Below are 60,948 nucleotides of genomic sequence, written 5' to 3'. Positions count from 1 at the left end.
CAGCAGATGACCCCGCGTTCTAGTATGGGAGAGGGACAAAAACTTCTCTCTGTCCCCTCTCTCCAAACCATGCATAATTTTGTAGACCTCTATCATGTCTCCCCTTAGCCGCCTTCTTTTCAAGCTAAACAGCCCTAAGCGTCTTAACCGCTCCCCATACGACAGTTGCTCTAGTCTCCTGTCACCACCTCGAGGTTGGCAACCCTACCAGATATTGCAAGGAGAAATGGTCCCTATGAACCCACTGCTTCATTTGTTATAGGTGGCTACTGATGTTCCATGTATCCCAAGCAACCTGGATGGATCCTAGCTATTCACTCGTTATTTCAGGATGGTTTTTTTTTATCCTGTGTTTTTGTGATACCACTACTACCAGCCAAATCTAAGTATTTGGGAAGCAATCTATGCTCCTTACCTATTTAGAAATGTATGTCCTCACGCACTCCTTTATTGGCAGCAGCATGTTTTATAGCTGGACTTTCACATATTTATTTTAGAATATTATATTTATTATTTATTATATTTATTTTAAAATAATTGCAGACAGCTGCGAAATGAAACTCTCATGCAGAAACACTGCCCAGGCTGTTAATATTATTGCTTTGTTAAGGTCCCCTCAATATTTAAGTGACATTAGTATTTGGTGCTGTCAATAGTTAAAAGGGGCGGGGGAGGAACACTCATCAGGCAGATGGCTGTACCTTGCTAATATGCCCACGAGTTGAGTAGGGTTTGGGGACATGGCAGGTACCAGTGCATCTATAGTGTCAAGTCAAGTCTTGTGGCTGCAAATGTCAGAGATGGCAACTTATTTTTAGACAATGTTTCACATTCTGCAGGGGAACATCAGGGAATATACAACAGGAATGTTCCATAAAATAATTTTATGCAAAATAAAGCACATTAATTGCAGAAGCGCTAAACCAATATTTTTCACATTATATAGACCCTACCCATACAGTAGAGCTACACATAAAACAAAGTTCAGTATAGCTTATATACCACTGAGTTATCTAAAGACAAATGTTTTAGATATATCAGCTTGCCTGCATTCAAGTTCAAAAGATGATGTTCAGATTTTCATTGTATTTAGGTCACAATGTTATAAAAACCTGTATTAGTACAGTAAATACTGTAAAAGCCATTAGCGTTACAAACTCAGATATCCAGCATTAAGTTGTCTTCAGGGCAGAGGCCAGAAACCAGTATAACTGTGTCCACTCCAATTTCTCCAGTTTTACCTTTTCCACGTTCTGCCTCAAAAGTGATCTGATAGGGGAGGGAAAAAAAACACAGGGATAAGGATGTGCTTACCCTTAATAGTTACTGGATGCTCAGAAGTGAGAAAACTCATTATTCATGCCATCTGCAAAAAGATTAGATTGTTACTACAATTTTAAAATAAATGCATCTAAAGTCATTGAATTCCATGCCATCCTATGTAGTCCCCTTGTATAAGAACAGAAAAAGTTCAGCTCTAATTTAAGGACTAAGCTAGTTTCCACAGTTGAATCTTCTGTTGTCATTATGCACATATACACAAGTTCAACTTCATGATATTTTGTTTACGGTGAAATGGGTTTAATTCTATTTACATGAAACCCTCTTAGCACTGAGTTTAACATTAGGGGAAATGTTTATGCCACTTTAATGCCTCTTCCCCCTTTAACAGCTTTAAAAACAACTTTCCCTTAATATTCCCCTCATCATGCTATACAGTTGTTGACCCCTCCTTTTTTGTTCTTTATCTCTGCAAGCCAAAGTTTGTGCCTTATGAGGATGGACCCCTAGAAATGTGGATCCTTCCTGCCTCCTCAACCTCTTATGGTCTCTGAACGTAATACCCTGGTGAGCAAATACATTACAACCCGAGTAAATTATGCTGAATTTTCAGGAAGACTAAGCCCTCCAAGCTTTGAGACCATTATATATTTATGTAGTGTATTTCTTACATTTACATCCTATCTTTCTTTCTTGGAACTCAAAGTAGCATACAAGGCTGCAGTTCAAAGAGCACATCCTATGAGGAAGTCCCATAGAATAAAATGGGATTTTCTTCAAAGTAGGCCTACTGAGGATCGTTCCCACAGTTCTCAAATGGACTACCATTCCAGATCTACTTTTCCCCCCAGTATGATTGCCACATCATGTGCTTCAAGAGCCTGCCCTGACCCTTATTATGCCTCAGTATGCTTATACAGCACATACCATCTTAGCCTTTAACTTACGTTGACTGATGATTCAGTCCCCACATATACTTCCATCTGTCCAGTCTTCCACCGTTCGTCGTCTGCCATGCTCTGTTCCCAGGAAGGAGAATGGCTGCCACTGCCTACTATTACTCGTAGTTTCCCCACTCTGTCTCCTGCAAGTCGATAACTAAAAATGAGACAATAGATGCCCTTTGGCTTGAGGTCTGCAAGGAGAAGTTTCAAGCGACCAACATTCTTCTTTTGCCCCATAAAGGCGGAAACTGCCATGTAATATCCATCACCTAGAGATAAATAATGTGATTTAGAAAGAAATAATGATACTCTTTAGTAGGCAGAGTCTGTTACAACACTTAACAGTATTCGTCCTCTCAACATTTCTGTGAGGTATGGGTTTTTCTAAGGGAAACAGAGTAAGAAAAAAAATAAAAGGCCCGAGTCACTAGGGTAGAAATATTTTTCCTTGTTATTAAAGTGTAAATTAAATGGAATAATTTCTAATATGCACCCATATAACACTTACAGCTTTTCTTACATTACCTTGTTCTGTAATGGGATATCCTATTTTTGTAATACTTCCACAAATAAAAAAAGAAAACCCCTCTACGTAGTCTGCTTGTGATATTTTAAATAGACATATCGGAAACTTTCACAATTCACACACACCCATATTGTGTCTGAGGTCGGATACTTTAAGATTGTTAACTCAATACCATTATCATGATCTGCAGGATTCCAGTCAAAGTCATCACTTGCATCTTGCTGCCAGGCACAAGTCCCTTGACCGAAGCTGCAGTCCACTGAGAAACAAGAGGTGGTTCAGGAAAAGAAGATGTACAATAACTATATTACATGCAAGGTGCGGGTAGCATTCTTAATAAAAAAAAAAACTAGAGCTGTGCTTTACTTATTTATTTACTAGAAATAAATCCAAAATGTAACAAACATTCCCAAGAACTGAAGAAAGCACAATCTAGAATGCACAAGGCTGTCACAAAAAATTATGATGAATTGTGCTGAAAGTGGACACAAGGCCCTCTCTCTTAGAAAGACCAATGTGAAATAGTACACAAAAATATGAACCAAATGCCAGCGTGTCAAAGGCGGAAGGAAAAATGAGCATTGTTCAGTAAAGATTAAAAATTTATCAACAGTCTCAGAGAAAAGATGTCTAGCACTTAGAAGCTTAGCTAGATTCTCTCAAATGTTAAAAATTTGTTCCAAAACTTACTACGAATAAGAGTTGTCAAGAAAATGCTAGATGAAAACCACTATAGTAATTTAAAATTTGCCCACCTTCCAGTTCTGTTTTTTCTACTGGAAATTTCCTTTGCACAGGAAGAGGACCAAAAGCAGCAGCTTCTTTAGCTAATTCATAAATAAAAAAACTTTTGTTAGTTCCCAAAAAAAAAAAGAGGAAGACATGGTTTTGCATAACGGATCATTAAGATTTCACAGACTGTTTAACAATTTACATGACACAGCTTGCAATCCTAATAACAGTTTTCTGAGAGTAAGGTCCACTGAATAAAACAGAATTCGTTTCTGCTTAGGCTTTCTCCCATATACATACTTGGGTATTTATTTTATACCCCACCTTTCTCCCAAGTGGGGACTCAAAGCAGCTTACATTGCTTCCTCTTCTCCATTATCCTCACAACAATCCTGTGGCCAGGACAGACTGAGTGTGCTTACTGGTCCAAAGTTACCAAGCAGTGTGGGTATTCGAACCTGGGTCTCCGACGCTCCAACCACTACTTCACACTGGCTCTCAGTTGTGACAGCAAGGACCACATTGGTTTGTGTGACAATATTTTTCAAAAGTTACTTGTTCAAAACTAACGTGTGGCCAATTTATCTTCTCATCAACAGTCTATAATATGAAATACACTTCTACATATATTGAAATAAAGCCAGTCACAACAGTAGGAAAATTCTAAGTATAACCAATATTTGGTTATAAAACAATTCCAAGTACAAGTAATATTTGAAATCTGTGGACCAATAGAAACTGCTAGAGGAATTTAGACTCTTCACCAGTAACTGCTGTGCAGCATATAGACTTAAACGTATCATCTTCCATGTGCATTCATGAAGGTGCATCAGGATCTTCATCCACAGGGGGGGGAAAATAACCACTACAGTGAAATTTTAAAATACTGAAATCTCTATGCTAAACCATATGATATCTTTGGAACAAAATCTGTTTGCTTGTTATACTGAGTTTAAGCTCAGAAAGAATATGGCTCTCAAATTTGTTAGATTATGCGCTAATATTCAGAACATGATGCAAGCTTGGCTACTATCATTCATGCACAGCAGTCCCTTATAGGGGAGTGTTAACATCTGCCAGTTCAGCTCACTTCCTGTTCACAAATGGTGATCAGACAGACAATTAATCAACAGGCTGTTTGGCCATTTCTATTTACAGGAACAGGCTATTTGCAGCCTTCAAAAGCTAACTCCCAGCTGATGAGGGATGAGCTAAGAGTCAGGTTCTTATGTCCTGCTGGAGAAATTTTGCTCCATCCCTGTGACAACACTCTATCTCCTAGAAATTAGGGACTTAAACCTCACACCCTATGAACTTAAAACAAAATATTGAAGTTGTTGGACCTCTAACAGCCCAATCCAACCGGGGGGGGGGGGCTGGCTTAGGAGCTGGCATGACTTGCATGGGTTAAACTGGCACTAATGCCAGCACGGGGCCACTTATGCCAACTCTGGGGAGCAGCGCAACCCGTGGGCGCTGGTGCAACCTCGCCAACAGCATTTTCCTGGTGCAAGGGCTCGTGCCAGCATCAAAGGTGGTTTTCCTGGGAGCGGAGCTGGCTTTAGTCAGCTCCCAAAGCCCTTTTAGCCTGTGAATGCCCCCTTTAGCCAGCACCAAGTTACTCCTGCAAAAAGACAGGCATAGCCCCGTGAAACCCTATGGAGGAGTTTCACAGGGTTTTTATTAAAGTTACCTTTTTGCCTTTCTTTTTCGGGCCAGGAAGCTGTTCAGGAGGCAGTGTGGCTGAGCCAACTCTGGGCAATTCTTAATCCCCCCCCCCTTAGGACTGCGTAGTTAGCCTTCTAGTTCCCAATGGGGCAATAGCTGGCATCAGGGTGCCACCCAATATTCGTAGGGCTGCCAACCTCCAGGTGCGACCTAGAAATCTGGAATTACAGTTGATCTCCAGACAACAAATCAGTTTTCCTGGAGAAAATGGCTGCTTCGGAGGGTAGACTCTATGACATTATATCCTGCCGGTGGAACTCTCTCTCTAAGGGGACCTGGGCCTTGAAAGATCTGGTCCAATTCTGAAGGACCTTCAAAACAAAGATGTTCTGCTAGGCCTATGGTTGAGGACAGCAATGGTTGCTTGGGTGGAGAGAAACTTTTTACTCCTCTCCCTTTTGGAACTTCACTGTGTAACTATTTTGATGAGGAGAGGACCAAAACTTGACTCCCAGCTGATCCCCTGATCAACTCTGAGCTGCCTTCTGACCAGCAGGCAGCTGCTAACTTGTTTGGCAGCTGCTCAACTTGGTTGATGCAATTCAAACATATCCCCAATCAGTTCACAGTCTAATAATGAATGTGAAATGGGGTATGTTCAAACTGCTGAACAGATTCACTGAGAAATTTGTGGCATCCTCAGTCACTTACAAGTTAGCACAGTGTAATGTACTTTCCAAGGGTCAGTCCTTGAAGATGGAAAGGGATTGGTGTAGAGTTCTGCTATTTATTGACCACAGACAGCTTCACAGTACATATAATTCCCATTCTTGCCTCCCTGCATTGGCTGCAAAGCTCTAAGCTCCCTAGACATAGAGAAATAAGACTAAATTGTCCTCTGACTCCATTATTATTTGAAATCTTAAGACTAAGAAGAAGAAGAGTTGGTTTTTATACGCCGACTTTCTCTACCACTTAAGGGAGACTCAAACCAGCTTACAATCACTTTCCCTTCCCCTCCCCACAACACCTTCCCTTCCCCTCCCTGTGAGGTAGGTGAAGCTGAGAGAACTGTGACTAGCCCAAGGTCACCCAGCTGGCTTCGTGTGTAGGAGTGGGGAAACACATCCAGTTCACCAGATTAGCCTCTGCCGCTCATGTGGAGGAGTGGGGAATCAAACCCGGATCTCCAGATCAGACTCCACCGCTCCAAACCACCGCTCTTAACCACTACACCACGCTAACTGACCAAGTCCTCTACAGCCACCTCTCTGACTACCATTACGTTGGTGGAAGAACACCTTTAGAACCAACCCCCGGTGTTCCATTATACTTATTATTCCTGAATCAATCATTACACTTCAAAGCTGCTGTTCCTCCAAAGAGCTCAGAGTGGATAATGTGTGGTTACCTATCCAGGCATTGTTCAGATCTATTCCAGTTAGTTTCAGCAGTAGACCCGCATCAAGTGCCTTCAGATGGTTCTCTGGGTTATTATCTTTATATACGTGGATACAACAAAACAGATGCAAGTTTGGTTTGGGTATGTAAACTAATTTTATCCCTAATTCAACCATAATCTAAATATATACAACGTATTTAAAGATTCACTGAGATAATTTGGTACAGAAGGTTGTGCTTTAGCACTCCGCAAAACCGAAAACAGGCAGTTCTCTTCAGAAACAATACACAAACATTGCTTAAAAAACAAATTCCATAAACCCCTTTACTCAACTGAGAAGAAACACAGAGAGGCAGAGAACAGGCCCTCAAATAAGTTAACTATGTTCAGCTGAACACGATTCAGGAAATACCACGTATGCTATAACGTGCAGCCAAAAGCATGTCTTCGCTAGTGACACTGCAGGATTCGAGAAATTTAAGACTACAGCTCGAATCGCTTACAGTGCAATCCTGTGCTGTTACTCAAGTTTAAGCTCATTGATTTCAATTGCTATGGCTCTTTCTGACTCCTGGAGAGTCCTAGGGGTGCGGAAACTATGAATAAGAACCGCCATGCTGGTTGGGAGGGATGAAATGAGGAGGGAAAAGGAGTTGAAGTTGTTCTTGCTTCCTGTTCTCCAATCATTTCTTGCTCCAGCCTGCCTACCTCCACGGCTGTTCCTCTGCGTGGATCCGGAGGGACTGAACTTCCCAGGAGTTGGAGGGAGCTGCAGAAATGGAGGGCAGTGTGGGAAATCTCCATGTGCCTTCCACATGCAGATGGTAGGGTACTCCCCATTGTTTATGACAAAGCTGTTGGAAGTAAAGGACTTTGCCCGTCTCTTAGCCTCAGACTTCAGAGGGGGACTATAGAGAGTCAGAGAGATAGATAGGTCAGGACCTGTGCAGTCTTCCTTTCTACTGCTCTGCTGCTATCCCTTTAATGTGTAGACTGCTACTCTCAGAGATAGTTCCTGCCTTCTGGTTGACACCACTCACTTCTCCATCTTGGCACCAGGAGGGCAAGACATGCTTCCTGAATCTCTATCCACCCTAGCTAGTTAGACTAGATTAAAATCCTGTCTACCCAGTCTAGAATGGAGTTCCTTACAATAAAGGATTCTTGTTTTGCAAATATAAAGAGGCTCTATATGTAATGTTGTTTCTTAGCACACACAAACTGGATAGCTTCTGCTATGTTATGTGCCTTGAGTGCTCTGCTTACCTAATATTCTTTCAGAAACCTGCAACCCTAAGAACACTTTCATGGGAGTAAGTCCAACTGAATAAAATTGGGCTTACTTCTTTGTAGATCTTCTTAGGATCGCTCCCAAAATGTGTGACAAGAAAGGTTCCCCTCAGTTCTTTTTTTTTCATTTACTTGCTGAGCAACTTTGGAAGAACCATGCTTGCAGCTTAGATAAATGCTGCAATCCTGCACAGATGTTGCTTAACTCTTATTGAGATTGAAAGAACTTTTGTGCACAGCTATGAAAACACAGAAGAGAATCACAAGGGTAGCCACCTGCCAACAATGCTTTAGACTTATTTTCTTTGACTAACAGTCCTACCACATCCTCCCATGGCGAATAGGTTTTGAAGCCCCAGGGGATTCCAAAACAATTTGTAATTGGCACAGGATCCACTGGATTGTATACTGCTGCTCCACTTAGTCATCTGAAGAAGAGCCAGTTCTGCTGGAGACTTCTTAACCTAGAAGAAGGCTTGACTGAGCAGAGCTTAAGGATACAAGGACGGGGGGAAACCCTGCCACTGTGTACATTCACACCTTAGATGTGTCTAAAGTTGCTCTCTTGACAATGGGTGTGTGTAAGATCTACAGTGCAATCCTAAGTAGACATACTTCTAAGGCCACTGAAGTCAATGGGCTTAGGAAGAGGGTAACTCTACTTAGGACTACACTGTTAGTAGCAACGATCAATGCAGTAGTGCATGTGAGACATATGTGAGAGTGAGGTCAGAACTGTGCTAGAAACAGATCAATGGCATCGATGAGACCAGTAATTATTAATCAGCTCTCATGATTTGTTTCCATTGGAATGATTCCCACTGCCTCATTTCTGTAGTTTCTTGGCATCAACAAAAGAGGAGGCATTTCGGCGAGACATCTGAAGGACAATGAGATTAGGATGACAAACACAGAACAGTATAAATCTTCAGGACACCATCTGGAAGAGCTTCTGTCACATTACTTTGTAATACTCTCTGGTCTCTGAACAGGTAAATAAATATAAATTAAACATTTCAATAAAATATGATTCAGGAGTGATAAAGCAACATTCCAGTGAACAATTCCCAGACCACCAAGATATCACAGACCAAAAAGCTCTCATCTAAACCATTAAATGAATTCTTACACCAGCTACTACTGCATACAAGCCAGTGTTCAGTACGTACTTCACTTAGCAAGCACCATTTTATCTGAAACTAGGGGTGTGGATTTGGTAAACCCGAACCAGAAAACCCCCCAAAAATTACCTTTTCAGTATTTTTCGGGGGGGGGGGGGTGTTAACTGGTAAAAAGTAGTGGCAATAAAAAGGAGCAGGAAAGGCAGAGCAAAGTGCTGAAATTTTTTGGCATTATTCGGGGACACTTTGGCCCCACTGCAATTTTTGCCCTCCCCTCATCCATCCCCCCTTACTTACCTGCAGGCTGAGATCAGATCCGCCAATCTGAACTCCCCCACCCCTCAGCAGTGCAGAACTGAACCGTGGGCTCCATGGAGCCATGTATACACACACACACAATGTTTTGAGAAAACAACAATGCATAGATATATACACTTCACTTGATTATTCAGCAATTGATAACTCAAAAGATGGAGCACATGCAACGATGGTCACAAAGTTGCCGCCAAAAAAGGGTAAATCTTCAGGGTAAATCTTCACCACACTGCACTGCAGAATCATAAGACTGTGCAGCACTGTGCATGGGATCCACCCCATTGTCAGACTCCAAACCACATGTTTCTGGCAACCACAAGGAGTGGTGTGGACATTTGCAATATGACACTCTTAATCTATCAGGTGAGTACTCCTACACATTACATAATTACTCCTATACATTACATAATTACTCCTACACATAATCAGCCAATCATAAATGTTCTTGAAACCTGTAATTTCTGGTACATATGTACAAAGAAACATTTTGGAATCACTGAGAAATTGTTGAGGAGCTAAACACATGCCTAGCTTTAATAAATCAGGAATGGAACTTCCTCTGATGTTTATTCATGTCTTATCAAAATGCAACATGGAATAGCAAATGGCTTGTTTATTTATTTGAACAAGGTGTGCTCTAAATTATTTAAAAGCTAAAAGATTTTACTAAATGACTTAACTTGACTTACAGGTTTTTATGAGGACTGGGTACAACCATATACTCTGTTCTTAGTTCTGTTCAGGAAGGATGGAATAAAAATCCAGTACATAAATACAAGTTCAAGTTATCTTTCTGCACATATATGGGAAGGCTTAAATGTGAGCAAGGAAGCAACTGGTTCAAATCTCACCTTTCTCATAATGAACACATTATGTGATCACAGGCAAACCAGTATGTCTTAACTTCAGCTGCTCTTTTCAAGTATTATAATAATAATCACCCACCTTATAGAACTGTGGGAAAGACTGACTTCAAAAAAGTTTGCAAAGCACCTGAATACTCAAAATTAGGGCTGTGCACCATCCCCCCCCCACACCGGTATTGCTCAAGTTTATTAAACCCGCAAGTTTTTTGAAAATCCGAAAAAGCTGACTATAAAGGATTCAGCTTTTCTGAATAATTGAACATTTTCAGATTTAATAAACCTGAAAAATATGCGGGTTCCCTGCTGTCTCCGAGGTCAGGGGTGGCAGGGGATGCCAATCTAAGCGCTGGGCTCCAGCCCAATGCTTAGATCACCACCCCACCTCCGAACTTTGGAGGCAGTGGCGGAGGTGAGGACTCCGCCAGCAGGTAAATGGGGGGGGGCAAAGGGAGGGAGAGGAAAAATGTGGGAGGGGGGCACAGCAGCCCCAAATAATGCTGAAAAAATCCAGAATTATTCGGGAACTTTTTCTGCTTCCTTTATTTGCCACAATTTTTAACAGATACCCCCCCATACCAAAAAGGTATTTTTTTTCTGGTTTTTTTCCCCAGTTTGGCTTAGCCAAATGCGCACCTCTACTCAAAATTACAATATAAAATGCTGTATTACTACCACTACTACTACTAATTTTGATTCATTGCCCTGTGCAGGTAAATTCATAAAAATTGTTCAACTCCCCCATCATCAATCCATTAGGAGTGCTGATCAAAGTTCTACATAAACGTACACGTTTGAAAAAAGTATTTTAACCTGACACTTACAAAAAACATCTCCTCGAAGTTTCTTCTCAGGCTCACTCTGGTTTTCATGGTCTTCTCTTTCTCCTGCTACCTCTCCTTTCTCTTCTACTCTGTCACCTCTTCCAGCATCTTCAGTGCCTTTCTCCTGTCTGCTATAGGGACCTTCTACATATATGCCATCTTCATAGTCTAAAGGCCTGACATGAGCTTTAGACGCTGGAGTCACAGGAGGTTCCAGAATCACATTTTTGATGTCTTCATGCTTTTTCACACTGTTTTTATGCACAAGCAGTTTTTTAAATTTCTCTTTGGCAACTCCAGAAATCCTAGGAATCTCTTTCACAGAATTTTCATGAATAACTAGAACAAACAATGAAATACAAAATATGCCTGATTTAGCCAACATTGTACACATATTAAATTTATAAACAATACTTTGGTGTGACAAAATGCCAATTGCTGATAATTTTGAAGAGATGCAAATTAATCCCTATTATATGCAAGGGTGTCTCCACATAGAAACACATATAGTAGAAAATGTGGACCTTAAAAGATGTTGTTTTCCTATACAATTCAGTTATCCACTATCAGGCAAAGGTAGCGGCCACATTAGAGTGGACAGGACAGTTTCTTGTATTTATTTTCTTTGGAGAGAGGAAGAAACTGCTGGGAATAATCCTTCCCTAGTGCCACCAGCACTGGCCCTCAGAAGAAAGTTTCCCAGGAATACAGATGGTGGTGGACCCAATTCTACACATTTCCTCATTAAGTACTTAATGTGTGAGTCAGCTCTGAGGCTATACGGCTTTGAAATCCCTGGATAAATACTGGCCTCATTCTGGCACAGTTGCTAGATCTAGTAGTGAAGTTTCTCATACCCCAGGGGTATCCAAGCAAACTGAAAAGAAGTAATATGTAACTTTAACATATGTTGTTAATACAAAGGATGAAACAAAGCTGAAATGAAGTTATTCCAGGTGCTGATAGACACATCTTAGCCTCCCACAATTAATAGCTTTCGCCCATCTGTTCAAGGAAAAACCTGACTTCACAATTTTTAACTCATGGGACTGAAACTGAAAACAGAACAGGTGGCATTTCATGTATGCTTATTTAACAGTGCTAGTAAGGAGGGGGACATCTATTATAAACATAAAATGATAACCTGGATAAAGCAGTAACATGGGGCATGTATTTGAAAATATTCTTTTTACATATGATTAATTTTTCCCAAACTTTTGATGCTTCCACATGAGGATTTTTCCACACATGGACAGAAGGAAGATCCTGCAGTAAAAAGGGCACATATTGTCCTGGGCATGAACTGTCCAGCTACCATGTGTGTGTGTGTGTGTGTGTGTGTGTGTGTGTGTGTGTGTGTGTGTGTGTGAAGTGCTGTCAAGTCGCTTCCGTCTCATGGCAACCCTATGAATCAATGTCCTCCAAAACGTCCTATCTTTAACCACCTTGCCCAGGTCTTGCAAACTGAGGGCCACGACTTTCTTTATAGAGTCAATACATCTCTTGTTGGGTCTTCCTCTTTTTCTGCTGCCATCAACTTTTCCTAGCATGGTTGTCTTTTCCAGTGTCTCTTGTCTTCTCATAATGTGACCAAAGTATGATAGCCTCAGTTAAGTTATTTTAGCTTCTATGGTCAGTTCAGGCTTGATTTGATCTATAACCCACTGATTTGGTTTTTTTGGCTCCCATGTTTTTCTTTTTTACTCCAGAGAAAATAAGAAATGCATTTTTTCAGAATTAAAAGGGAACCTGCAGGCTGGCTGCAGGGGGAAGCATCTATTCAGACATTCCCCAGAGCCACCATGGGGAGGGGGGCAGACCTAAGCTCTGCCTTCCGAATGACAAAGCTGAACTGTGTATTCTGTCTTCCATGCCTTTTCAGCCCTTAAAGAGTTTCTACAGAACTCTTCTATTTGAGTAGAAACAAGTTTTGTTGGTGCCCATCCTGGCTGTTCTGTTTCATGAGGATTTAACTGCAGGTCTTTAACAAGCTAGAAAGTGTACAAACAAAACACAACTGCAGGTTCTGTCTTCCCTATGGATAATGTGTTCAGCCTAGTTTTGCTTAGATGCCTATATGTCAAGACTTTGTTAATTGCCTGCTCAGTAATTCTTGTGCCTGGGGGTGGTGCTAAAAAGGATGCACTGTACAATTTAACTGACATGGTTCACTGAATCTTTATCCTGGGTATAGGAAAAATTAACAGGAAACCCCAATTCCCAACAAATTTCCTCTCAAACATCAGTAACACAAACCCCCAGTGTTTCAATAAAAGGTCTGTGGAGGGCTTCAAGCCAAGGATGACTTCTCAGCAAACTCAAACATCTGCTTGCAGGTCTTCCTTTGAAGTCTTTCTTTAGGAATGAAATTTTCTTACAGCTCCATATAACTGTTCTGGCTTCAGAAAGCAAAAGAGGCATTAACATGGTACTCAGATCGGCAGAGGGGGGATGGATGCAAGCCTACACATGCCAAATTCCTGAGCCAGACATACAGTGCATTCCTAAGGAGAGTTACTCCAGTCTAAGCCCACTGAAATGAATGTGCTTAGACTGGAGTAACTCTCCTTAGGAATGCACTGATAGACACATTTGAGGTGTCACAGTCCACATGCTGAAACCAAGACATGTCCAGAATTCCCCCTGCCTCCTCAGCCCAAGATAATTCTTTTCTTGGGTCTTAGCAAGATAAATCAGTTTGACATGGGAAAAATGTTTGTTCCTCAGGCTATCATGTATGCAGTGTCTAGACCAAATTGATGGAAAGATATGCAAGATGGTGGCAACAGAGCAAGAATCCACATTCTGTAATTTTAATCCCCTCAGGTGTTAATTACATAGATGTGCCATTGGATGTATGTTTAATGCACTGTTCAGTGAAACTGAAAGCCACCTCTACAGCTCTGAAATCATGCTCGGAAGCCACTCATTCCATTATAACAACAAAAAGCTGTTGATTCATGGTGTTGTTAAGGCTTTCAAGGAGCATTGTTTCTCAAGTCAATAATGATCAAGAGGCGCGTGCCACTAGCCAGGAATGGGAAGGCGCCTGCGGTGTGTGGTCACAGCTGACTTTCGGAGCAGACCAGCAGGTCCAGCAACCTTTAGACTGCAAGCACAGCTGGTGTTTTCTGGGGATGGTCCGAGTCTGCGTGTGTTAGGGTCTGTCCAGTGTACTGTGGTGTTGAACAATGTTATGGATTGGCACTTGAGCTGATTTTTTCCAAAGTGCTAAGGACCTGATAAACACTTGCAAGCATGGTTTGGCTTGCACATCCCCATATTCCCTCTTGCTTGTGATTTCTTCTCTTAAATAGGAAAGCATGATTCTCCATCACATTCAAATTTGAACTTGTTCTCCAGACCACAATAGAAAGCCACCATTAGATAGCAGTTTCTAATTTAGATTTGGAGGTTAAGGGTTGTTTCTCACAAAGGATTTCCACAGACAGAAGTGGGGTAATTTTTGCCAGTTCCCTCCCTGCTACAGCAGACCTCCAGCTCCCCCTCCCAATCCTGTTCCTGAGGTCCCCTCTTCCCCAGGAGCAACATTTCAAAGGGCATTTGGCTTTGCAGCTGAACCAACCACAGTTTACTGAAGTCATGAAACAGAGAATATAAAGAAATTAAGGCAATGGGCAGTAAAATAAGCCTTTATCAAAAGTTTTGAAAAGATCCATAAATAAAAATCCTACACCAGTCTATTATTCCCACATTCTCATGATATCTGTTTGGCTGTGAATTGGCCCTTTAAGAATTCAGCATGAAACTAAGCAAGAATCGGAGGAAATTTCCCTAGTGATGGATCAAATCTTGCTCCCTATTTAGTTGAAGAATTTGCACATATGGAACTATACAAAGCTTTTGGCCATGTTCATAAGAACCATTTATTAGAAAATAAAAGATTTTTTTAAAATTACTTTTTATTGCTTTTTCCATAATAACACAATCTATCTTATTCGGTATTTCATAAAGCTTATCTTTCCATATGTTCAAAGATTTTTCACCACTCCTCTGTGTGTCTATTTCTGGATATACTCTGAATGAAACTGAATTAATGATGCCCTGTTTCCTGATCATACTCTCCGATTCACCGACGGGGAGAGAGAGAGAGTACAGTGCCAAACACAAAGAAACAAGAACCATCTCTCCACACACTCTGGATGTGGCTGGACCAATGGTACTTTCCTTGCAATTCACTGCTACTTACCAGAGCATTCAAATCCGTTTCCTCTGTAGCCCAATCGACATTTGCATTTGAAGGAACCCTGAGTATTGAAACAGTCTGCATGGAGATCACACTTCTGTGTATTTGCTGTACATTCATTTATATCTGCAGAGAGAAGAATTTATTTATTTAATTCAATTATACCATGCCTTTCTCCCCGATGGGGACCCAAAGTAGCTTATGTTATTCTCCTCTCCTCCATTGTATCCTCACAACAACCCTGTCAGGTAGGTTAGGCTAAGAGAGCATTACTGGCCCACGGTCATCCAGCAAGCTTCCATAGCATGAGTGGGGATTTGTACCTAGGTCTCCTAGGTGCTAGTCTAACACTCCTAACCACTATACCACACTGTCTCTCAATGTTTTCAATGTCTTCACCTCAGGGCAGCCAAGATCTAAATGCCCTGGCCTCTCCCACCACCCCTCAAGATTACAGCCCCCTCATCAGCTTGTCCAACCTGCAAGAAGAATGACAAATATGGGAAGGTGGAGCTTAGCACTGATGTTCATTATTATATGTGATAGCAAAACTATATATAAATAATAATTCCCTTTTCAACCTCTCCTTGTTAATATCAGACAACAGATACTCTGCAGACTCCCAAATAAAGTCTCTAAACAAGCTGCAACCACAACGGCCAGAATAGTTCCACACTCTGTAAAAAGATACACTGAAGTCTATGGGGGAGAAATAAACAGAATTAGAACCCAGTTCTTACCTATACAATCATATCGGCCATTCACATACTTCATTTCGTACCCAATCTGGCACTTGCAGTAGTAGCTTCCAAATGTGTTGATGCACCTACGGCTGAAAGAGCACATAGCTTTGCCAGTAGAGCACTCATCAATATCTAGGGCATGAAAATGAAATCTGGTAAGGTCAAGAAAAAAAGTATCAGGAGATATCCAATCAGAGCAATGGTTCCCAAACTTTTCAGGCCACCGCCCCCTTGGTTCCACAAACTCAACTCCAGCACCCCCTACCCTATCCTATAAAAAGCATAATTCAAAATAGAGGTTTGCATGACTCACTAAAGAAGATAAGAACAATAAAATTCCAAAACAGTAACAATTAATTGCACATCTATTCACAATCAAATTAAAACTTTTCAGTTGAAATTTATTCAACAAAACTGATTAACTTGATCCAGTGGTACCAGCTCTTCAGAGTCTGGAAAATATTCTGATCATTTCTACCAAATTTGCCAGCATGGTGCCATAGCTTGATTTACTGTAAATTAGTGAACAACACAGTTGAAGGGGCCCACCTCTAGTGCTCCCTGCTGCTCCCTTGCCTTTTAGTGCCCCCAGGTAATCCCACCGCCCCCCCAGGGGGTGGTACTGCCCACTTTGGGAACCATTGAATTAGAGTATAAGAGACACCACTGTGACTAAAATGGCTTGATGAGATTTGCTGGAACCACATAAGCCAGGGGTGGGGAACATCCGGCCCGTGGGCCGTTTAAGGCCCATGAAATCATTTGGACTGGCCCTTCGTGGGTCCAGGCAGATCTCCAGCTCACGGACAGGAATAGCCTCTATTCAAGGCGGATGTGAGTTTGTTTTGCCGAGAAAAGGAACCTTTTCCCCCTTGCAGAAGAGTCGTTAGCTATGGAGCTGCTAGGACTGCCCAAGAAACTGTGTTAACCCTTTCCCTCCCGGGCCATGGAGAAACGTATTTCCTCTGTACTACAAGAGAGCTGGGGGTGGAAGTGACGACAATGGAGGGGTTAAAGAGGGCAGGGCCAGAATGTGTGGGGGCGAGTTCTTAGCCAGCGTGTCCTCATTTCATCCCAGCAGGCAGAGATAGGAAGATTTGGCTGTAGCAAAAAAACCCGTGCAACCATCATAGGGTTGCATTCCCAAGCCAAAACGGCTCAGGAGGCTGCCTAACGGCGACCCTGTCCCCAACTTGGCGCCAGAACACCCCGGGAACACCTCCCGGGGTGCTGGAACGCCTCCCGGGTTGCCACCACAGCCTGTGCCAGCATCCGGATGCCGGCGGGAGGCTCTGGTGGTGGACGGGCCCAGCGCTGCTGCGGTGGCGGGCAGGGACCGGCAGCCGGGTCTGCATGTCAGGGCTGGGGCCACTAACGCCGGCGTGCGCCTTCTGGGTGCCGGCGCTGTGGGCCCTTGCGCTGGTGGAGGCCTTCAGATCTCCAGCAGCCTTGCAGCCTTTGGGTCGGGCCACCGACGCAGCTCAGGAATGGGCTGAAAGAGTGGAAGAACAGGATATAATGGGGTTACTAAATACATAATTTAGACAAACTCTACTGCTAATCAACCTATAGAGGATGAGAGGGACAAACACACTGCTGCTATTATAAGTGGTGGTAATAATAATAATAATAATAATAATAATAATAATAATATGTTTCCATTCAGGGAGCCAACAAATTTGGGAGGAAAGGAATACTGTTTCCTTTCATAGTATTTTTATTGTTCAACAACCATGCCAAGAATTCTCATGCTTTCTAACATAGATATAATAACATCAGGTCATGATATCTATGTACATCTTGCTGTTGCAGCCGCATGTCCAAAAGCTGCAAGATGTTTGCAGAGCAGAGCTTCCCAGTTGATATGTTTAATAACTACGCTGCTTGAATGGTTATGAATGTCTGCAATCACAGCGTTCATTTCCTGTGCTTGTCAAATATCTCTGAGGCTCTAAAGATCCCCAAAGATTCCTGGGATGAGGAAATATTCTGCCTGCCACACATAATTTCTTGCTTCCTCTAAGGCATAATACACCGGCCAGCCTGGAAAGGCAATATTAGTGTGCAAAAATTCTGAGAAAAGGTTATTTTAGCATTTTTCTAGACACTGTACTCATACTGAACTGGTATTCAGCACTGCAATATCTGGTTCTCATGAAAGAAACGAGGACGGTCTTGCAAGGAGGGAATGATTCGTTTTGGTTTCTGCTTTTTTTAAAAAAAAAAAGCATAACCAGGAGAAACGTGCATGCCAGCACTGGAGAGAAAGAACACACATTCTTCCAAGTGCTTAAAAACTCAACAACTTATTCTGTTCTACTAGACAAAGATTGTGAGCCGTATCAGAGGTGGAGTCAAGATTCAATGAGCCTGTCTCTTTCTATTTCACGCTTGTGTGACACATTTGTGAGACAACAGGAGACAAACTGAGTTTGTCCCACCAGTACAAAGCTTTCTGCACTGCTCTGCAAATTAGAGAAGTTGTTTTAAAGGTGTTCTAAAGAAAGCTGGTGGAATGAAGTGTCTCAGGCGTAATGAGCTGTGACTTGGGAAGTCTTCGTTTCTCTTCCCATCTCAGCCTCAAAGTGTAGACCGTCAGCCCCACTGCTGCGCATATGGGAAGAATGTCAACCTGCTTGGGATTCCTGAGATAATTACTCAAAAATGTTTTATACATGGCATCATCTAGCCATCTATTTAATATAGTACTTGTGATAGTTAGGGGTTTGGAACTCTGCAGGGGTAGATACTGCAAACCAAGGCTCCTTAGGACTGCTAGGTCCTTAAACCCCCCACAATGCTGCTGAACCATTACAAAGTGCACAGTACAAGAGATGAACCAGGGACGCTCAAGGGGGAGGGGAAATCTCATCCCCCGTTGCCCGCTCCTTCTTCCCCTTCTGATCTGCCTGCCTAGAACCAGCGTGGTGTAGTGGTTAAGAGCAGTGGTTTGGAGCGGTGGACTCTAATCTGGTGAACTGGATTTGTTTCCCCACTCCTACACAGAAAGCCAACTGGGTGACCTTGGGCTAGTCACAGTTCTCTTAGAGCTCTCTCAGCCCCACCTACCTCACAGGGTGTCTGCTGTGGGAAGGGGAAGGGAAGGTGATTGTAAGCAGGTCTGAATCTCCCTTTAGTGGTAGAGAACGTCGGCATATAAAAACCAACTCTTCTTCTTCTTCTTTTTCCCTCTTCGCCTCATCCCTTTCCTGAGCCTACCAAGTGAATCACCATTTTCTTCTTCCTCAACATGCCCGAACACCTGTTTTCCTCTTCCTTGTCCACCCCACCTGGTCACCCTCACCAGTCCCCTTCCCCTTGGCCATTCCCTACAGCCCCATTTTCACATGGTTTTGTTTGTACCGTACCTGCAGATGTGCAACCATCATAAATTATGGGGTGACTGCAATTTTAACCACTTATTTTTAGTAACATTTTACATATTGTCTCTCGTTTACAAATACCCTGGCCATGGTTGCCCCCCACCCCGGCAGAGTTTGTGATTCAAATGGGAGAACTAGTCATTGCTGCTAAATATATATCTGCCAGTTTCTGTTGTCACTGCAGGTTTGTGGACTGGCAATGCCAATGGTGCAGCAAGAACCAAGGGCAGGAGTAGGGATGCCATGAATTTCTCTGTGAACCTTTTTGTCATAAGAACTTACCTTGTTTGATATTCACAATCAAACTTTGAGCCCATCACAGATATCTTTGGATTCCATGAAGCAACTCAAACAGCTGTTAAACAAATTTGCAGCTGCCTGTTGCTCAGAAGCCAACTCACAGCTGATGGGGCAGATCAGCTGGAAGTCCTCTTCTTATCCACTTGGTCCCCTCAACAAAATAGCTACAGTGAAGTCGCAAAAGGGAGCTCTTCCTCCCACTGAAGCTGCTTTTCATCGCTGCATTGGCCAAGGGAAAGGAAGAGCTTGCTGACCCAGGGTTAATTAAAAGGAACGCCGACGCTCAGTAACAGACACACTATTAAAGTTAACAGTTTTATTACAACAAACATTATTAAACAACAACATTATTAATATTTAACATTATTAACATTTAACTAATAAGAATTGGAATAAGTTGGAATAAATTGGGCCACAACTTGAATTGGCAACAGCTGCGACCCTTGTGGCGCAGCATGTGTGATGTGTCAGGTGCCCAGGCCGTGCCATCACGGCCATAATAGCATCTGCCCACAGCGCCGCCACTGTGGGCAACTGGGATGGCAGTACCAGGATGACACCAGGACAAACGCCACTAGGTGTTATCCCCCACCACATGGGAAGAGGCGGACAACCTGCCCTCCCATCAGGGCATGTCCCTGAAGCCTCTCCCAAAACCCCATAACTGGGGTTCCCAAAACCTGGGAAGCGACCCCATTACCATGCGCTTCCCCCAATGTGACACATCCCCATGCCAAACCGCCCCAAGTTGTGACAGTGAATAAATTAAACTTATAGGGAGGGAGGGTGGGTTCGCAAGAAAACGGAGTGAGCTGTGGGCGGGCCCCTTCCCCCTTTATATACACTTGGGGGGGCTAGCCACGCCTCCACCCAGCTCCCGCCCTCTGCCCTCACTGGTCAAGATCCTCCCAGATCTGACCAATGAGGGGGCTGTAACCAGGCAGAGCGGGCCAGGCTCCGCACGCACGTGTCGGTTGGCTGGCCCCGATCCCCCACCCCTTCGCCTGCGGCCGTTCCTCCTTCCCCGGGGCAGCAACAAAGGCTCCCGAAAAGGCGGGAACCCGTGCTTATATTTATTTATTCATTAATTACTTTACATTTCTATCCCGCCCTCCTTCCATCCAAACTGGGTAGGGACAGAAATAATACTTTTAAGATCTGCATTGCAAAAGGGAGAGGAGAAAGATCTGGTTTCTCCCCTTTTCTCTATCATCTTTACGTGGAAAGAAGAGAAAGGAAATCAGCTGGGCTTCTCATCTGAACAGCCCATTGATTAATTGGCTGCTTGATCACCACTGATGAATGGGAACTGAGCCAAACTGGTCCATGTTTGAACATCACTAGACAGAAGTGTTGATGAAGAAACTGAATTTCAAAAATTGCAAGTAGGAAGGTTGCTTTTTGTTTGTTTGTTTTAGAGCTTCAGGCTTCTAGTTAATTATTATTATGTAACCATACAATCTATACACCATTCTACCTTCCGTCTATAATTATACTCAGTCCTTAATCCACGGTGTTTATCAAGCACTGGTCAGATGAGGTTCTTATGAGAGGTTTATGTTCATGATAATAAGGACATAAGAACATCCAGAGGTACCTGTGCACGTTTTCCCATTTGGTGCCAACTGCAGTCCACTTGAGGGACACAAGCATCTCGCATCATCTTTCACCTCTTCACAGCCATACTGGCAATTCGCCATGGCGCATGTCCTGGAATCTTTAAAAACACATTATTTATCAAAAGCTAGACTGGCAATAGGGAATACTGCATAGGGAATCTTCATTAGTATTAAATGTGCGGCTTGCAAAAGGGGACATCAGCGCGCACAGAATACATACAGCTGGAATTTTTCTTGGTGTTTTGGGTGCTGTTATTCACACTATTGAAGAGACAAGTCTGTTCAGTTTAAAGCATGACTTATTTTTTCGGTAACTGGAATTGCTGTGTCAAAAATAGCAAATAAAGTTGCCATTTCATTCACATCTTCCACGTGTCTCCCTTTTTTTACTGTATTCATTACATGTTTTTACCTAGATGCTTCTATGCCTGCAAAAAAATTTTTTGTTCACTTCAAAACTCTGAACTCACACCTGACAACTTATCAGAAAGAAGCGCTTCTAAATATCTATATTTTGCTTTCCAAACTATGCACTTCTATTATCAGGTGACAGAAAAATATTACACTTCTAAAAGTGAAGTAAAGCCACTGAAAAATACTTTTTTTAAACTGCTCTATCAAGATATTAAAATGAACATTTTTTCAATTTATATAATTGGACATTTTCAACTCTTTTTGTTTGGTTGAAAACTTCTCCATCTAAAATTAACCCCATTCCACCAGGGAACAACAGTTCTCTAAGGATGTGTAAATGTCAGATGAATATCTCTGCAAAGGAAACCTTTAAAAATTGTTAATGACTTCAAGACATTAGGGGTTTTTCCTGACTTCCAAAGCTATCCGATTGTATTTTTAGGGGAGGGCTAAAGTTTCAGGTTTGACTTCTGATTTATCCATGAGCAGTAATAAATGGGCAGAACTGAAAGAGTATCCAAATACTGTTTCCCAATGTATGCAAAAAGAACAATCTGCATTCATTGGTCAAGGTCTAAAATTAAAGGATCTCAGGTAACAAGGCAAACTTTTTTGAGGGAAGGCCATGGCTCAGTGATACAGCTCATCCTTTTATGTAAAGAAATCTCAGGTTCATCCCCAGCATCTCCAGTTAGAGGTTCTGGGGTAATGGGATTGAGAAAAATTGCTGCCTGAGACACTGATGAACAGTTTAATAGAGTTCTGCCTATCTAAAAACATCAACAGTGATAATATTCTTTAATGCTGATATACTTTAGAGGGCTGAGAAACTCATCTGATATAAATAAACCAGCTACTCTCCCCTGGTGCAGAACAGGTTACCTTGAGATTAGCTGGAACAGTAGCTTAACTTTGTCTTTTGTCCCATTTACTGGCTCTTAAATACTATTTGTCACTTACTTGCACAGGTACCATCAGGCATGAGCATATACCCATTGAGACAATAGCACTTGTAGCTGCCATGAGTGTTCATACATCTGTGTTCACAGGGTTGTGGCTTCAATCCACATTCATTTATATCTGCCAAAATAATCAGAATAAAATGAGCCCAGGAATCTCTGAAGAAAACAACACATTTCACTGGGTCTTAGTTCATGCCTTCAGTTCCTTGTAGGAAAAGAAGTTATCTCCAGGATATGACTGAGCCTGACTCTTGAAAGAAGGGGACTGAGCAGACCATCTGCAGGTGTGCGTGTACTACGAACATAAATGTGAAGTTCCTGGAATACCTGATAAAATCCAGAGAAGTGTCTTCTACCAGCAAACAGACTGCAGCGACTGTTTTCTTTCCTCCATTTCCTATGCAATGTTGGTTATACACTGACTTTTTGGATTTGTCATCACAGTAAGAAGTTCTCAGACTTGGCCATGGTAAGTATCTATAGTTCATAGTCTAAGTCAGTGTTGGCGAACCTATGGCACGCGTGCCGGACTTGGCATGCCAAACCCTCTCTGTGGACATACTGAGGGAGGAAACCTCAGTATTCTGGTTAAATTGCCGTGTTGGCACTTTGCAATAAATAAATGGGTTTTGGTTTGCAGTTTGGGCACTCGGCCTCTAAAAGGTTTGCCATCACTGGTCTAAGCTGTATAATTCCTTATGAATATATACAAGACTATGCTTGTCTGCAACCAAGGATAAGTGACCCGCTGAAAAACAGAACCGATAGTTCTGTATGGGTCCACAACACGGTTTGAGTTTTGTAAAAGAGAACGTCAAAAACAGAAGACAACTCACGTTCATTCCTAGAATTTTCAATTGGGATACAAGGCAAGTCCCACAGTAGTCTATGGGATGGATCCTACAGGCATTCTGTTGGTGGAAATGGATCTTTCTTGCCTTACCCTTCTCTCAGCAGCCTTCTGCGATTCCAGAAAATGCACTGATGGGGATCTATGGACCGAAGCAAACAAAAATCGCTGTGGTTTGGGCTGGGGGCGGGGAGGAGAAGGCTGCCGTGAGAAGAATTCAGCAAGGTTACTTATGTTCCAGCAGTGGAATATTCATAGGATCCAACCCAGAACTAGAGGCTGCTAAGGCTGATGAAGACACATTACAAATTGACTGTGACAAGCTTATCCTGTGCAGGGAAATGGCATTTTCTCCTTCAGAGGCCATTTGGCAATTTGGGTGTCACTGTTTGAGTTGTAAACATGGTGGATATTTATTTAAGAAAACTTTTGCGCCACCTTTTGTCTAACACACATTCAAAGTGGCTTGCCTGAATGATAAACATAGAATTATAACCATTAAAATGCTAATTAAAATAAAGACAACATCTACTACATTTTTATCCTGCCCTTCTTCCAGGGAGCTCAGGGTGACACGCTGGTTCTCCTCCACTGAATACTCACAACAATCCTGTGAGATAAGTTAGGCATAGAAGAGCAACTGGTCCAAGGTCACCCAATGAGCTTAAATACAGAGTGGAAATCTGAAACCAAGCCTCCCCCGTCTTAGTCCATTTTGCTAGCTACTATACCACAATGGCTCTCTAAAACGTTTGCAAACTACCTTTTGCTGACTGGATTGACAGTACTAATACCTAACAGGATATCACTACTAGATTACTACATTTGGGGCTTTCTACATAGTTCCCAATGGAATTTTACCCTTTGATAATTTCACAGGTCTCTTTCTCCATATTAATAATACAATCACAGCCTATTCAGGAGGCAAGAGCCCTGTGGCACAGAGTGGTAAGCTGCAGTACTGCAGTCAAAAGCTCTGCTCACGACCCGAGTTTGATCCCAACGGGAGTCAGCTTCAGGTAGCTGGCTAAAGGTTGACTCAGCCTTACATCCTTCAAAGGTTGGTAAAAATGAGTACCCAGCTTCCTGGGGGTTAAGTGTAAATGACTGGGGAAGGCACTGGCAAACCACCCTGTAAACGAAGTCTGCCTAGTAAATGTTGGGATGTGACGTCACCCCATGGGTCAGGAATGACCCGGTGCTTGCACAGGGGACTACCTTTACCTTTTTACCTGTACAGGAGGAGGAGAGAGCACACATTATACTGTTTGCCTCTGTTTTGAAGGGAGGTAGGAAATTTTTTTGGGGGGGGGGGCGTTGTTTTTTTGCATTCCAGAAAAGCAGAGGCGGCACACACAACCTCTAAAGAATAGCATATTTTTAAAAAGCACATGGCCATGACATACCAGGGCTGCCCAACTGCAGCCAGGTGGGCACTGGCCCCGCTCCAAAACAGAGCTCCCCTGCCGCTCTCCCTCCTCTCCACATGGTTTGGTGTTTCCAGCCCACCCGCTTGTGTATTTTGAGCTTCTTGGCCACCTTCCTCCTCCCTACAGCTGGGGCTAGCATTTGGGTAACTTGGCTTGCCGATTTAAACCTAGTGCTGGAATCATTTGTGGTGTTGTCTGGAGGAAAAGAGAATCCCCCATACCAGCACGACCTTCCTCCCTCCACCCCACCTTTTTATTAAACGCAGGTGGGTGTTGTGGGGGCAGTTATCTTTGTTTTGAAAAGGGCTTTTGGAAAGGTTTCTGTGTGTACTCCGCTTTTGTTGGGGGGCTTTCATTGGGCAAGTTTAACGAACAACAGCCTTCAGCCCTGCTGTTCTTGATATATTTGATCTGAGCTATTTGTGGGGGCCTTGCTTTGAGATTTCTCTCTGGCATATTTGATATTAATGGAGAGCAGCAACTAGGTCTGCTACTCTCTTTACCTGGTGCCTGATTTACAGGGTAATTTGTTTTGCTGTGAGCGCTAACTGGAATTCATTTTCTCTGCACTTTGAATTACCACCTCTTAAAAAAATAAATAAATACATATATAAAAGGGGGGAAGAAATTGCTTTGTAGCTGTTTTGGTGTTAGTGCTGCTTTCCTTAATTGGAGATCTTCTGGCTGGATTAAATATTGCTTTGTTGTTTCTGGTCTTCTGCATTCCTAATAATCATGCCTCCTAAACAGACCAAGACACCAATGCAGAAAGCTGCTTCCCCTGCTGCTGTGGGTGGGAGGGGAAAGGCTCCCCCTCAGGCTGAAAAGGCCAGGCTTGCAGAAGTGGCTGCACAAACAGGCTCATGCTGGAACTTCAGCTGGTAAGTGCGGGACTGGGCTGCGGGGCCATGAACCTTTAAGGGCCTCCTTAGCCAGGCACCATACAGAGGATGTTTTGGAGGGGTTGTCTCAAACTATAACACGGCTGGCCCAAGGCTCCCAATAAAGAATGGAAGAGCCATGGGCGAGGACCCACTCCAGCAATGAGTTACCTACTGGTGAGCCCTCCTCGGCTGAGGAATCTTCTCATACCTCTGGGCGATACTGGGCGGTGGCAGCCCATGTGCCTGGTTTGCAGGCATGGGCTGCAAGGAGGAGGGAAAGACAGGGCATGGGCCCTGAGGCATCTTGCGTTTCTGGGCAGGCTTCCACCTCAGCGACTCCAATGCCAGCCTATACGGATGCTGAGGATCTTCCTGGCATTCACCTGGCCTGTAAGGTGTGGGGACACATACTAGATGGGTATTATGTCGATGTTTTTATCCTGCTAAAACATGATTCTGATGATGGGAAAAGCAAGCCTCGCCCAGGTTATGCTGTATTCATGGGGGTGGTTCAGGCAGCATACCCTGAGAGGGCGTGGCACCTCACTAATCATATCAGCAATGTGCTGCGTACCAGGGAGCTGGCAGGTGACATGGCTGCTATGGACTATGATGAAACCTTTTGGAAACGGGCTTCACATAGTGAACATATGAGGTGGGATTAACGATAAACTCTGGCTTTTATGGGTCGGCTCCCAGATCAAGGGCAGAGTAGATGCCAGTAGGGGTGCCTTTAGAGGAGACTTGAATAGGAAAGTGTGCTGGGAGTACAACCAATGCAGGTGCCAGCGTACTTGGTGCAACTACAAGCACAACTGCGATCATTGTTTTGGACCCCAACCAAGGTCATCCTGCCCCGCACCCATACCACCCAGCAGCCCTTTCAGGGCAGCCGCCGCCTTCTTCCAGGTAACGGCAGGAAGGAGGGTGGGTTGAGCACCACTTTGGTTGGTAACGCCAGTTCCAATAAATAATCTTCTTATACGATCTGAAGAGAAACCAAAGCAGGAGCAATGAAACTTGTTTACATACAAGACAAAGGGGGAGACAAATTCAAAGAGAAGACTTCTCCAAACAAGGGTGGGGGCTCAAGAGCTTTTGAGGACGCAGAATCAATGCCACAGAAATGTGTTGGTGGAACGCAAGGGAAAGGGAGGAGAAGGGCAGAGGAAGCAGGGAAGGGAATGACACCATCAAGGAACACCCCCTGGGGATGAAAGGATCAGAGGAGAAAGTAGTTTTGCTAGAAGGGGGGTGGGAATACTAAACAGTGTATCAGGAGTCAAGCAGATTTGATGGGAATGATCCAATAACAGGGGCTGCATAAGACACAGGATGGCCAGGGCTGTGAAGCAGAAGAGGGGGGTATGATAAGGGAGGGGAATAGTGATGAGCTCTCTTTCCTTAGAACTATAAAGATCAAATGCAGATGGCTAGGTATACAAGTGAAAGTATTGGGAGGCGGGGGGGGAAGGCTCAAAGGAGAAACAAGGAGGGGATGTACGGGATGCTCTAAAATAAAAAGGGAAGGGTAGAGGATGAGAAGTGAGGAAAAGGAGGAGATGGATAAAGAAGCAACAGGAAGGGGTGGTGATATGAGGAGGGAGGAATAGGGATGGGGATGAGTGAGTAATGGGCAAGGTAGAGGAGAAGAGCATGAGGGCAAGGATCCAGGAGGAGGGAGACTGAAGGTGAGGAGGGAATGGGCTAGCAGATCAGCAGCCCCCTAAAGAGGCAGGGCAATTCCAGGAAGGGGAGAAGAGGGGAGAGAAAGTGTGCAGGAAAGGGAAAGGGAGGCGGGGGTCTGGTGACATGGTGGTGATGCTAGGAAATGGGCAGAACAAAATAGTCGTGGATTGAAGAACTCCCCACTAAAAATCCAGTGAAATTGACAAGAAAAAAAACTGAGGAAAAAGCACATCTGGAAAAAGCGGGGAATCCCTGCACAATCCCCAAACTCGCAGCAAAAGCAGCCAAGGCAAGTCTGGGTAGCCGAGCAAAGCCCGAAGCTCTAAAGGGCCAGAATTACAGGAAACACCTTGTGTGGAAGCAGTCTTAAATATATGGGAAAAAATCATTCAAGAAATAATACACAAATGGTCAGGGGGGATTGTCATTCATGTACCAAATTCCATAAACGCAAGCACAGTTGCACTGAGTGAGTTATAGCCAGATGGCTGATTTGCCACGAACAAAACACTGTACATTGAATGCTAAAGAAGCACAGAATCTTTGCAACTGAAGGACTGTCTGCAATGCACATGAAACAAAAGCACATTCAGGGTACAGAGCAGATGTCATAGAGAGACCGTTAAGAGAGCTTTGCACCGTGCAGCTTGCATTGCTTACCACACAAAGGGCTCTTGGCCTTCATAATAACTGGTTATTATCCCTGTGGTTTTCCTTCTGTTGAAAGGTGCTTGAAGAGAAAAGCCAGGAATAAATAGGGCTTCCCTCCCTCTTCTTTCTCATAAATTAAGTACTGGTTTCATGGGACAGATGTTCAGTATGGTCTGAAATATGGCAAGGATGATGAAGAATGATGGAGGGAAATGCACGCAAAACTCTGCTCTAAGAATTAGTTGCACGCCATTCAGCTCAGCTTTCTACTGAGCTTATAAATTCCAACTTGAACAGAATCTGAAAATGTCATGGAGCAAACTCTGATCACATACACACTCCATATTTTCTTTTTATTTCATGGGCAGAAAAGAGTATAATCAAGTTTATGTTTCTGACAATTTGCTTTTCAGTTCATGCCTCGTACTAGATTTTTAAATTTGTGAAAGGGTAAAAACAAGATAAATAGCTTAAAACTGACAAGATGGCAATTTGTCATGCAACCTTCCATAAAAATACATTGTTCTAAAGTTTTGGAATCCGGTTTTTTTATTTTAGTTTGCATTTTTTTAAATTTCGATTATATTGGGCAACATCCTACTATTCATGTACAGAAGGAACACCAAGTTTTCTCAAAGTCTTCTCTTTTCCTGCAGCTAGTTTCCAACCTCCAGAATGATCATTCCTGAGGTTATAGGATCCATGTAGTGAAACAGCATCAGTGGGCCATGAGGGTCAGTGGGCCATGGTGAAGAGGGACAAAGTGATGAAAGTCACCCCTTTCCTCAGGGACACTATACCTGCAGATGACAAAGGTGGACTAATTTCCCCTCCTGGTCCTCCTCACTCCAGCCTGCCCTAGATGGCAGAAGACCTTCTGCTCCAGGGCACCGGTATCCACTGTTGCTCTGTGGAACACTGGGAGCAAAATGAAGGGAGGGGGTTGGCATTACTTCTGGTGCCAGCCCTAGCCCTAACCCATTCAGCTGTTCCTCTGTGTGGTTCTGCAGCTGTGGGAATGATCTTTCCAAGTGTCTGAACTGACTGCAAAGACAGGGAGGAACATGGGGAAATGAGATGCTCAGTGCATGAAATGGTAGGATACTGGCCAATATGTCCCTTTTAAAATAACATTTTAAAAACTATGACTTTAAATATGAACACATGTTAAAGTACACACTTATAATCTCTAAAAAATTAATCATGGCTATCTATAATACAGACTGGTTTTGTTCATACAGATTGGCTGTATTCAGATGTAATGACAAATCATATTTTATCATGACAGGAATGAGCGGTGAAAGTCTCCTGGCTGTTGTTCTCATCTTCCTCCTCAGCCTCTCTTCTCTCCTCACAGGCAACTCCAATGCTAGGTTTCCATGTTCCAAACAAGCTGTAGTTTAGCATGACATTCAGACTAGGTGAAGCAAGCTTTTATTTAATCTCCAGACCACGATTCCAAAGCAGTGTTTAATCACAGTTTGGAATTTTGGCTTGTAGATGAGAGAATAAACCACAGTTAGTCATTTCATCTGATTCAGAGACCATGACAATATATGGGACTATGTATGTGTATATGAATACATTGTGTACAGGTGCGCACACAAACTAGGGTAACCAACCTCCAGGTAGGGCCTGCAGATCTCCTGGAATTACAACCGATTTTCAGAAGACAGAAATCAGTTCTGGAGAAAATGGTTGCTTTGGAGGGTGGATTCTATGGCATTATATACCATTGAAGTCCCACACCTCCCAAAACCCCACTCTCTCAAGGCTCCACCCCCCAAATCACCAGGTCTTTCCAACCCAGGGATGGCAACCCTAGCACACACACACACATACCCCAAAGTAAATAAGGAAATGGTTTGTTAGCACTTTCTGCTGATTCCTCTATCTCACAGCAGCTTGCCATAGCACATCCTATACTGTCCGTGATACTGACTATTTTGAGGAGCTACAGAAAGAAGGGGAATGTGCTAAACAACATTCCACAATGCACCATCTACTAACAGTTGTCTGGATCCAGCTCAATGATATAAATCACTCTCTCTCACACACACACTGGGTGATTTAAATCCTAATTCAAACCATGGTATAATATGAATAGATAATACTTATTGGCAAGGTGTAATGCCTTAGACTCAACCAAGATGCAAGGGAGATACAATAAAATTACTGCAGAAGAATACAAATGCCCATTTTGCCCAGATCAAGTAGACTCCCTAGCTCACATTGTTTTAGCATGTTCACAATACTGCATGAAATAAATATATCTCTCCCTGGATAAAACAGCTAATGACACCTTCTGAGATCTACTATCTACTATCAAGTAGAGCGGCGAATTGCATGCAAAATGTGGCAATTTTTCTCTTTATAGTGTCACAATAAAAATTAATCTTCATTTCCCCCCTTTTTAAAGTGTGAAATGGCAGATTAATAGCCAATGGATGTTAAATCTATGGAAAGGAATAGATCATATTTAAATATTATACCTCTTGTGAGGAGACTGCCAAAAAGTGGCAGTTTAGGAAAGGTTCACATTTAGAAGAATTTTACCCAAGAACTGGCCAAATATATGCAAAGGCTCTACATCAGCATCTTGCATAGGGTTGCCAGGACCCTCTTTGCTATGAGTGGGAGATTTTTGGGGCGGAGCCTGAGGGGGTGGGGTTGGGGAGAGGAGGGACTTAAATGCCATAGAGTCCAATGGCCAAAGCAGCCATTTTCTCCAGGTGAACTGATCTCTATCGGCTGGAGAGCAGTTGTAATAGCAGGAGGTCTTCTGCTATTACCTGGAAGCTGGCAACCCTAATCTTGCATCCAAGGAGACGAAGGCCCTAAAGTCAAAGCAAGCTACCACATTCATTTGGAGTGCTGAAAGTAGAAGAGAATTGCATTTATTTACTTACTTACTTCACTCATTTGATGCTTTTCTACCGAATAGGGACCCAAAGTGGCTTACATCATTCTCTTCTCCTCCAGTTTATCCTCACAACAACTTCATGAGGTAGGTTACACTGAGGGTGTCTCACTTGCCCAAGGTCACTCAGCCAGCTTCCATGGCAGGGTGGGGATTCAAACTTGGGCCTTCCAGGTCCTAGTTTCACATTCTACCACACCGGCTCTCAGACTTGATTTCCACCACATAGGACACTGGCATTGGACACCCCATGGGACACTTTTACATAGGGACTGTAATACTAAAATGGATTCCAACTTTAGAAAATGCAAGAGAAAGTAAATAATATGGGGAGATCTATTTAGTATAAAACCCACTATAGTCAGCAGAGGAATTTTAAGCTTTTTTCAAGTAGTGTACATGATCTAGCTTTACATTCCTTGAATTCACCAGGGAGCTAAGTGCATGCTTACATCTCTCCCATCAACATCAAGGGGAAAATGCTTAACTTGTGATGGATCATGCCCACTAGAAGACATCTATGAGAGAAGTGAACCTTCTAACGATATTGTTATTTATCTACTGCCTAATGCATGACCTGTTCATAAAACGTGCAAGTTTCATGAGGAATACACTGGACAATATGTTACAGTAATGTAATTCCTGTTCCAAGACTTTGTGTATTTCTAGTGCAGCTGAAATGCCATCAGCCTCTGCTCACATGTCTGCGTGGCTTTGCAAGGCACATAACATTTTCTTCTAGGCCACAAAGAAAACACAGCTTGACAGTGAGATGTCAGAAAAACTGTTAATTATAGCCTATTCCAATATTCCTCAATATATGAACCATTCATTTATCTTTCCACGTCCGCAGCAACCCAACTAGCAAACTTCTTAACTGAGCTGAAGCCGGTCTTGCTCACTCCCAGGGAGAAAGCACCTCTGACTGCCATGTTCCCCAAATTTCTCAGGTTTCCCATGCAGGGAGGGCTGCTTCTATCTTCCCCACTCTGGTAAAGGATAAAGGAAGCACTGGGCATTGCTGCCTTCCCTCTTATTGCTCTTTCCAGCCCAATAGTTGCTGCTGTTTGTGTTTGGGGTTTACTTGTTGGGGGGAGAAACTTAATTTGATGGGTAGTTGTGTGCAATTTTCAAACTACCAGGTTGCAGGAAAGGAAGACGACAGGATTCATTCTCTGGAGTGTGATAAGTCAGTTCTTAATTAGCAGGTGATGCCAAGTAGATTGCATTGGAGGATAAAGGATGCATTAGATGAATATCTGATTTTAACTTTACAAGGAAAGTTGTACATACCTTGACTGCAAGTTTTCCCTACAAATCCAGGGAAACATTTACATTTGTTTGGCATCACACATTCTCCATACTTGCAGCCATGTTCACAGGTGGCTGTGGAAGGAAAAAAAGAGAAATAAAAGGTTAAATTGTGACAGCAGCAACTGATATTCAGTTATTTTGTTGAACCATTTTCATAAATAACACTTTATTTTCTGAAATGTTATTAGTTTTGTTTTGTTTTGCATTTACTCAAAAGAAAGATGATGCAAAATATAAGTTGATCCCCTTAAAAAAGGATCATATACAAACATTTAAAAAGTAGACATGCAAGTTTAAGACGGACCCCATCTTTTTCATGATGGCACATGTGAAAAAAACCTGTTTTTTTCTTTCAGGTTAACAGGATATCACATTTACTTGAGGCTGCCGTTTTCATAAATGTGGAATATAAACATTAGCACAGATTTTGCTGCCACCAGTTATAAGAACAATGTTAACACTGGCTGAGGAAAAGAAATACTTCTAGCTAATAAGGCAAAAATAGAGAAAAGGCCTCTCTGTTTTTGGGGTTATAGCCTAGCAGCCCTACCGTAATTGCTTTCTTTAGAGAGGTTTTCCTGGTGGCTTCTCTGCTAAGTTTTAGGTGCTGGGTCAAAACTTTTTATTTTCTTGAGTTTTATAATTTGCTTGAGTTTATAATTAAAATTACTTTGCTGTTTAAATCCTTTTTAAAACTATTTGCTATTTTATATGACCAGATTTTGTATTGTTTTATTTTACTGTTTTATGGTCTTTTAAATCTTGTTGGAAGCTTCACTGTATTTGTTCTTTTTTTTAAAGCTGGGGTATAAAATATTTAAATAAACATAGAATAGATGCTCTGTAAAATACTTTTCTTATTTTCCCTTCTCAATACCATCTTCAGTGCAGGAAAGTAGGAATTATAGTTTACAGGAGCCATATTTTCAAGAGGGAAATTGCATGATCAATATTTATTGCCAAATTGATTTTGTATGCTAGTTTCCCATATTGATCCATGAGAGCTGATATGTGATGGAAAATTCAAACAACTTTCATAACTGTAGTCAACATCAGGAAAAAAAAACACCCACCCACATCTAAAGCTCCTTTCATTTGCCCCCTTTTGGCTTAATTGAACTAGGTTTGAAGATCAGCCTGATAAACACCAAAGTGAAGTTGCCCTCATCTGAAACAACTGCAGAGAAGCTAATAAATCAAATTACTAAACTTCTTCACAGATATATTTTCACACTGAGATATCCCACAGTATTTAATCTAAGTTTTTAATCTTAAAAATTGCATGAAAGTTCTCTCTGTGTATTATCCCTCCTATGTCTATTTCTTTCCTTTCTGCTTCCTATGGAATTTGATAAATATTCCTCTGAAAATATTTATTGCAACATATTGTTGAAGATTCGATTTTCTTTCTAATCATTACTAGATCTGCTTCAGGTTACTTTAAATGTACATCCTTTGTGGATTGGCTTAACCTCATGCGATTCCCCTAAAAATTATGGTGAGGTTGCTGGAAGAATAAAGGAAAAAATGTTCAGATATGTGAATTTTTCCAAATCAGTACCTAATGTACCATTCAAGCATCACAATGGATGGTTGCCATAAACCCTACTTTGTAACTTACATCAATACCTTAGAATAATTATAGTCTGTTCATCATTATTAGATTTTATTTCTATAGGGTATATGACCACCGGAGGAGTTTATAAGCATCAGGATGGTTTCAAATATACTTCTAAATTTCGCGCCAATGTTAATTTTCATCTGATGCTTCTGTCGTGTTCTAAACAAGTATCAGGAAGGAACATGCACAGGCTGGCAGGAGAACAAGATGGTTTTGAGTCTTCCCCCACCTCCACCCCATCCAGGAGAGGGAAAACTTTATGTAATGGAACCAAGCAACCTACATTCTAAAAGTAACATTGGAATAGAAATAAGATTACCTTGGCTTTTTTATATTGTCCAATTATGACTATTTTAGATTCTATGTTTTTCCTGGAGTGTAGAAATGTTTCTGAGTGGATGTGACCCTTGATACTTTGCCTAGTCACACAGCCTATGCATTTTATTTTATAAGCAACTGGAAAATGAGACACTAATCTAGAAGCAAGCTGAAAGAATTGGGAAGTCAAGGCAGTAAAGAGAATATGAAGTTACTTCTCACTATTCTTCAGCAGACTAACTTGGGGGAAATTCAGACAGCAAGACACAGGAGACAAGACACAGGACAGCACATTTTTTAATTGTTCTGTCTACTTGCTCCTTTTGTAAATATATATATATATAAAGCCATATCCACCTCTACTTCACATTGGCAGTTACCGTATTTTCCCGTGTATAAGACGAGGGTTTTTTTTTGTTTTAAAAATTGCCCCAAAATTGGGGGTCGTCTTATACTTGGAAGCTGGTTGACGCCGGCCCCACCCATCAGCTGACGGCGGGGCCGGTGGCAACCGGTTTGAATGCCAGACACTAGCCATCCTGGGCGACAGGCCTCTTTCCCCACTCACTTTCTTCCCCGCCCGACAGCTTAGAGGCTCTGCAAAAGTACTTCATGCCTCAGCCTTTCGAGATTGCCAGGCGGCATGCATTCTACCAGCGGAATCAAGCACCGGATGAGTCGGTCACTGCATATGTCACAGCCCTGCGTAAGGCTGCCCGCCACTGCAACTTTGCCAACCTCGACACCACACTCGGGGACTGGCTAGTTTGCGGCCTCTACAATGAAAAGATTCAGAGGGACCTTTTCGCAAAAAAGGATGTCACCTTCAACTCTGCCCTAGAGGAAGCCCTAGCCGCAGAGAACTTGGCCACCTCACTGTTCACCCCCAACTCCAGGTCACTGATGAACAGGTTGAAAAGCTCTGGTCCCAACACAGATCCCTGAGGGACCCCACTGCTCCCATTGTGAGAACTAACTATTGATTCCTACTCTCCGCTTCCTATTTTTCAGCCAGCTCTCGATCCATAAGAGGACTTGTCCTCTTATCCCATGGCTATGAAGCTTGCTTAGCAGTCTTTGGTGGGGGACTTTGTCAAAAGTCTTTTGGAAATCCAAATGTCCACGGGCTCATTCCTGTCCACAAGCTTACTGATACTTAAAAAAACAACTCTAAAATGTTAGTGAGACAGGACCTACCTTTCCAGAAGCCCTTCAATATGCTTGACAATTCTATCTTTAAAAATGCTTTCCATCAATTTACCTGGAACAGACATTAAGTTAATAGGCCTGTATGTCCACTGTAATTATGTGGCGGAACATGCAGAGAAATCTGCGCATGCTACAACTAATTTTTTTCTGGTTGAGGGGAAGTTTCTACATTCCAACAGCAGGGGTGTGCAAAAAAATCCGGTAAAATTTGGGTTCGGGTTTATTGGGCCTGATTTTTTTCCGGGAAACCTGAAATAAGCCGAATTCCCAGAGCCCACAACACCGGACCCCCTGACTCAATCTCCACCAATCTTTGGGGTTCGTGCAAGGAGAGTCCCTGAAAGCTAGCCTGGAAATGTGGGACCTCTACCCCCAAAAATGCCCCCACAGGAGCTTCGCAAAAAATCCCCATTGCTTACTATTGTGAGAATTTTCAATCACCCTACTTCCGGAGGATAGCGTCTATGTAGCTGCAATCATACACAGAAACACTTTTTCAATCAGGCACCACTTTTTCAAACAAACACACCCTCAAACAATGTCCTTCTGCACAGTAACCTTACCTAATGCTCCCCAGCAATTAAGGAAAAGAAGAACAAAAAACCTCTCACCTCTACAACTGCTCTTTCCAACAGCCTGGCTGACTGTGGTTAAAGTCTGAATGCTTTCCCCCAGTAAATATTTTGTTTAAAGCCTGAATGCACTTCCCCAGTAAATATTTTGATCAAAAATTTTGTATTCCCTCTCATAGCATAAGAGCTTCCTTGTTGTAAAATTTAGTTTATTTTAGTGCAGAATTGCAGGGGGCCTTGGCCATTGTTCAGAACTTTCCAAACTTAACACACCCAAATCCCGTTGTTTCCTATAGTGATCTTCTGAAACATATTAAACATCAACATCTGGTGGATTTAAACCATCTTTTCCCCCAAATTGTTTAAAGATATTTCACCCAGCAAGGAATCCTGATCAAAAGTGGCTTACTATGTAATGAACAGTGTAAAAGAGAAAACAACACAGCAAAGAATGTCTGCACGTTAATGTAGATGTTCAACACACATTATGCCTGACTCAAACCAGAAATCTGCCAAGGAGGAATGTAAAGAGATTTGAAAACTGGATAGTGGTTGAAGATGGTTCTACCAAGTTAACAAACAATGAAAAGCAAGAGAAGTCTCCCATTGTTTCTTTAAGGATTATTTTAAATGCTATCAGTCTTACCCCAGCATACACTTGAGCTGAACTAGGGTTATACAAACAGCATACACACACAAAATACATTATTAATATGGAACTTCTCCATTCAACAGATGGGGATGCTTTCAACTGCCACTGTTATCTGAAATGTACATTAATACAGGTCCAAGCCGAAAAGGCTCTTTTGGCTGCTGTCCCCACTGGATAGCAGTCTGGTGATCGTATCAATTATTATGTGAACTCTTGTTCATCACACCAGATACCCACAGCTAAACTCATCAGGACAGCAGATGCAATGTCTAAGAAATAAGCTGACTCCTAAAGTCAAGACTTTACGAGTTCACTCGGCCTTGCCAGGATCCATCTGGAAATATATTTCAGACTTCTCCCTAGTGCTTACACTATCTTTATTAAAAAGATTAGAAGCTATTAAATAACCATAGGACCATCATTAAACCAGATTCCCAGAGGCCTGAAAACTGATCAGCAATGCAGGTAATCTTCTTATGCATTACATTAGACGGTCAGAATGCTAGAAACTACCGGTCCTCTAATGTGCATAGCTGAGGACAGCATATGCCATCTAACCAAAAGCACCTGGCTATAAATCTCTCTGCATGGCTTGCTTAAAGGCTGCATTTTCCTTGAGTCTTCTCAATTTATACCCCTGCAGGTCTGGATAAATATTAAGTGAGAAAAGGAATCAAGAAACCTACAGTGACCTTAAGCTCCAGCTGCCAACTCTTGGGGGGAGGGGAACCTACAGGGGTGCAGCCCAGAGACCACTCTGCTCACCAACTACAGCATGCGTTTGCAGGTCCCTGAATAACAGTACCTACACATGTCATCAGGTCCCACAACATTGCAGAATCCAGACAGTCATAATTCAAAAGCAGAAAAGCATTTTCTTACATGTAGAGCTGATAACTGAAGAAAGGCAAGCCACAGAACACTGGTCAAGTCACATATATGCCTTATATAATAAAGGAATGGGGCATGATGTAGACAGAGATTTACACTTGCATGCTATCTTTAAAGGAATTAAGAATGCAGGCAGATTCCTGATCGAAATGGTGATCAGTTCTATGCACATGTGTTGGATACCAGGGAAATATGAGGGTTTTTCTTGGTTTACTCTCCACCTAGTTTGTGGTCTGGCTAACTGGTGTTGTAGACTCCTTAGACTGATAGTTTGGGGGGACTTCAATACCCACACTGAGCCAAGCTGATGACTATCATGGCAACTATGGGTCCATGCCAGCTTGCACTGGGTCTAACATCTGAAAAGGTCAATAGACAGGATTTACTTTTTTGCACTGAGCAGACTCGTGGAGATCTGGTTAAGGGATTTAACTCTTTACCGCTATTATTGTCAGATCTTTACCTACTGAACGAGACTGTTGTTATGCCACTTTCCTCTTCAGCAGTGACAAATCAGTGAGGATGGTCTGCCTATGGAGGCTAATGGATCCAACTGGTTTACAGAAAGCTGCAGCCCTTTTTCAGCACAGAATGAAACTAAAGGGCAACAGACAGGATTGTGCCCTCTTCCAACAGGAGACCCCTGGCTAATGTTTTATAAGGAAATCAATGGACAGAAGAAGAGAAGGGAGATGGCTGCAATATCGTTGGGGAGGTTCATACTGAATCATACAAAGCACACTATAGAGACCAATTAAAGGATTATTAGGTGGCTGCGGGGGCAACAGCCCTTTTTCTCCATTACCGCCGCATTAGCTGAATCTCATCAAGCTCAGTTGTTTAAGATGTTTCAGGATCTGTTGACCCCGATATCCAGACCACTTGACTACAGTTACACATTTTTCCCCACCCCCAGTTGGTTGGTTGTCTTATTTAGGTAAGCTTTTGTTGTGGCAGCAAAGAACCTGGTGAAGTATTTATTTTCTCCAAAGTTTATCTGTAATTTTGTACCCATTCAAATATTTCTAAAAGAAGCATTTATTGTAGGGACCGGTTATCGTCATTGTACGTCTAAGAATATTTTGTGCAGAATAGGTGTGTAATAGTTGTAGCTATTCTCTGCTATAAGCTATCAAAATGTTATGGGGTAAGAAGCAGGAATTGGGCATCCCTAAGTTAGCCTAGATAATACTACATCTGTCCAGGACTAACAATGGGGGAGAGGAAGGATGAAGGGTTATTCTTTACAGGAAGACTTTTTTAACAGATAACAACATCAAAAAGGTCATTGCAATTATGATGCTCTTGAAGTTAATGGTAACTATTCTATTGTGCTAAAATTAAAACTTTTTTTGTATATATGGTTGGTTAGTTTGGCCAACTGGTTTGGGTAGCATTTCCCCCCTGAAACTGGTGGGCTTCTGGTTTTGATTAGGGTCTGCATGCAAAGGTAGATTTTATCTGGCTGCTATTTGACTTGCTGAATTTGACTTGCTGGATGTTAAGATTCATAGAGTTTAACACACTGGTTTATTTTCCTCAGTTTTTATGTTATGATTATTTTATTTTCATTTTTGATTATTTTATTTTAATATACTTATAGGATTTTAAAAATTATTTTAATGTAAACCACTTTGGACAACACTTCAGACAGTAGTATATGACTTTTAAAATAAATCAGAAAGAGTGCTTATTCACATTCACATATAACATTAAAGTATATCATGGTGCAAATTATGTTTATGTACTCTCTTAAATGCATACATTTATCCAGTGCTATTGATAAAATGAAATAGAAATCATCAGAATATTCATTGCTGGCATTACAATATATTCAGCTAATCCTGGTTGTTCCAGTCAAGCCATTTTTTAAAGTTCTGTCTAAATTCTGTTACCTTGTATAAAGCATCACTATACGGATCTAATTTCCATATGTCTTTTTTATTCCAACCTCTGGCGGGCCCATCAGAAAGTTATTTCCCCCCCAAAGGTAAGCATATATTTCTAGAGAAAAGGGAACAACAGTTTTTTTACTGTTACCTTCACAATGCCCTTGGCTACTCCTTTTCCAGCCATAGCAGCAGTCAAGCTTAGAACCGTAGCGACAGACCCCAGGTTGATTCACAGTTAAGAGTTTCCTGTGACCTCTTGAGCTGTACATAAAACAGAACAATTGTAGCAGAGGAATTAGCAGAACCCCCTACTGGTGCAGCACTCCAGACACATGTCCTATCTGTCCACTGAGTAGGCAGGCCACATTCACTTCACATCATGCAACAACTCCATAGGAGAGAATGAATAAACCACTCTTGAAGCAACCTAACAGTGCAATCCTAAGAAGAGTCACACCCTTCTAAGGCCATGGGCTGTTTAGGATTGCACAGTTAATCACCAAATGCGTATGAAGAGCTTTGTAGAAGACTGAAGAGTAGTCTCATGGCATGCACCAAAACATAGATGGCCATCTGTTGGGAGTGCTTTGATGGTGGGATCCTGCATGGTGGGGGGAGGGTTGGGGTCACTGGGGATGTGGGGGGGAGGTAGTTGTTAATTTCCTGCATGGGCAAGGGGTTGGACTAGATGACCCTGGTGGTCCCTTCCAACTCTATGATTCTATGATTTGTTTAACTTTCTTTTGTATATCCCTCCCTTCTTCAGAGGACCTCAGAGTATCATGCATGTTGTTCCAAGATGCTCATCCATTCTCCAGATTACTCTCCAGTACTTTTCCAGTTCAAAATCACCCTCGCAAAAATTACTTTTTAATTGGCAGGAACGTCATATTTTTACACTAGGTGGAAAAACAGGTTGTAGAAAGTGATTTTTAAAAGCATTCCCCCTCAGCCTTCCTTACTCTAGTCAGATTTGTAGCCTGCCCAGATTTGTCGTTTTAGAAAAAAAGAATCATGGACCTGCTATAAGTTTGGATGCAAATCTATTGTCCCTTTAATAGTTACAACTGCAGCTGTCTTGAAAGGTCAGCATGGGCTTTTATTGACTATGAACTTTCAGAAAGATAAAATGAGAATGCAACCTCAAAACTTCAACAGCTTCTATTAAAATATGAGCCACCAAGTGATACCCTGTATTATATTAAGATCAGTGGTCAGGATCAAAACAGCTACCTAGGGTATACTTAAGGGATCAGACACACCCCCTAGGAATTTTGACTTCTTTCTTTGAAGAGTTCCTCACCTATGCTATATTATAATTTGCTTTTGAAGTTCCCCCAGCTTCCAATGGCTTCTCATTTACCCAGTACATTTTCACCCCACCCCATTTCCTCAGCTCAGAGCAGCATACATAAGATGCTTTCCTTATGTTCTCCTCACAACAACCTTGTGAAGTAAGTTTGCTTGTTTGTGTGTGCAGGGCGGGCAAGCAACAAGCTTCACGGCAAAGCAAGAATTTGAACCCAGATCTCTCAGATTCTAGTCTGACACTCTTATCAATATGCTAGACTGGCATTTAGTTGAGGGGGAGTGCTGTTGTATGAGAAACCTAACAGTGCAATCCTAAGAAGAGTCACACCCTAAGTCCATGGGCTGTTTAGGATTGTACAGTTAATCACCAAATGCCTGTGAAGAGCTTTGTAGAAGACTGAAGAGTAGTCTCATGGCATGCACCAAAATGTAGATGGCCATCTGTTGGGAGTGCTTTGACTGTGGGATCCTAGGGTCAAAATCCCGTTGGATGTCCACCTAGCTGTGTGACTGTTGGACTTCAGCTATTAATTATGAGAAATCTACATAATACTACCGCCTCCATCATAAGCATGAAAGCCAGTAGGGATGTACTTAGTGGGACTGATTTCAAAATGAACTTCTTTATGGCTGGGTTGTCATAATGGTAAAAAGATGCACAAATCAAAAGAGGGGAAATTGGACAATTGGTAGAAAGCACTGATTAATGAAAAAGAAATTGTGGATAATGGGTATAAATTGTTGATTAATGAAAAGGATATTGTGGATACATGTTGTAACTTATACAATTAAGCCACAATGTAGACTGTTAGAAATGCCCCTTTACTAATCCTATGCACATACACAAATCAAAACATTTTCAGCAATGAATGCTACTCAACTGGTAGATATACAATAACACAAATTAGAAAGGGCTGTAACTTTGTGCTTCCAAGTCCTGCTGGTAAACATATTTAATGCATTAAGTCCCCCAAAGATTTCCATAGAATCGTAGGTCCTATTCCAAAATTCACACAGAAAGCCAGCTGCTACTAAAAGAAATCTGGTGGTTGACTTTCTCTTCCAAACAAAAAACAAAGCCATACAGGCATCAAACAGCTTCAGGTTTGCTTGAATACATTTGCAAAAGTACAATGCAATCCAGAAGAACATCAAAAGGAAACAAGCACTCATGTGTGACATTTCTGCATTGGGGAGAAAACAACAGACTGGTCAAAGGAAGGAAGATGACATTTGGATGCAATCAACCTCCTGGAGAGGCAAAGATTAGCATGGATACAATGCACTTCCTAGTTCCTGACCCAGTCTCAAATCTGAGACATTGCTAGGGTTGCCAACCTTCAGGTGGGGCCTGGAGATCTCCCACTATTACAACTGATCTCCAGATAATAGAGACATTGCTAGGGTTGCCAACCTTCAGGTGGGGCCTGGAGATCTCCCACTATTACAACGGATCTCCAGATAATAGAGATCAGTTCCCCTGGAGAAAGTGGCTGCTTTGGAGGACGGACTATATGGCATTGCACCCTGCTGAGGCCCCTCCCCAAACCTCACCTTCCCCAGGCTTCACTCCCAAAATCTCCAGGTATTTCCCAACCTGGAACTGGCAATCCTAACACTGTAGTTTGCAAACAATATCAACCTGGACCAAACCAATACCAGACTGCAATGAAATCCAGTTGCCATTAGGTCAGCCAGGAACAAATGGCCACGTGAGCTTCTGACAGTAGTTTGATATGCAGCCATAAAGATATAATACATAAGTGATCACCTCTGGTTTTGTTTTTTTAAAGAAAAAGGTTTAGGGTCTGTTATCTCTTTGTATTCAGCCAAAGTCACTACTCAATTTTATTTTTTATTATTACAAAGTGACAATCTTACTATTATAATAATAAGCAATACAATAAAAAAATTGAGCAATGACTTTGGCTGCAAGGGGAAAAGTTTTACTCAGACCCCACCACTGTCACAAGGGAGCAAGAAATTATTATTAACTATTGATCCATGGGTGCCCTTATAGAACAGATAAATACAGAAGAAAACTGCATAAATAATTCCCTTTGCTGGAGAGAATTTACTTCTGAGGACTTTTATAGTAGGCTTTGCCAATGTGTACAGCTGTTTATAGGGAGCATATGCTACATAAAGCAATGTGTGAAACCACCATTTCAATTCTGCTTCTAGCTGAATGTGGAAAAGAGGGTTCTTTAGAAGTGGGGAAAAGGTAGAATTCTTTTGGCCAAATTAATATTCATATAAAACAGTTTTATCGACAGCTTAATTTGTTATTTGCTAGTATAGTAAACTGCTTGAAAGACCATGTTTGGTGGGATAGCAGACTACTTATACACTTTTAAAAAAATTATTATCTCAAGCCCTTGTTATAGGCAGTCTCCTACAGAAGCTGGTTGAAATGCTGGAACTGAATGCTAATGCACTTGGGTATCTCAGAAGCCTTCAGAGATATGGTAGGTCAGGATGTTATGCACGTAATGTCCTTTTCTATCAGCATGGCACAAGGAAATAATAATGTCATCTCTACAGAGAGAGCTTACCCATACAAAACACAGCCTGCAATGCTGAAGAGGGGCTAGAGTATTTTGATTTAGGTTTCATTTGAACTACAATTTAAAGTAAGACTTTTGGCTTAACTTTGTGCATTTGCTAGAAGTTTCAATCTGGCTAGTTTTTTAAAGATGCAATGTTAGGACTGTTTTTATCTCATCACTGTGGTCTATTGAATTGTGGCAGCCTACAGGAAGAATCTTCAAACCTCTTAGTAGTGGTTCCATTAACATTACTGGCACTATTCCAGAATGAAGATTTTGAAGATTTTTCTGAACTTTTTTCCGCAGACTTTTTAATCAAGAATAGAAGGGAAGATGCCGTGACCTGGATGGCCCAGGCCAGCCTGATCTCGTCAGATCTCAGAAGCTAAGCAGGGTCAGCGCTGGTCAGTATTTGGATGGGAGACCACCAAGGAATACCAGGGTTGCTGTGCAGAGGAAGGCACTGGCAAACCACCTCTGAGTCTCTTGCCATGAAAACCTCCCAAAAAGGGGTTGCCATAAGTCGGCTGCGACTTGAAGGCACTTCACACACACAGCAGGGAAGATAAAATGTTTATTAATCTTGAAATGTGAACCGAAAATCCCCAAACAATAGTACACATTTTCACTGATGGGAAAATCCTAATGATTATACTTCTTTTCTATGGCTCTCTTTCTGCATTTCCTGTGTTTCTGATTAGTTTTCCCTTTAGATGCATTAGCTCCAGTTCTTCCAAGCTGATTCTAATTTTGCTGTTTCCTGCCCATATTTCTTAGCATTCTTATATCCCTTTGTATTTTTCATCCTCTGGTGGAATACTTTTTTTTTTTTTTGGTAAATATGTTTAACATCAATTGTAAGCTCCCAGGAACTAAACAATATCAATCATTTTTAAAGGGACATGCTGCAACATTTATAATTATCTTAAGTAGGCATCCCTTACTGAGGTAGAAGGGACACACACACACACACACACACACACTTTCTTCCTCAATATCCAGCCAGGATACGCGCTGCAAATACTTTGCAGATATTAGAACTGACAGGCGCTTTTTGCTGCTGTCACTCAGACACCTCTCTTAGGGCTTGCCTCATCTCCCTAGCTAAAGGGAACAGGCTAGGAACCTCCCCAAGGCCTATTTTAAAAGACTGCTCTTGTTACAGAGTTTACCTTGATTCCCTCTGCTTTGTCTGCTTCCTGGGCATTACTTATGTCTTTAAAATATTTATATGCGACCTTATCTCCTCAGATTGAAGGAAACAAACTAAACTGAGCCTGTCACAAAGGAAGCTTGGCCACAATTTCCCTTTTCTGTGTTAGTACTACATACAATGCAATTAGTTAAGATTATGTTTTATCAAGTAAAAAGGTAGACCTGCTTGATCAAAAAGTAGACTAAAAATACTTTAATACAGGCATTCCTAAAAACAACAACACAGAGATGGCAAGTAGCTGTACCACCTTAACAGCCCAATCCTAACGGTAGGGTTGCCAACGTCCAGGGGGTGGTTGGAGATCTCCTGGGATTACAACTGATCTCCAAGCCATAGAGATCAGTTCACCTGGAGAAAATGGCAGCTTTGGAAGGTGGACTCGATGGCATTATATTCCATTGAAGTCCCTCCCCAAACCCTGCCCTCCTCAAGCCCTTCTCCCCAAAATCTCCAGGTATTTCCCAAGATGGAGCTGGCAACCCTAGCTAATGGGAGGGGTGGTTAAGGAGCGCCCAGAGACACCACCACTGCGCCACCTCCAGAGCAACTTGCTGCCAAGTACAACAAGCCGAAAAAGTAATTTTGAGGAAAACTCTCCATAATTTTGTGGAACTCTCCATAAACTTCCATGGGGCTATGTCTGCTTTTTTGCAGGTGTAACTTGGTAAATATGGAGACCACCAAGGCCGCCACCAAGGCGGCCTTGGTGGTCTCAATATTTTTATATTGATGGCCCTTCACCCATATCCACACACCTCTGTAGATCAAACACCTTGAATGATCCAGCCATATATACTACTTCACAGCAAACACATCTAGCAGTGCGATCCTAAGAATACTTTCCGCGGAGTAAGACCCATTCAAAGATACCTTGTGAGGAAATAAAAAACCCCATATACATATTTGTACATTTGTAGTTGTAAATAGCCGTGTATGTGTATTGGAATGAATTTAACGTCTGGTTGTGTAAGGGAAAACATAAAGGGCTTGTAGTTGTAAAGTTAACCTTAGGAGCCCCGTGGCGCAGAGTGTTAAGCTGCAGTACTGCAATCAAAAGCTCTGCTCACGAGCTGAGTTCGATCCTGTCGGAAGTCGGTGTCAGGTAGCCGGCTCAGGGTTGATTCAGCCTTCCATCCTTCCGAGGTCGGTGAAATGAGTCCCCAGCTTGCTGGGGGTAAAGGGAAGATGACTGGGGAAGGCACTGGCAAACCACCCCGCAAACAAAGTCTGCCTTGGAAACGTCGGGATGTGACGTCACCCCATGGGTCAGGAATGACCCGGTGCTTGCACAGGGGACCTTTACTTAAAGTTAACCTATCAAAGACGATGGAGGGGAAAATAGAGCTGGGGTACTGGTCCTTAGCTGGATAAGAACCAATCAGGCAGCAGGGACAGTGTAGCCATCTGATTAGCCCTTTTAATGAATGAATGAAAACCTTTAATGGCATAAGTAATATTACAATTGGATTAGCCCTTTTAGCAGACTTGGATAAGAGCCAACCAAAAGGTAGAGTTTTCAGTTCCCCTTCAATCTATAAGTAGACTGAGCACTCAAACACAGGGGACACAGAAACTCAGAAGGGAGAGGAAGAGTTCTGGAGGACTTCCAAAGACAGAGCTGACATCTAGATACCTACAGTCTTTAGACACTTACAGGGAGCCAGTGTGGTGTAATGGTTAAGAGCGGTGGTTTGGAGCGGGGGAGTCTGATCTGGAGAACCGGGTTTGATTCTATTTGGAACAAAGATGGGCAGGGGGGAAATAGGCCTAACAGTACTAATGCAATACAACATATTAAGCAAATCAAGAGACCAGTTTCAATCAGTGGAAATGTTGTGACTGACTTCTATGGGATGCAGATTGTTTTAGTAGTACAGCCCTAAATGGCCCTTTAGGACTGCCCTGTAAACTTCTGAGATGCCTGTTTCAGATTTATGCATCTGAATGCCCTCTTCCAACTGTAACATTTGAAGCATCCATGGCCTTAAACCCTAATGCCTTGCTGCGGTGTAATATTCTAATCCACCTTCAGATTGTGGAAAGAACACCTGCTGGTAACAGTGATACAGTCACACACTGAAAAATATCCAAAGCCATTGCCAAAACCAACAGCTGCTGAATGACTGTGCACAACCAAATATTTCTGAAAGCACAGAATTTAGATCAGGTTTCTGAGAACTTTTTAAAAATACAGCATGGACAAGAAAAGTCAAATCACACCAACATATGCATACCTTCGTAACATGTAACTTCAAGCTGACAGCTGGGTGAAGTAGTTGAACTCTGAGTCTCCAAGTACAACTCATATTTATGAATTTGTTTTTTTATTAAACACCTCTTCAGAGGCCATCAATGGTTCTCAAAGCAGTTTACAATCGTCATGAAACAATCAACATTAAAAACCAGCATGACATGATAATAAAACTCACATATAAACGAGAAAGAACAGAAACGAGAAAACCAATCTGTGCTGCTTAAATGTCCTTGTTGTACTGGAAGAATCCAGATCAGAGGAGCAGCTTCACAAAAAGTGACTTGAAGATCAGTGCCTGAGCGAATTGTTTCCAAGCCCTTCTAACAGAGGGCATGCCAACCAATGAGTCCTAACTCTAAACAGAAAAGTGAAGCTCAGTATTCAATTGATAGCAATGTGATACTGCTGCCTCTTCTGCAGAACGTGATTAGAAGGCTTGTGATGCAGCAGCTATGCTGATGATGTATCATGGTCGGGTAATGCCTGGATAGGAGACTGACTGGGAACTTTATTTACACCATCCTGAATGCCATAGGAGAAAGATGGAGCACCACGGTGCAACGGTTCAGGTATCAAGAATCTAAGAGACCCAGATCTGAAGGCCTGCTCTGTCATGGAAGCTCACTGGGTGACCGTGGGTAGTCACTCTCTTTCAGCCTAACCTACTTTACAGGGTAGTTGCTGTGAGGATAAAGGACAAAAAGGGAGAACAATGTTGTCAACTATTTTGGGAGGAGAAAGGTAGGGTATAAATATCTAAATAATAACCTTAGAAATATAATAAAACTAATAAGCATCAGTCAAGAAGGTTGTCCTGTATAAAGTGCTGTATCTTATTCATCCTGTAAGATTGTCAGGCAATAGGGCTCAGTAAATGATACTGCAAAGCCAATATGAAACAGGCTTACATCATGCTATGGGCAAATTTTGCACTTGGCAGGATGACAAATGAAGTAGGGGCTTCTACAAGTAAAGGTAGAGGAGCACAACAACTTGGCTAGGAATGCAACACCACAGTGCAGCAGGTTGTTTTTCTCTCTTTCTTTTGATTCATCTGTTTAAGAAACTGCACCCTTGGATCTCAAAGTCCTGCCTGCTTCTTAATCCTAAACTGGTAACTATTTTAATGGTGTAAAGTGCAATCCCAGAGTTGCACCGCTCCTAAACCCGATGGATTTAGAAGGGTGGTGTAACTTTGCTTAGGACAGCAGTGCAGGAGACTGAGTTGTAAACCAAGAAAGAGCTGGTTCAAATCTCATATCAGCCAACCATGACAACAGTAGCTTCTGTTTTTCAGCTTCAGGCTCCCCATCTCTACTATGGGAGCATAATTGCTGAGCTACCTTGGTGGTTACAAGGATCACTGACAGGTCATGTATGTCAAGTGCTTTGAACAAGTGCTCTGTACACCATAAACATCACGTGTGGGTGGTCTGCAGTTCCCAAGTAGCTCCAGTAACCCCACTGAGCCCCCCCCCCCAACATTTGCTCCTGATGGTGAAGGGAGCTTCAAGCGTGAAAAGCACGCTTTGCAGAGTTTCAGAACCACTCTTTTCATCATCACCTCTTCCAGGGTTACAGGCACTCAGCATTTTCTAGGCTTGAGCTCACAAATGGTCAATTCTAATTTACGAGGGGTTTGATCCAGGGTAGCCATTCCACCACCATAAGGGCAGTTATGGTGGCAGAAAGCATTTCCATTGGTGGAGGAAGAGGTGATGATTTTTGCCTATTCCCCCCCCCCCAGATCTCCCCCACACTCTTCTCAAAGACCCCTTCCCCACCAGAAGCAGACATTTTGGGGGGTGAGAGGGGTGCAACAGAAAGAGGGAAGTAGAAACATTCTGCTCCACAGGTTTCGCTCTGCTGGTAGGATTCAACTCAAAGCCTGAATAAAAAGGGCAGTGCCCATCTCTCTCTTGCCATTCATGTTAGTATCCTGCTGCATGTTATCAGAAATTGCCACAAGTCTTCAAAGGAGCACATTGTGCAAACCCAACTCTGGATGGTGCTTCCTCCAATCTTCCAAATCAGCCAACTGCAAGTTAAATTGTTTCTGAACTTGACCCTGACCCCACAATAAGCTCCCAAGGAAGTCCCGGCTTCAGTAAAAGTCAAACAATGAGTTGGTTGTCTTTAGCAAAAGAGGTGCTCCTTGGCATCATGCTTGCTTGGAAGCATGATGACCAACATGCTCCATCTCTTAGTCTCAGTATGCGCTACTCAGTGACAATGGAAAAGCACTCTGCATAGGCTCAGAAGCACCCACATCTTTAGAACTTCACATGTTCTAGGGTTGAAGCTTGACATTCAAAACCACTGCTGGTGATATATTCCAGCTGACATGAAGCCCTGCTCTAAACTCTGGGTGAATTCTCACACTTGTCTATTGCTGGAAAAGAGCAGCCTCAAGAGAGCACTTGTATGCCTGAAAAAGCCTCCCAGAGTACACCTCCCTAGCATCATTCAGCATCAAACATTCAGCTGCTGAGCAGAAAGAGGGATACAAATGCATGAAGCTGCCTCATACTGAGTCAGAACCAAGGGCAGTATCCTCTGCTCCGACCGGCAGCGGCTCTCCTGGGTCTCAGGCCAGAAGTCTTTCACATGCTGTCAATTAGAAATGCTGAGGATTGATCCTGGGACCTTTTACATGCGAAGCAGATTCTCTACCTCAGCCCCACCACCTACGCAGGGAATCCCCCTTGGCTTTCAAGTTTATGACCATGGATCTAGAAGAAGAGTTGGTTTTTATATGCCGACTTCCTCTACCACTCAAGGGAGACTCAAACCGGCTTGCAATCACCTTCCCCTCCCCACAACAGACACCCTGTGAGGTGGGTGGGGCTGAGAGAGCTGTGACTTGCCCAAGGTCACCCAGCTGGCTTCGTGTGTGGGGGGGGGGACCAACCCAGTTCACCAGATGAGCCTCCGCCGCTCATGTGGAGGAGTGGGGAATAGAACCCGGTTCTCCAGATCCACCGCTCCAAACCACCGCTCTTAACCACTATACCACGCTGGATCGGGAACAGGTGCAGACCAGTAGCAGGCAGCCCCTCCAAGCAATCTTATGCATTGCTATGCATCAAATTGCTATGCCAAAAAAAAAAAACCCAAATCAGCAGGTTACAGATCAAATCAAGCCTGAACTGACCCTAGAAGCTAAAATGACTAAACTGAGGCTGTCATACTTTGGGCACATTATGAGAAGACAAGAGTCACTGGAAAAGACAGTCATGCTAGGAATAGTTGAGGGCAGCAGGAAAAGAGGAAGACCCAACAAGAGATGGATGGACTCAATAGAAGAAGCCACAGCCTTCAATTTGCAAGATCTGAGCAAGGCTGTCAAAGACGGGACATTTTGGAGGACTTTCATTCATAGGGTCGCCATGAGTCGCAAGCGACTTGACGGCACTTAGCACACACACACACACATGCATCAAAATAATTCACAGTGGGTCGCCGTGTTAGTATGTCTGCAGTAGTAGAAAAGGGCCAGAGTCCAGGAGCACCTTAAAGACTAACAACAATATTTGTCTGGCAGGGTGTGAGCTTTCGTGAGCCACAACAGAAGTCCAGTAGCACCTTAAAGACTCACACAAATATTTTCTGGCAGGGTAGGGAGCTTTCGTGAGCCACAGCTCACTTCTTCAGGTACAGCTAGGATGTGAATCCATCTGTCTTTAATTCACAGTGGGTTGCCGTGTTAGTCTGCCTGCAGTAGTAGAAAAGGGCAAGAGTCCAGGAGCACCTTCAAGACTAGCAAAAATATTTTCTGGCAGGGGAGGAGCTTTCGGGAGCCGACCCTACCAAAAAATATTTTTGGATTATTAGAGCACTGTATATTTTGCAACTTATATTATACAATGTAACTGTGATGGTTTGATAATGTGCTCTTTTTGTTTTGTTTTTTGGTATTTTTGTATTTGACATGTTTCCTTTCCCCCCCTGTGTTTTGTTTTATGCATATTATATTTTTTCTTTTTCTTTTTCAGTTACATAAAAAAAAATTAAATGTAAAAAAAAACCATTTTTTTTCGTCTTTAAGGTGCTCCTGGACTCTTGCCCTTTTCTACACATGCATCAAAGGAAGCGATGCAAGGAAGCGATGCAAGGAAGCGATGCAAGGAAGCGATGCAAGGAAGCGATGCAAGGGACCGCCGCCCCCCGAAACTCACCTGGCCGGGCCAGCAGCTCCACCTGCCACCCAAGGCAGCCAGGAGAGCGCCAGCAAAGCGCTCCAGGCGAGCCGCCCCATCCTGGCCGGGCTTCGGCGCTTCTGCCGCGCCGAGCTCGACTCGCTTCGGCTGGAGGGGGGGGCGGGTCCTACATTTGCATCGGAGGCCCCGCCCCCAGCAAAGCCCACCCCCCAAGTCGACCCAGTCCTCTGCCCTCCACCCAGGAGCTTTAGCGCCAGGAGTTCTCTGCGGGGGGGTGTGTGTTTTTTTTTTAAATAAGTTTTTATTGTATTTTTATAGGGTCCAGAAGGGGGAAAAAGGGGAAAGGGAGGGGGATTTGCAATAGACAGTATCATCTCCCTCGATATTGTGCACTCATAAAACAGAGATGAGGCTTGCTGCAACTGGGTCAATAGGTTGGTTTCAATATTCTAATTCCATATCTACACTTTTTATTAATGTATATATTAGGTATTGATCGAATCATGTTAGAGAAGGCAAGAACCTAGCAATTAAAATATATCTTGTACTAATTTTATATTAGGTATTGATCTAATCATGTTAGATAAGGCGAGAACAGAGCAATTAAAATATATCTTGTATTAATTTATATATTAGGTATTGATCTAATCATGTTCGATAAGACAAGAACATAGCAATTAAAATATATCTTGTATTACTTTTATATTTGGTATTGATCTAATCATGTTCGATAAGACAAGAACATAGCAATTAAAATATATCTTGTATTACTTTTATATTTGGTATTGATCTAATCATGTTCGATAAGACAAGAACATAGCAATTAAAATATATCTTGTATTAATTTTATATTAGGTATTGATCTAATCATGTTCGATAAGACAAGAACATAGCAATTAAAATATATCTTGTATTAATTTTATATTTGGTATTGATCTAATCATGTTCGATAAGACAAGAACATAGCAATTAAAATATATCTTGTATTAATTTTATATTAGGTATTGATCTAATCATGTTCGATAAGACAAGAACATAGCAATTAAAATATATCTTGTATTAATTTTATATTTGGTATTGATCTAATCATGTTCGATAAGACAAGAACATAGCAATTAAAATATATCTTGTATTGATTTTATATTAGGTATTGATCTAATCATGTTCGATAAGACAAGAACATAGCAATTAAAATATATCTTGTATTGATTTTATATTTGGTATTGATCTAATCATGTTCGATAAGACAAGAACATAGCAATTAAAATATATCTTGTATTAATTTTGTATTAGGTATTGATCTAATCATGTTCGATAAGACAAGAACATAGCAATTAAAATATATCTTGTATTAATTTTATATTAGGTATTGTCTAATCATGTTCGATAAGACAAGAACATAGCAATTAAAATATATCTTGTATTAATTTTATATTAGGTATTGATCTAATCATGTTAGATCAGACAAGAACATAGCAATTAAAATATATCTTGTATTGATTTTATATTAGGTATTGATCTAATCATGTTCGATAAGACAAGAACAGCAATTAAAATATATCTTGTATTAATTGTATATTAGGTATTGATCTAATCATGTTAGATAAGACAAGAACATAGCAATTAAAATATATCTTGTATTAATTTTATATTAGGTATTGATCTAATCATGTTAGATAAGACAAGGACATATCAGTTAAAATATATCTTGTATTAATTTTACGTTAGGTATTGATTTAATAATGCTAGATAGGACAAGAATAGGTTAATTAAAATAATATTGCAATTAGTTCCGTTAGCAAAAGTTTATGCAATTTATTTTTAGATGGAAGAGGGAGAGGGGGAAGTCATTTTATTGTTAAATTAGTGATATTACTTGTTTTTTTATTACTATTATTTTTAGTATTGGATATTGTCTCTACGTTGATTTGTTAAATGAAGAAAATAAAAATTATTTTTAAAAAATATATATTGGTTTCAATATATTGGTCTTACTCGGTTAAGAGTTCTGTGTGTTTTAAAGAACAACCGCTCTAGAAGAAACAGAGGGCCATTGGTGCATGGGAGGTTTTGCTTTGGATTGGCCGCTCTCTAGATGCACATTTTCCCCATCCAGATTCTTAAAACTCAAAAATAATCCCCCCCATGCAGAGTTTTGAGAATTCGGATGGGGAAAATGTGCATCTAGAGCAGTGGTTCCCAACTTTTTTTGGCCATGCCCCTCCTAAGCATCTCTAAAATCCTGATGCCCCCCCCGTGACATTGTCATCAGCTGACCACCGTGTACATTCTGATTTTAATTTTAAAAATGTACATGTCACAATATATATTTATATACTGTATATGAGGCCCCCAGAACCATAAGAAAAGACGAGCCTTGGTGCGTCTCAATTGGACTCATTGCGAATCAACACCAAGGGAGCAGATAATTAGGGTGGCCCACCTCCAGGTACTAGAGTAGACCTGCTATTACAACTGATCTCCAGCCGATAGAGATCAGTTCCCCTGGAGAAAATGGCCACTTTGGCAATTGGACTCTATGGCGTTGAAGTCCCTCCCCTCCCCAAACCCTGCCCTCCTTAGGCTCCACCCCAAAACCTTCCGCCGGTGGCGAAGAGGGACCTGGCAACCCTACAGATAATGGAAGTGCTGAGCAGCGGGCGAAGGGAGAAGGGAGACAGGAACAAGATTTTCATGGGCAGGGGGATCTAAGGGGCGCCTGCTTGTTCCCCCCCCCCAGCAAGGCAGATAAAGAGGGGTTTCAAAACAAGAAAAAGGGGCCCACCAGCCAATCACACCTGAAGAGGGGGTGTCAAATGCGAGTGGCCGGTCCGCAGAGAAGCCCAGGCGCGCTGCTGATGCTGTGTAGCCAAGGGTGGCAGCCAGCCAGCCAGCCAACCAGGGCTGATGAGCTTTGCCAGCCTCTTCGCCCACCTGCCGCTTCCCAAACAGGCCGCTCCCGGGCAGCCTCTCCTGCCTCTGCTCTGCCCAGGGTTGGAGCAAAGAAAGGGGGAAGTTCCCCCGCTGTCTCCGCCTTCCACAGCAGCTCCTTCTTTGCTCCTGACCTGCATGCTCACTCATAGGGCACTTTCACACATGCTGAATAATGTACTTTCAATCCACTTTCAGTGCCCATTGCACACAGTAAAAACCCAGCTGCATATTGCATTGAAAGTGGGTTGAAAGGGCATTATTCAGCATGTGTGAAAGCACCCATATAGGCTCCGGGAGCCCGAGGCTGCCAGGTCTAGCGCCATAAACAGCCACTGGCAGACTGGCAGGGACATTTAGGGGGAATCCGGTGTTCTTGCCATGGCATTCACCATCATCGTGATTTTTAAGGTAGTGCTTATTTTAAATTTCTATCAACTTGACTTAACAAACACCCCCATAGCACTGCATAAGAATGCAAGAGCCCTGCTGGATCAGAGCACTGGTCCATCTAGTCCTGCATCCTATTTTCACTTGGTGGCCAACCAGTTGTCCTGGATGGCCAACAAGCAGGGCATAGGAGGCGAGGCCTCCTCCTGATGTGGCTTGCTCATATTGGTCTTCAGAGGTTTACTGCCTCTGAATATGGAGGTTCTCTCAAGTCAGCATGGCTAGTAGCTATTAATGGACCATGAATCTGTTTCTGAAAGGACCGACTTTTAAGTATGAACTGACAGTTCTCTTGTGCCATCTGATTTGTAGGTGTTTCCTGATGTGACTGGCGAGAATATTTAATCATTCAGAGGCGTGATTGCCTGCCTGCCACTCTACTATCCCTCCTCCCTCTGTTCTCATTTTAAAATGCTACCAAGTGCACTTTTGGAGAACAATACTAGATTGTCTGCATATGCTAAGTATGGTATTGGCTGGCCACTTAGCTGAGGAGAACAGGCTCTACAATCCTGGCTAGGTAGAATGCCATTTCTGTATAAATTGAATAGATGTGGGGCCAGGATGCAGCCCTGCCTTACAGCACTGCTTACCTTGATTGGGATCGAGAGGGTAGAGCTACCTGGTATATGGATCCGTGTAAGATTTTCAGAATATAAACTCCTAATAAGCATCAATAATCTGCCAGGCAAGCCCATATTAAAGAGTTTTTTCCAAAGTCTAACAAGTGATATGGAATCAGATACACCACAAAGATCAATAAATGAAGAATATAGAACACCACTAGCTCCTCTTGTGTATTTGTTGGCCAGTGATGATAAGATGAAGCTATGGTGCAAACAATTTTCCCCCCTTAAATCCATAATGGGCATTGTTTAAAATGTTTGAGTCCTTCATCCATGCTTTCAGCCTACTAGCTAGGTGACTAGCGTAAAGTTTGCCATCTAGGACGAGAAAAATTATCTATTCGATTTTTAGTTAAATCTGCTCCCTGTGTGTTAGGGTTGCCAGATCCCTCTTCACCACTGGCAGGAGGATTTTGGGGTGGAGCCTGAGGAGGGCGAGGTTTGGGGAGGGGAGTGACTTTAATGCCATAGAGTCCACTTGCCAAAGTGGCCATTTTATCCGGGTGAACTGATTCCTATCGACTGGAGATCAGTTGTAGTAGCAGGAGATCACCGGCTAGTACCTGAAGGTTGTCATCCCTACTGGGTGTGTTAATTTTTACTTGCTGCTATCTTTTTAAAATGGAGTAAATAAAGTAAACAAATAATAAGTAAGCATAAAAGCTTGCTGCTTTAATCTGTCAAATGCCAGTGCAGGACTCACTTTGGGACAATCTTCTTAACCTACCATCAAATTGTAACTTTAGCATAACTAGAACAGTGTGCATTGAATTTCCATTGCCAAATATCAATGCACAGTTCATTCCCAGAGCCCTGTGCCAAAGTGAATTGCTGGATGGAAGCTGTGTTTTTAAGAAAGGCATTCAGCAAGCACACTGGAAACCGCCCCCCACCCTGCTGCTTTCACTGCCTGGGGAGAGAGCACAAAACTTCCAAGTACTGCTGGCCACCGGTTTTTAGACTCATTCCCAGTTAAAAGTTTCCAACAACTCTTGACCCTAGAGGTCCTGAGCCGTGGCTGATAAAGATGCATGCTGCACGTGCCTGCCTTCCATACTGGCAGGACAAAACAGTATTTTGGCAGGGTCTCCAGTCCCCCCCCCCCCAACACCCCATTCTGTGACTAGTGTTAGTGACAAAATCCTAAAACAGCAGTTATCACTGATGGATGGCTCTCTAGGGAAGGCTGTGGATACCGTCAATACAGCTGCTGTTCACGTTTGAACTGAATTGAATGAAAATATGTTGGGGTGAATTATGACCTCCCTGGCGAGAATGCTCAGACAGCACCACCCATCCCTGGCTTTTGTCATGATATTTACTATGTCTACAAAGCTTGGACTCCAATAATACCTTTGGGACTGGATGGAGTTTACATTCTTCTTCTCAATGCTCTTTCGGTCTATTCCTGTATTATGTCTGTAAGTCGCACATGGGAAGGAGGATGCTTAGGCGCACAGGATTTGCAAACAAAATCCTCAGTTTGTAGGAAGCATGTTACAACTTTGTGTATATAGAGTTGCCAGGTCTGGGTTGGGAAATACGTGGAGATTTGGGGGTGGAGCCTGGCAAGGGGAGGGGAGGGACCTCAACAGGGTATTATACTAAAGATCCCACCCTCCAAAGCAGCCATTTTCTCCAGGGAAACTGATCTTGGTCATCTGGAGATCAATTGTAATAGCAGCAGATCTCCAGGTGCCACCTGGAAATTGACAACTTTATGTGTATAGAACCCAATAGCTAACATTCAACATATAATATCCCTCCCCCATTTGAAATTTTATTGCATAGATTTTTGATCCACATCTGGGATTTCCATTTCCCTCTTGAACGAATGGGACAAAATTTGTATGTGACTTTTGCTGCAGATTTCTGAATGTATTATTTTTGTTCTGGACATGGGTTTGCTTCGTTGCAATTGTACTTGTCAAAACATAGTAAATCTTTACATAGCACAATGTAATCGTGACTGATAATTGACTGATAAAGTATGTAAATCTGAAACACAGAAAATGTGTGTACAGTGGATCTTTCTGCATAGATCTTTTCCAGTGCAAAAATATTTATTTAACTCTTTTGGGGAGGTATTTCCTGCTAGCTTTGAACATTATCATATTATTTGATATTAACTGATGGAAAGCCAGTGTAATGTAGTGGTCAGAATGCTGGCTGATTATTTGGTAAATCAGTTTCTCACTGAGCCATGAAACTATCCAGATGCCCTTTGGCCAAGTCACTCTCACTCAGCCTGCACTTTCTCAGAGGATGGTTGTGAGAATAAAATGGGACAGGAAGAACCGTGTATACTGCCCTAATCTCCTTAGAGGAAGGGCGGGATAAAAATATTAACCGCAGCCTGAACCATCCTCTCTTCCACTAGATCACTGGTTCCCAACCAGGGGTCCGTGGACCCCCAGGGGTCCACGAGAAATAAATTAAGGTCAACGAAACAAAGTTATAAACCCATAATAAATTGATATTTTCAATTAAAAGTTCTCTATTATAAAAATATATATTCAAATATTATTTTAAGTTTAATGTTTAACTAACAGTTATGATTAAAGTTTATTTTCAAATTCTCTGAATTTTTATTTTGAACCTTGGGGTCCCTGCGCCGAACAAAAAAGTCCTAGTGGTCCCTGGTCAAAAAAAGGTTGGGAACCACTGCACTAGATGGATCCTGTGGCCCCTCACAGATCACAGGTTTTTTCCTGCCGGTTCTGGCTCCATACTACTTTGGTTTATCCACTGATCTCTACACTCATTTTTGTGCCTTTAGTTTTCACTTCAGTTTTTTTTTTCCTTTTGTGATTTTGTTTGTTTCTTTTGATTACCCCAATCTTTTTTTTGGAAACTGATTTAAGTCTTCTTTTTCCTCCTGCATAATGTTTGTTGGTTTTCTGTGTCCGCTGCATTTCCAGTCCACTTTTTCATTATCGGACTGTTGACATCATAAAACCCCTTCACCTCCACCCACCCACCCCCCACCCCACCCTGAGACAAGTGGCTTCATTTTTGTTTTTCAAAAGGCACTAAAATATTGATATATTAATGTACTATTGTAATGATAGAAAAGGAGGTTCTCTGAATTGCCAGCTCTCATTTTTAAAAAGTAAGTCTCTAGCCTCTTCCCTCATGGGGATACAAGAAAAAAGGCATATCTCCACAAAGGAAGGAGATAGAGACTTTTTTTTTTTTAATGAAAGCTGGGAATTCAGAGAATCTGCTTGACATAGCATTATGGAAATATTTTAGTGCTGATATTATTTTAATGTAGCTTCAATATTGATATATCAATATAAACATGCACAAAAAATAAAAGGGTGGTGCTATGATGCCACCAATGATGTCCGCACCCTCCCTTGAAAATCCTGATTATTTAAGGCATACATGAAAGAAAATAAACTGATTCCACAGCTGTGAAAATACAGAGGGAGGGCAGACATTTGGAAGAGCCATGCCCAAACCAATTACAATGCTTGTGGATCACCTTCCAAGAAAATCAGGAGTAAGTTGAGTGTGCAGAAAAGCCCAAAGTCTACTTTCCAAGTGTATCCCTGGCCTAACCATATTTGTGGAATTAGGATTTAGGATCAGATCAAATGCAAGCCATTCCGAGCCCATATGTATACTATATAACTACTACTAAAACAGATTGGAAATCAATTTACCTCTCATTGCTTCTGCTAAGAGCTTTGTGAGTTACAATAAATGTACCAAGAATAGTTTGTCAGCAAACTCTAACTCTTCATCAGGGGTTAGAAGGCATAACAATTTAATACGATTAAAATATTAAAATGTGTAATGTAGATGAATCTCTGATCTTATGAGTCCAGGAAGAGACTGTGAATAGGGAAAAATGGAGTAATGCAAGTAAGCTCTGGCGTACGCACTAGAGCAGCAATTCCCAAACTGTGCTCCAAGGAGCACTTGATGCTCCGCAAAACATCTCCTAGTGCTCCATGAAGAGATTAGAAAGAAAAATACTACCGTCATTCGGTTTAGTATATAGATGCTAGGTGAAAATTAGTGCTCTGTTTCGAATTTCTCTCCTGAAAAGTGCTGCATGACTAAAAGAGTTTGGGAACTGCTGCATTAGAGCATTATGTGAAAATTGTAGGCCACACATACTTTTTAAATTATTTTTTTATTATTTCAACCATTACACATAAACAACAACATACATATCCACAATACATAAACACTCCATATTTCTGTGTGTGGCTCAATATCCAACGATATATCAAAAGCAGGATCACAATAGTACTACATTCTAAAACATTATATCCCCTCTCCAACCAAATTGATCATGTAACATTCCATAATTTATACTGGAATTCATTCATCAACCGTAACTGCTATGAAATCTAAAAAAGCTAAAGGTCCCCTGTGCAAGCACCAGGTCATTCCTAACCCATGGGGTGACGTCACATCCCGACGTTTACTAGGCAGACTTTGTTTATGGGGTGGTTTGCCAGTGCCTTCCCCAGTCATTTCCCCTTTACCCCCAGCAAGCTGGGTCCTCATTTTACCGACCTCGGAAGGATGGAAGGCTGAGTCAACCTTGAGCCGGCTACCTGAAACCGACTTCCGTCGGGATCGAACTCAGGTCGTGAGCAGAGCTTGGACTGCAGTACTGCAGCTTACCACTCTGTGCCACGGGGCCTTGAAATCTAGCCAAAAATTAATTATGGTAAATTATTTTTCAAGCTTGAGATAATATCACGCTTTACCATTATTAGTAAATTGCAATTTAAAAAACTGTACCATAGCAATTAATTAGACACATACTCATAATACGATTTCCACTTCTCTCGGGATTCTTCCAACGGTCTTTTGTTGATAATGTTTGTCAATTCGGCCATTACAGCATATTCACCCAGTTTCTCCAGCCAATTATCTATTGACGGAATTACTTCTGATTTCCATGCTCCATGTTCTTTTCCTCCTCTTCAACATAAAATGCAAGCATCTCACATCAGTTCATGCTGAACAGTTTATATTTTTTATTTCATCTTTAGTATTTATATTATAAACACATAGCATAAACTCACAACCAGGCTGTACTTTAAGGCCATTTAGTACGTCATGCAGAGATAGCATTGCCAACAGGCCTGGAGAAAAATGTCCTTTTCATAGAGGATTAAAGTGTGGAAATAGGCAGGTGAAGCATTTCATAGCATTGAGGTCAATAACACCCAAATTCAGCCTCTGTTAAAGAAAGAGGGTGTTTATTTTTCTCTAGGCAACCCTACTCAGAGGCCAATCCAAATTTGCCCTTAGATTTCCCAGAGCTTCCTTTCCCAGCTTACACTCTTCCATGTTTCTGTGAGACATCTGTGGCCCACGTTTGAGTTCCATCACACAGTTGGAGAACTGTGCATTTACCTGCAAAACGAAGCTGGTGAGCCTAATTCTGGCCCATTTAAAACTGCCCAAAGACTCTTTTAGCAAAGAGGAAGAAACATCCTATGAGATCAGGCTGGGCCTCCCTAGTGTATAAGGATACAGCCCTGAAATGCTTTCATCTGGAATTCAGTTTATGACACACACAGACCTCCACCTCTTGCTCTGCGAAATACAGCTTTCCTGTGGAGCAGATCTCTTCCCCAGGAGCAATATTTTTGGATTTTTGTAGTTCAGATGGGATCATGGTCTAGGAATGGCATCTGCTGCTAAAAATAATAATAATGCCAGTGCCAGTTTGCATTTAACCGTGGTTGCTTGATTGAGCTCTAGTTCCCAGGTGTACTAGTAATTTATAAAACAGGATGGTAGTGAAAAAGAATTAACAGGAAACCAGGAGGAAACTTAAAGTGAATAAATCCCCGTTATTTCTCATTCAGGTTTACTTTCTTCTATTTGAGTGTGCATAGTATGCTGAAAATTACTCCTTCCCTTGAGGAATGTTTGCATTTTGTTTGTCTGGGATGTGTGGACCTTTTCCTGGTTCGGTCAGTTCTT

General features: G+C 42.1%; 1 protein-coding gene across 1 annotated transcript; it reads right to left on the bottom strand.

The window, feature by feature from the left end:
* Positions 1-1,158: 1,158 nt before the first annotated feature.
* EGFL6 (EGF like domain multiple 6) lies at positions 1,159-51,075 on the bottom strand. Its single transcript, XM_056861792.1, has 12 exons — positions 50,996-51,075; positions 39,636-39,748; positions 32,312-32,404; positions 22,593-22,712; positions 21,197-21,316; positions 15,914-16,048; positions 15,177-15,299; positions 10,967-11,305; positions 3,507-3,578; positions 2,924-3,010; positions 2,229-2,494; positions 1,159-1,269 (listed from the first exon to the last, which is right to left on the bottom strand). The coding sequence occupies exons 1-12, from the start codon at positions 51,073-51,075 to the stop codon at positions 1,159-1,161; spliced, it is 1,659 nt and encodes a 552-aa protein (XP_056717770.1).
* Between the last annotated feature and the right edge of the window lie 9,873 nt (positions 51,076-60,948).

Source organism: Euleptes europaea, chromosome 16 (assembly GCF_029931775.1).
Source record: "Euleptes europaea isolate rEulEur1 chromosome 16, rEulEur1.hap1, whole genome shotgun sequence".
Classification (NCBI taxonomy): domain Eukaryota; kingdom Metazoa; phylum Chordata; class Lepidosauria; order Squamata; family Sphaerodactylidae; genus Euleptes; species Euleptes europaea.
The sequence above is the reverse complement of the archived record's forward strand: the minus strand, read 5'-3'. Positions and strand labels throughout refer to the sequence as shown.

What these genes read in the sequence shown, in the direction of transcription:
- EGFL6 (XM_056861792.1), bottom strand. Translation starts at nt 51,075, where the DNA reads ATGGGGCGGCTCGCCTGGAGCGCTTTGCTGGCGCTCTCCTGGCTGCCT. An exon ending in TAGCCAAGGGCATTGTGAAG is followed by an intron (nt 32,405 to 39,635) that starts GTAACAGTAAAA and finishes TTCCTTCCACAG; the next exon opens with CCACCTGTGAACATGGCTGC. An exon ending in TCCTGCAGATCATGATAATG is followed by an intron (nt 2,495 to 2,923) that starts GTATTGAGTTAA and finishes ATTTATCTCTAG; the next exon opens with GTGATGGATATTACATGGCA.